At 35.9% G+C, this 72,089-nt stretch overlaps 1 protein-coding gene across 1 annotated transcript; it reads left to right on the forward strand.

Moving 5' to 3' along the window:
- Positions 1–29,345: 29,345 nt before the first annotated feature.
- Positions 29,346–33,081, forward strand: LOC150101298 (uncharacterized). The gene is made up of 2 exons (XM_090400715.1): positions 29,346–29,367; positions 31,711–33,081. Exon 2 carries the CDS (start codon positions 31,737–31,739, stop codon positions 32,949–32,951), a length of 1,215 nt encoding a protein of 404 aa, XP_090256841.1. The 5' UTR covers positions 29,346–29,367; positions 31,711–31,736; the 3' UTR covers positions 32,952–33,081.
- Positions 33,082–72,089: the final 39,008 nt, after the last annotated feature.

The raw sequence follows: 72,089 nt of genomic DNA on the forward strand, positions 1-72,089 counted from the left end.
CACCAAGAGTCGAAAAACGACTGAACGGCACATAACAATATTTGGTGTAAAATATTTTTTTTTATTAAAAAGAGCCTTTATTTTAATACAGTTGTGGGGTATGGCCTGGAAGAAAATTGGATTTTCGGTCTTTTATTTCACCGTCATCACTCATTGAGTCCGAATGCCTTGTCTTAAGCAATGGAAGAGCCGAGAGGGGACACCATTCTTGAGATGCGCTTAGGATATCAACTGGCCTTCACCCAGTCCTCTTTAGTTATTTGAATATCTGTTTGATATTCTAAAGATGATGTTCTGTAACACCTCATCTGACCTGTCCTGTAAATAAAGGGATCATCTTTGGACACTGGACACTGCCTCCATCACTAGTAACCACCCGAGCAGTCATGACTGAGCATTGATAAATAACAACTAAAATGCATAATCCTTGATTTGAATTTTGAAAAATTCATTTGAATTTTTGAAAAACATAAGTTTTTCAAAACAACTGTTTTGTGTGACAAAAACAACGCGATAGACATCCGATAAAGGGACGCCAGAAATTTCACGTTAATATTTGATCTTCAAATAAAATAAAATAAAATAAAATAAAACTTAAATACGAGAAAACAAAAATGAACAAATGACATTCTCTCTCTCTCTTAAAGTAAAACGAAATTTAAGTCTAATTGAAAGTAAAGGAGAAGCCAAAGATCGAAGTGTAACAGTTTTCGCTAATTAAGATGAGTGAAATAAAACTTGTTCTGTTTGGATAGAAAAAAGTTTCAAAATAAATCCAAAGATGCTCCGGTAATCTATATAAGCAACTGGTACGTGCCCGAAAAATTCGTTTACTAATTATTCAAATACAATAATGGATATGTAGCCAACAGTACTGTATATCCTGAACGTATTCGAATAGTGCTGTGTCTTTGCAAACATAAAGCGACCTCTCATTGAAATGTTAGAATCACTTCAGATATTTAAGGAAGAGTTTGGGGTTGTAGGAGAGGAGGCGTATTTATTTTAACTCCGTCTTCATATCGGTGAGTATAGATTTTTGTGGTTTGTTGAAGAAATAGGGGCCTGTACTCGTAGGTATTGAGGTAGTTCATAAATTAAATTATGTACATGATGTAATTTAATTTTTGGTTTTTGTGTGGTCTAACAGGCAATAACACGTAGGGAAGAGCTACTTGCGTTAAAACATCTGTAAAGCGGAATAATAGGAAAAGAAGTGTTCACTTTCAGTTAACAAAAATAAAAGTAACCGGAATAATGTCTTAGATTAATTAACAATCGTGTTTGGCAGCGGGTTTGACAAAGATAATGATTTAAAGTAGCTTAAAATAGAAAAGCAAAAGGATGATCTCGAGTCTGTACGTTTATGTAAATCCTAATGCAACAGCCGCCTTAAAGGCAAGCGACGATTAGATAAGGATGTATTTTAAACCTTATAAAGTTAAATCGGAGTTTAATAACATGATTAGTTGGTAGCCAGGAAGTCGCATATTGTGAAGACAAGATGAAGAAGCCCGATTGAAATTTACTAGATATGGATGAGGGGGGGGGGATGCGAAATGATGACACCCGATAGTCACAAGAAGACATTCAGCAGTTCTTGTAAGCGATTGTTCGATGGGGAAAGGGGAAATCCAATAAAGACAAAATATTTGACAACACTGATAAAGACTTTAGTGACAGGAGGGGGGGGGAGGAGTATATTTGAAAACTAGACCAGTTGTCGAATGATATGATACGAAAGTCATGGATAAACTTAATGGTCCACAGAAATCAACTCATGCTAAAACTGTAGTCGCATAAAGATTTTATGCATGCAAATCAGAGTGCGAAATTCACCATGTGCCGAATGCGTCTGCTTACTTTTCAAATTGACCGTAACCGATTGGGTCCAACTGGTAGGAGATGTGGCAATATGCAAATAACCTGGTATTGAACACTGCTAATATTAAAGAAACGTGGATTTAAGATTAATATAAACGTAAATATTTTGTACAAAAAAATTCCACATGAAGACTTGTGTAAGCAGTACTCGTGATCGCGCTTTAAAATTTGAGGAATATAAAGTAATATCCATCCTGATCGTTTACTATAAGCTATAATACATATTGTGCAAAATGACTTCGAAAGAAATGCTGAAGGAGTATGAAAAGGAATTCGCTCTTTCTAGAGACCTTATTGGAATCGCCAGTAAAAGCGATGAGAAAGATGATCGTCTGCTTAGGAGATGAAGGGGAAAGAGTGTACTCAGTCTGTATTGAAGTAGTCTGCACCCCCCCCCCCCCTTAATTTCAATATAAAGGAAGTATCAAGGATTCAATGTTTGTTTTTAAGATTACGAAATTACTCGTGCCCTCTAATATGTTAGTAAAAACCTAAATGCATGTAAATAGTTTAATAGGAAATGAGGAAACAAAATGCATGGTCGTCAAGTTTGTGTCATAAATTGTAATGAATTAAATGTAAAATACAGATTTTACAATACAATATCTCTACACTCTTCGGGACAATGAATTTAGTGCACTTTAAGTCAATGAACATAAACATTAAATTCTTAGTATTAAGAGTACAAATGTAATAATTCTTCGTCCCGTAAGAATAACATTGTCTTAATTAAGGAGACATTTCACAAACCACCTGTTTCCAAATAGGAACTATATCAATGAACTATTAAAACTTAATTATAAACTACATATTCCTCATCTCATCTTGGACACTAAAAGGTAACAAATTTACATATCGCCTACTTATGAGAAGGATGTTCTCCGGAAACTGACTTTACATACTGGGCAGAATGCAAACAATTAAGATAATCGAATTGACTAACGCTGAGGCGAATAAGTCGTATCCTGATTACTTTAAGTATTGCTCAGTTGCTTCTTCAAAGGGTATTCCAAATTAAGATTTGATTTTCCAGCTGACTTCTATAACATTGCCAGCCTCGTAGGTTTTGGTTTTCGGTGAAGTTTTACTTAACTGTTACGAGTAATTATGAAAATACTGGAGAACTTCAGTTCAGAACTTAACTAGCAGTGAACTCTTGACTACAATGTGGGAGGCATTGTAGTCAAGAGTTCACTGCTTGATTGATTTGATAATATTGATTTGATAATATTGCAGGCAAGGTAATGTTTGTTTGTTTGTTTTTTTTTTTTGCAAGTAACTTGCATTCTTAAAGAATGTTTTTAGGACAAAGGCAATAAATAAAATAACCTGCGCTCTAAATGAGAAGCTTATATTAGTCGATCTTTTGAGACGACAATCAAAACAAATCTTCCAAAAAAAAAATGCTGTTTTCTGGATTTTAGAAGTGAGATGTTGGTGGACTTATCGAATAAACATGAACCAAGCGTAGGTGTACGCAAACTTTATTTGGACTATTTATTCAATTCATGGAAGTTCCAAGGTTATATTTACAAAACCTGGTTTTCACTTTTGAAATTTTTTTCCAGTTAAAACCTAAGTTAAATATAATTTTGCTTTCCGAAGCTTGCTTTATTGTTTTGTCTGGATTTTCAGAGGGTAATAAACTGTTCGCCTCTTCATCCTCTGTATTAACTTCCCTCGGTAATTCAGAATAATGTCCTCATAAGACATTTCACATATCTAAGCTTCTTACTTTAATAACAATAAGACTTGAACCGCATATAATTGCTCTATTAAAACCGAGCTTGGAATCTATCACGTTTGCAACATATGTCCCTCCGATAAACTGTTAGTTTATCGGAGGGACATATGTTTTATTTAATTTCAATGGTTGCATTAGTCCAATAAAGCATAATCGAAACCCCCCCCCCCCAGGATATTTGTATATTTCGGCTCGTTTTTTTTTTTCACAGTTAACGATAAAAGGAATATGGAACTAATTCAATTTCATAGAACTCCTGAGCTTTCTACATAGTAGAAAGCTCAGGAGTGCCATTGGCTACCAAAATATTGCCACTACACACGAGTTTTTTGATTTTTTAAAAAATGCCATTTCCCCTAAATGATTAAAAGATCTATTACCAAAGGAAATGGACGTTTTCTCTATCCTGAAGAGTATCTGCAGGCCGAAAACTATACACTTTAGGTTCATACTCACCTAGACGCTAGCTTGCGTTGTGTCCCTCGTTGCGGCCCCCCTCTCATAATTATAGACTACCTGGAAATAAAGTGGTATTTTACGGGAGGCTTGGTATTTAAGTCCTCGCAAAGCAAAATCTAGTAGTTCTGCTCTGAATGACTCGGTCTTCAGATTATGGCGATATATTTAACTTCATACATCAAACATTGATGACTTGTACTCGATGTACAAGAACGAATTGTCTTATTACTATTTGTAGAGTGCATAATGTATGTAAAATACATACCTCTGGCCATTGGCTAGAGGTATCTATTTTACATTCTATAGAGGCTTAAGATTTGAGCTGAAACCTCATCGATAATTGTTTTGAGTTGAATCTATCCTCTATTTCATCAAATCCTAAAGTTGTAGCACTAATCCACTTAAACTGGCATACTCTGAAAATTGTGAAAGAAGGCTCATCTTTCTATAGCTACTTCAGCTCATTTAGATAAAAATAGTTTTTGGGACAGGATAGAGTATCATGCAGATCAGTTTTTCTTCGAAAGTTTTACGAACTTTTTACAAAAAGAGTAAGGGAGGTTGTCAGCAATGGCTGCTTAGCTGACATCGCTGATCTAAATGTGCAATGGCACAACACCTAATGTCACACTTTTCGAATCGCAGCTAACCTCCTGATTTCTCGGCGCTAAACTTGCTTTGCCTCATAAGATACATTAATATGCATTCAATGACAGAATAACTGAAAAGCAGACTTGTGAATTTTACGAAGGAAATCTAACTGAAAATCCTTAGTCCCTTTCCGAGCCTTGAACTTGTTCCATAAGAACAAACAGTTCGGAGAACACAGGTTATTGTCTCTATGCTAATATAAGAATTTTGTTCATATTGAGATGAAACATTATAATGTTCTGTAACTAACTGGCAATACTGTTTTTTCAGGATGCCCCTCTTGAAACATGGAGAACAAACCTGAACATCCAGTTGCATCTGCAGATAAATCTAAGATTACGAAATGCCTGACGATACTCTCTCAATGGGCTATTGGAATTTTGGCTGTTATTTGCGACTTGGTGTTGTTACTTACTTTCGGCATTCCAGGAGCTGTTATATATTTTACATATTGCATCCTTTGTCACATATATTCTCGCAGAAATGTAATTAGAAACTAATTCTAACTTCTGGCAAATCAAACTAAATTTGAAACGCTATACCACGAAATGTTGCATTATTTGAGTTATAAATGTATTCGTTTTATAATAATATTCACTTTGTTCTGGGATGTAATTTTAATAAAATATTAATGTTTGAAAGGCCTTCATTTCCTAAATAACCTTTCTGAATATATTTCTGCCGCTCATCACCAACTCTTCAAATATTGGTTTCCCCATGAACTCTTACTATTCAGGTTAGGAAATGGCTAACAGAGCAGATCATAGTCTGCAAAGATAGAACCTGTATAAACTGACCTAATGTAAAAACTGTCCTGTTGATAATTTTGATCACTTTTCTAACATATAATAGATCATTCTGATCCTGAATAAGAACTTAGCTCGACTCAATTTCTCCAACATTCTTAAGAAATCTTACTGAAAACAGTTCTTAGAATTCTTATAGCTCTAAAGTAAAATATCAGTGAAGCAGTGTCAAGACGGCAAATCTTCAAGTGCATGAAAGAAAGCTGTCTGTAGTAAAATGTGATTCTTGCACGTATAAACTATATATTTCTTGGGAAATAATCTATATAACTAGTTCCATGAGTGAAAAATTATTTTTTATTAAACTATCCCTTGAGTACCATCAGGCGACGCAGAAAAAAAAATTTGAAAGATTATAAAGTCAGTAAATTGATTTATTGCTACTACACCAATACTGCATCAACTAGAACTAACGAAATTCACTTTTTGTAGTGAATTTATTACATGACCTAAAATTCTATGGTTTAAAGAAAATTTAATACAATTTTTGAACAGAAGGTAGAGATGTACAAGCAGTAGGTACTGTGTATGTTAACAGTTGATTTTATTGCAGACACTACGAAGAGGTGATTCGGCATCTAGAAGTTGTGGATCTTCGAAAAGAATTGGACACCAGACAATCTCTAGAATCAAAGAGCATGGAATTGTGTTGTGCATTAACGATCTGCATTGTTGTTGTTCCCCTTATTGTCTTCCTCGTCTATATCTGCAATGACGTGTACAAAATGTTGACTCTGGAAGTGCAAATAATGTTCTTGATTCTTTTTGTTGTCGCATACATAAGAGCGAATCCGGATTTTGCTGGTGCTGTATTTACGCTGAGGTTACTTTGGAGAGCTGCCATGGGATATTTACTGTAGTGTTTTTACGATCTTTTTATATCGTGCGAAATAAAATTGAATTTTGTGGGGAAATTCTGGACGCGGTACAACGGATCTGATCAGTATCCTTCGTGAAGAGAATGGTTTCAGTGGGCTAAATTGCCATGCTGTGTAATTTTGATTTTATTTTTCTTGCTCAATGTATACATGCCATTTTACAAGATTTTATTATATATAAAGCTGATTACAACGAATTTATTTTTATATAAATAATGAAATTCATATCATCTGTAAATGAATAAAAAAAATTAGATATTCATTTGTAGTTTAGAATCTTTTCCTTCATGAGTCTCTGCTATAGCATTACCTGAAAAGCTGCATGGCATTCAGTTATTAGAACATATATATAATAATCAACAGTAATTGGAAGAAAAATAAGTGCCTACCTCATTCGTTGAAACAGGGTTAATTGACAATTTTGGCAGCATGTAAGCTACTAAAATAGTTCGGCATTCACGGGCTAACAACGTAATTTTTTATTTTTTTTTGTGGGTGTGGGGGGGAATAAAATTTACTGCGCTTTGGAATCTTTTCAGAATTTCTCGTACACCTTAATTTCTTTAATTGGATATTTGTGGGAAAGAACCGTGGACACTATACTTGGAAAATCGGATAATATTTAGAAGTTGAGTGTGCAGAAATAAAACAAAAATGCAATGACTCAAATTCGTTCTCACTTTTTGATAATGATTCAAACTGATACCATCCTGCAGAATTGTTGTTTCGATCCAATTGCAAGTGGAACTTAGCAACAAAATTTTGTGTGAGCGAGCCAAGCTTTTTGTAGCTGTTTCATGCATGGATAAGGCAAAACTATTACAAGCGTCATTCGTAGTTCTCGCTGACATATTCAGAAACCAACTTGCACCCGAGCAATTTAGATGAACATTTAGTCATATCGACACGAAGCGGAATAGTTAACTATTGTTATTAAATCAGTTTTAGGTTCAAAACAATTTTTTCCTTCATTGTAATTATTTCAAAAACATTCCTGTCTGGATGAAATTTAATGAAATTAGTTATTAAAATTTAGCTTCATAACTGCAAAGTTTTGCAAAAAAAAAAAAAAAAATCTGTTAAATTTTTGATTGTCTGCAAATGATCGATTTCCTTGTTTGCATCTTTGAAGGGAACTGAAAATATGGATAACTGATTTTTATGGTAGTACTATGCGATTCCTTAGAGATAAGCACCGGAGAATATATCGAAAGTTAATTATGGAAATATCTTAATATGATATCAAATAGTTTCTTTGTAAAGCAATTCTCGGATTAAAGGAAATGAAGTGTTTTGTGTGCTGAGTATTGCCCATTTAGTCTGTTAAGGCTCAAACGAAAGCACGCTATTATACTATAAACTAATACTACTCAGCCTGTCACAGAAGAATATCTTGCACCAAAGGTTGAATATGCTGCAGTTTGAAATAAGGCAGAATATTAGTTTGAAGCAGCAAGATGACTGCAGTAATCTGAACTAACATTTCGTGTTAGTTTGGTATTGGTGTGTGAGTGTGTATATATAATTGATCCTCAAGATGGTGTTTTTGGTTGTCATGGTACAAGGAAGAGTATGTTATTTAAGTTTAATGTTACTAACAGGATGTTAACGGTGCCGTTTGACCAAAGGAACTGGACCTTAATCCAGTGTATGTATATATGTGTGTATTTCTGATAAACTGCAATGCCTTGCTTTATCTGCTTGCTTGGTTGATTAAATTATGCCAATGCAACCGATAATAAAAATTGGACTAAAATGTCCAATCTAACGGGGAATACACTGCGTGTATTCCCGGTTAAGATTGGATATTATGTGCGATTCAAAGCGTAAAGGTTTAGAGGAAAACCGCTACCTCCTTATAAGCTAACTCACGTTTAGATGAAAGTCCTTACAAACGTTTCTTTGACTACGACTGGAATCAACCCCAAGTCGTTCTGAGAAGACATTTGTTACAGAAGTTCTAAGCTCAATTCGAAGTCTCTTCTATTTTTGTTAAATACAGTAATTATAATTAGATAAAAGTAATAAGGCGGGTGATCTTACATTGGATCACTGGTCATGACTCAAGAGCCGAATTAGCTAACGTTTTAAAATACGATGCACGATGTTTTAGAAATATATACAGGTGAGGCTGTCATACTGTACCTAGTAATAAGCGAACAAGGCCTTGATTGACTCAACTTCTCTATTCACCTCGTAAGTAGGCTGAGGTAGCTGTGCTAACCATTTATCCGATAGACGACCTGTACTGCCTAGCGCAGCAAGCGAGAAAAAAGGGATCTTCTAGTGCTTCACTGTAAGTGTTAGCGATGGTCCCAAAACCAAATTTCATTGAAAGCTGGACATTCAAAGAGAAATCCCGTATGTATATGCATACGAACCTTTTCATGACTTTTTTATTTTTATGTGGAGCTTTTATTCGATGAAGTATTTCAATTTGGTGATTTTTCAGGCTAGACTAAGTTAAATGGAGAGTTGAAATAAGTCGAAAAATTGAAGAACCACCAAAAATCTGCAGAGAGCATTACATTTATTTTTTTATTTCGCCAATTCCGTCTAAAGTGAGAAACATGCAGAACACGTTTCGTCATTTACAGTAAATTGACTAAAATTTTCGACACGGAGATCCTCATTCAATTAGCAAGCGTAAAGAAGCCGTTTGCGCATTGTTATCTAATTAACTGGCGGATTATAAACGCCTCGTTAAACCATTTCCAAACTGATAATGCTCTGGTGCGAGAGAAAACCAGGAATAAACTGTGAGGAATAAACTAAAGGGTTCAAGTTTTCGACGTTCAGCCAATTAAGTTCATTCCTATCTTCTACCCTAAGACCTTCGCGTACGTGTCATGTCACGCTGTGTGACTACCCTCTGCAAGCTACATTCACAAGCGTGTGGAAAAATGTTAGATTCAGTTCAGTTTCACGATGCAGTTCAACAGCAGATTCTAACAATGGAGCGACTGTTCAATATAACAAAAACAGCCTCAGAATCCAAAGCCAACTACAACGAACTATGAAACTGATTTCAGCAGATATCGATGTGTCAACTATAATCCTGTTCTTCGATAAGAAGTAAATCAAACTACATGAGATTGAGTGCTACATTTAGAACAGTAAATTACAGAAATTAGTATAAAATATAAAATAACATGAATAATAACAATATTGTAATCATAAAGAAGGAAATATTTTCACTAAAATTCTTTTGCTCCAACTCTTAATGTCAACTCCAACATCGACTCTTAACAAGGAAAGTGACGGGAGAGATAAGATTTAAGTTAGCTGTTGAGAAATATTTACTCGATTTTTTTATTCTTTATTAATATATAATTTATTCTCTCTTCACTTAGAAAATAATTTAAATTTCCTTAATCTAAATTCGATTCAAAAAGTTCTAAATCCATCATACATCAGTACTGTTGGTGAGTCAAGATTTAGATTTAAATCTTGAAACTAACCTAATAATATAAACAATATAAATCTGCTCTACAGATTAACAAATACTACAGTGGGATTCGAACCTACACCTTCTTGTGTGGAGAGGGGGATCCACTGTCTACTGAGTCGATTAGATTGACCAAATTATAATTCAGATTGTTCGAGAGGATCTTATTTTTCATCTAAAAACAACAGAATGAGAAGTAGTATCCTTTCTAGCTAAGAAGGCATAATTTTTGAGCCTCCGCAAACTAATGAAGGCTAAAAAATTATTTGGGCTTCTGCGTGGCATAGATTTTAATAGAAATATTAGTGAATTAGCGATACTTGTGTGGAGGGTCGTTTAAGCTCCATTACGCATTGTTAGGTTAGCACTTAAGAGTTCTTTTAATGAGTCATTGCGCTAGTTGGCTGAGTTGAAAGCATCTCTCCTTTACAATCTACCAGCTTGGGTTCAAGTGTCTCTGTGGCATGTATGTTTGTGAAAGTCTTCAGGTAGTATTGTATGTGATTATCCTCACCTGGTGTGAGACAATGAGACAACCACACGCTTTAGGTCCGAATGACATGAAAAACATGACATTGGTTCCATGTAACAAGGATGTCTGTTTCTCTAATCTTTTTGCTCTCCCATTTGGGACACAAAAGGTTTCCATTAGTTTTGAATAATATTCTCAAATGGGTTTTATTTATATAAAACAGCTACCGTTATAGGGTTAATTTGGTGATAAAAATAAAGTATTGAAATGGTCAATGGTTTGGTTTATTTCAAACCTGCAGTAGAATTATTGAAGCTTTATCTTCATTCAGTTAATATGAGATATAAAATGACAGACAGAAAGCACATATCTGGAAGACAAAATGATTAAATTATCTGTTACTTGCATTTCTAGAATAGATGCAATTCCTCAAAGAAATTTTCTCCGTAGATTTTACATTTCAGAGCCGATACTGTGATCACTGACAACTCGAGATTACCATGCATAATTTTCACCAGTTTCAGGTCACTGATTTTTTTTTTTTAAATGTAACCATCTAGTCTATTTCATTGTGATTGCAGTGACTATTGAGAATCCACTTTTGCACAGACGTTAAGGGGAAATGGAGGAAATCATCCAAATCTAAGTGACAATCATTTCATGATGAGCGATTGCGATCAGTTTTGGTTGATTAGAATTGTAGTCTTCATTCTTTTCTTCCTCATTCATTCGGTTCGTTAAAACTGTGAACACACACATGCAAACAATTATTTTTCTTTATTTTATTAGAAAATTTATTGTCAAGTAAAGAAAATTTTACGTGATAAAATTTCTTCGTGTGTTATGCAATTTATTCACAAATGTGTTGTACCTTCTGTTCATTCGCTATTTGTTTCATTTTTGCTACTAATCCTGCATATTTACCGAACATATTAGCCATGCCCTCAGTATAAACTAAAACGCAGTCTGTCATTTTAAATCAGCAGTTAAGAAATAATCCGATAATGTAAAATTTCATTGCTAGTTATATGATTATTCCATTCCAAGGCAGTTAAACAATTCTAAATTCTTCATTGATTTAGCATAGATAATTAACAGAGCCTTATCAACAATGTCTGTCGACTTATCTAACCGAAGTGTTTACAGATGTTTAACAATTATATATATATATTTGAAGTTGCAGATAAATATCTTAGCTTATATGCTACGATAAATTTATTTTTGCAATGCTAAGTAATATCCAAAATGACGCCTTAAGAGCTAAATTTGTTTTCATTACCGTAGGCGTATATCGTATGAGTGTTTTCTGAAATTTTAAGTCTTTCTTTACCCCTATAAAAATCAGTTGATATATTCTAATATTGTTCTTGTTTTGTTTTCTTCTTTTAAATGATTACACTAATATTAACTCCTTTAATGCGTTGTAATTTCTTGAGTCATGTCCCTTGCAATGATTTCTCCGGATAGTGTTCTCCACATTCACCAACGGTTTCCCCCCCCCCACACACACACACACATACCCATTCAGAAACTACATCTAATGCAGATTATAAATGTCTGTATACTCTAGGGTACTCCTACAAATTTTCATTGAACACTGCGTTAGATAATCCCCTAACCTACCTATAGAGTCTATCGTAGTGCTTTTCTAGACACAGGACTTTCATAGCCAAGAAAGAGTCTAACCCTGGAAGAGGAAAATCATCACTGCTTAAAAAAGATTCACAAACATCCCTATCACAGTGGAATTGTTGCTGTTTTATTTAATCCCATATATTATTGCACAATGAATTTGTTACGTCTGGGTTTAGTTTTCAATGAAAGGATGATCGATGAGTTTCGGTGAAACAACTAATGCGTCCAAGCAAATATTTTTTGGGTAACTAATGGGATTTTTTGCCAGCAAATGTTTATAGCGTGGTTGATATTTACTGTCGGTGATAAGTAATTTCTAAGTGCTTCTTTTCAATTGTGTTACGACACAACATAAGTTTGCTGTCAGATGATTGTACGTAGGGCCGTACAATCCACAGCCGCCAAAACACATTCCACAAGAATATTTCTTCCCCCATTGTAAGTAACAGTTTCTTCTTTCATATTCCGAATAAGAAAACTGTGGCGTAATCTTTCTAAAGGTCTATTGAATTTAAATAAAGGCTTATATCCATAGACAAAGATCCAATTCAAAACGTGAAGTTTCTTATACCCTTTTTAGTTTATATTTGTAAAAACTGTAATTTACACTGGTTATCGGAAAACAGTGCTCTGTTCTCTTACTTATGACAGGAAAGCGAGGTGGAATATATTAACTGAGAGAAATGTGAGGGAGATGGTTTTTAGTTGATTTAAAATAAAATTATTCCATCTCTTTCCGATACTTGACGATGACTGGTGTGCAGATTTTGACTCCCAGTGCTGTGGCTGATATGCCTAATGATTATGAAAACTGGTAAGTGAGTCAATTTTACTCAAAACAGTGAAATGTAAATATAAATAAGATGTATTTGTTTTAACATACGAAAGATTAGCTTTCTATCATTTCTTCAACTTCAATTGGACCTTGTGTATTTGTATCAGTTCATCAGAACGAATTATATTGATTGAAATAAAGGTTCAGCTGCTCTTAATTTTTTTCTTTTTTCTAATTTTTAATTGTAACTATTCTTTATCGAAGAACATCAATGGCTAATTATCAGTTTTCCCATCTCTTAATAATTTTAATTACAATATAATGTATTGAACTTCATTCCAACTTCCCTTTATTTTAGATCTGTGTATGTCACGTGAAATCCGTGAAAGTCATACGTTCTTAAATTGCTGTGTCCCATTCCGTTCAGTGGTAGAGGCTTAGTAAGAATTCATCTAGCCATGCACGCGGACAGAAATAGTTGAAAAGGATGAAACATTTAAGCTATTTAGTTGATCTTGTGAGTTTACTCTGTTTCATAGGGAGGTGGGGGTTTTCCGCAGTAAAATTAATCTTCCTCGACTAGTGGAAGATTAAGATCATAATAAATGTACAGATTTTTATTTTAAAGTCACTTGGGCCTAAAATGCAATCAGATATACAGTGGATGGATAAATATGATAATCTTATAGACAATACATAAAGAAATTTAATGGAAATTGATGACACAGTAAGCTATAAGAAACTACAGTTTTATTTCTCAGTATCTTAGTTTACCTGTAGAGTATTGGAATTTTTAGTTTCAATTCTTCTGAAACACAACGTGAAATTTCTACATGAAAACCTACTATGAGAGCCATAAGCACACAACAAGGAGTTTATTGGACTTTACTTCAAAATTATTGAGGCAGTCTCATGATGCATTCGTAGGAAAGGGAAAATACGAAGCTACTCCTTTATACTTTTCTTACCATCCTGATTGTTCGATGGTTAGTGTCTGCTTTGCAATCAAGATGTTGCTGTTCCGTTTTCTTCCTCCTCTATCTGGACAGGTTTGCTGAATTTTCTAATATCATTAGCATGAATACTATAGATCTTAATTTTATGGATTTACAAAAATAAATTTAAAACTAACTTTTCAGGCATTCCAACCTACGAACGCTTTTTCGTTGAGCTCCTTAGTGAAGTTACGACATGCACTATAACTTACGTTTCATCAGTCGATATTACATGAAAACTTGGCTTGGAGCTATTTTGGAAATACGGTCGCAAAAAGTATTGTAGTTTAGTTTCATAAGCCAATATATTCATTTCGCACATTTCCGTTTTGGTTTGTAAATAAAAATACAATAAACGTAGTGTGGTGACTTTAACAAGATTTCAGACTTATCACGTATTTCAGAAGTCATTACCAGTCAAAAACATGACTTCTTCTTCTGCAGCTTCTTCCACTTAAGTGGGGTCACTGTTGACGATGAGTCTCCTACACATCCTCCTATCTTGGGCTGTCACCACATCCAAGTTCTTCATCCTCAAGTCCTCTTCTACCAGCTCCCGTCTCTTCTTTCGTCGCCCACACTTCCCCCTTCCTTGCACATCCATCTGCATGACCCTTCTTCCCACATACTCGTCCTCCCTCCTCATCACATGACCACGCCATCTCAGCTTCCTGTATCTTCGCTCCTAAGTTCGTAAATTTCACTGCATAGTCATTTCTCAGACGTTCCTTTCTGGTCACACCGCACATCCACCTAAACATTCTCATCTATGCTACTTCCACCTGCTGATGTTATTTTTCCTCAGGGCCACAGCTTCTATAGCATACGTCATAGCTGGCCTCACTACTGTCCTATAAATTTTGCCTTTCAGATTGATCGGTACCCTCTTATCGCATAACACTCCAGCCATCTCCCTCCAGTTCCTCCAACCCGCTTGTATCCTGCATCCCACTTCCTTCTCAGCTCCTCCATCTTCTTCCACTGTTGAACCTAAGTATCTAAAGTCCCTCAACTTCCTGATGACATTTCCTTGCAGCTCCAGATCTGTATCCTAGCCGCCGCCCACTGTGCAACACATATACGCTGTCTTACTTCTGCTCAGTCTCATACCTCTCTCTTCCAGTACTTTTCTCCATCTTTCCAGTTTAGTTCCCGCTTCTTCTCTTGAATCTACACACAGCAAGATGTCATCTGCATACAACATTGTCCAAGGTGCATCTTCTCTCACCTCCTCTGTTACCACCTCCATCACAATATTAAACAGAAACGGACTTAATGCTGACCCTCGATGCAAGCCAACTGTTACTTGAATACTTTCTGTCTGTCCCAGACAGGTCCGAAAACTTGTCTTCACATTTCTGTACATTTCCGCACCAACCTGACATATTTCCCCGGAAACTTCTTCTCCCTCAGACACCTCCAGACTTCTTGCCTTGGCACTCTATCGTATGCTTTCTCCAGATCAATAAATGCCAGATGTAGCTCCCGTTGTTTCTCTCGAAACTTTTCCATCATTTGCCGTAACCCAAAGATAGCATCTGTTGTTGATCTACCAGGCATGAAGCCAAATTGTTCCTTTGCAATCTCCACCTCCTTCCTCAATCTTCCATCAAGAACCCTTTCTAGGATTTTCATTGTGTGGGACATCAACTTTATTCCTCTGTAATTTTTACAGTCTTTTGTATCCCCATGTTGATGGGGACAAGAGTACTCTCACTTCATTCCTGTGGTATATTTTCCTGTTGGCAAACTTACATGAACAGGTCCCACAGTATGTCAATTCCCTCTTCCCCCAGTGCCTTCCATGCCTCCACTGGAATTCTGTCGGGGCTCACCGATTTTCCTTTCCTCATCCTCTTCATGGCTTCCGTCACTTCCACTCTACTGATGTTCTGCACCATCCCCTCAGAAGGCTGCCCATCTCCTCTGTGAGTCCTTGCATTTTCCTCATTCAAAAGTTCCTCAAAGTATATTTTCCATCTGTTTCTTATGTCCACATCCCTCAATAATACTCTTCCTTCAGTGTCTTTGATCTGCCTCACATGTAAGATGCCCTTTGCTGCTTTATTTCTACATTTCGCTAGTTGGTAAATTTTTCTCTGTCCTTCCTTTGTTTCTAATTGATCATACAGATCTTGATATGCCATGGCCTTCGCCTGTGCCACAACTCTCTTGGCTTCTTACTTTCTCTCTCTGTACACCTCTCTGTCATCTTCCACTCTTGACTCATCCCACTTCTGCTTTGCCTTCCTATTAGCTGTCACTGCCACTTGTACATTATCATTCCACCACCAACCCTCATTCTGTCTCTAATCTTTCCAGATGTCTCACCAAGCACCTAGATTGCACAGCTCAGGATTACTTTTGAATTATATTTCCACCAATCTTGTACACTTTCCAGTCCATCCGAAATCCTCTCTAACACCCTCTCCCTAAAACGATTCCTCACACTCTATTCTTTTAAGCGAAACCACTTAATTGTCTTCATCCCATGGCTTCCAGAGGTTCTTATCTTCGATCTTATTTTAAAGTCTGCAAAAACATGACTACATTTTATAATCACCGTGATTTCAGTTAAGGAGAATTAATTATTTGAAACGAACACAGAAAAAATTACAGTTGCCCTTGGATTAATAGCTATTCAAAATGGTCGCCTTTACTTCAACTAAATCATCACCAGTTCATTTATGTAGTGCATATCCTAACGGACAACTGTGGTCCATTAATACCTGTAGCAAGTGTAGTAATTAGCTGTCGTGCGAAGGTGGAGAGATTTCTTCCACTAATTTGCTATTATCACTTACAATTAACATATATATTGGCTGCTTTGTTTTGTTTGTAATTCATCGCTCTTGTAGCATCATAATCTACATGAAGCTGTGTTTACTCTTTAGAGTTTCAACTTTCACGCATCTCATTTTACATGAAATTCCTCGTATAAATTAATTAGTGAGCCGAGATTCACTGAGTTAACTTGTGGCTTGTATGATAGTCTTAGTGAAATGATGGAGGTGGGTACAACGTCATGCTTACGGGATATCTCAATAATCTACTAGGAATTAATTTTACAAAAATACAATGTTAATATTGCAATAATATACAGTGCCCAGTCAGAAAAATAATAATTGAAATTTATAAATTCGTACGGAATAATAGAAACACGGAGTTTCTAGTATTGCCTCCTGTTGAGTAAATGAACGATTTATCGAAATATAGTCAAAGTAAGATGCATTCACCCGATTACCTATGGTCCAGATGTTGAATTTTCTGGGTATGCTATCGATATACTTCTTCAGTATAGGAAGCAATTGCTTCTTCAAGCTTACAATTAGAAGTGGTGCATCTTTTCTGATGATGACAACAATGAACAGTAATATTTGGACTGCGCTATTCTATTTGAATAATTCTTTCTTCTTTATCCATATTGTCATAATCAGCAGGAGACAATACAATTTCTGAAATAAGTCCAGTATTGCAACTCGTATTGAACCTCAATACATTTGTGCATATCCTAAAGGACAACTGTGGTTCCTTAACGCCCATTGCAAATGTAGTAATCAGCTGTCGCGCGTTTTCTGTAAGATGTTACCCATAATTAGAATGAATTAAATTCGTAGATTTAGTTTAAAAATATTTCTTCTACATATTTTGCTGTCATAATTTTGCTGTAAATCTTCAAGAAGATTTACGGAAGATCTGAAACGCTTCAGAACAGCCATTATTTTATACATGGAAAGATAGTGAACCGTCTGTCACGCATATCATAAGGCACATCATTCTCAGTTCGTTAATTATGATTTCTTGCATAACATAGGTACTGAATGTTACATACACGAATTAACACTTCCAGATGCCATGACGCATAATTCCTTGGTTTCTGTTTAATGTGAGGTATGAGCAAATTGCCTTAGAAGACTTAGACATAACTGAGTTAATTGAAATAAATTTTTCGTCATGCAGAGTTAATGTGTTATACACCTCAAGAACTAATCCTTTTAATGAGTATCTATTAAAAAAAACAACTTAAGCAAGTTTACTTGGTAATAATTAGGAACTGGCAGAGGCTTAATGAATTTCATCACCTGACAAAGGAGTTGACTGAAATGATTGCTAAATAACTGAAGCAATAAACATGAATTCGTTCACTCGATCTTCGGTCATCCTACAAAAGTAGTCAACTGCTTTTGTAGGATGAACAGCTGTTTGCTCGTTGAGAGACTAGCAACTTATATCGTCCATTTGTTAGGATTTGATAAGAACGAGATGAATAATGGGTAAGTAGACTGTATGAGATGCGGATGATATTTATTTATTTGAAACCCAATTATGCACAGATAGCGAGTATTTTTCTCTAGAAAGTTACACATCACAAATAGGACATAAATTCTAACGAACTGGTAATTATGCTAAAAAATTTTATTTTATTTTTTTTATGTATACAATATAAAATCATGGCACGAGTATCACCTTTGTATTATCCGACGCCTGTCGGATAATACAAAGGTGATACTCGTCCCCAGCGGAGGTTTGACACTGCTCAGCTGTGAGACCCACCTGGACAGGAATTAACTTCATAAAGAAATGCAACTTAGCTCTGCACACCTCATGCAGTTTTATGTTAATAAATATGTTTAATAAATATTCGTGTGCCAAGTTACTTTCATTGTTCACAGTTCACAACTTTCCAGTTAATTATCCAAAACTTTTGAAAGTATGAGGCCTACCTGAAATGCAAGGAACGGTTTTCCACCAAAGAAAAACTTCGTTCTTCGTGAATGTATCATATGCGAAATCAATTCTTATTCAGTTAAGTTCAGATCCACAGTACACGACTGAGAAGTAGATTTACTCTCGTTCAACTTCCTTTTTAAGCCAACTGAATATTAATTTAAATTAAGATTTCAGTGAGAATGAATTTTTAATTCATTCTCACTGTGTATTTTAATTCCTCTGTCATTTAATGTTTTTGAAGAGGTATATATGTTCTTTAATCTAAAACTGAGTAGCCTGTGAATGAAGTTTTCATTGAATTTTGTCTCGAATGAGTGTGTGGTGGATTTGTTTTTAATTTTTGCTCATTGGGAGTAGTGAGTAATGTCCTGATGACGTAACGTAAATATTCCAAAAAGCCTAACAGTTCCACCAATGAAAGGTGAAATACTGAACTCAACTACAGACATCTTTCAGACACAACATATTTGGTATGAAGCATTTTTAAATAGCAGCCATTAATATGGGTTTGCTTCCATAGGACTAGACTGCTGTCTAGGCGCCAACTAGAGGGACTTTCTCGGTACTGTTTCCGAGTTAGCCGATACACAAACCACGAGATTGCTGCACGCTCAGGGAAAAGATGTGTTATGGGATTTGTCTGCTTGAATCTCTCCCCTGAAAATCTTGATTCATTGAAAACCTCATGCTCACCGTTAGTCAATGGGTGAAAAGTGGAAACCGCCCTGCCTACTGCTATTTAATAATAAAACAAAAATGTTAATTAGTTTAATTTTAACTAGTTAGGGACAAAGTTGCTGCTTTCTCTATTTAGACATAAAATACATTAGCTGATAATCTACAAAAAAAATTCTCTATGTATTCACCATGGGGGTTTTAATATCGGTTATTTGAAGTTTCTTCCAAATATAAAATTAGCTGGGATTATACCTTTCCTAAATGGCCTCTATATCTTCATGGTTTTACAATACATTGCCTTCTAAAGATAGCGATTTCAGAAACAGCATACTCGGAAAAAAATGTGTACTCTTCTCAGAAAGAATAGCTGTCCTTCTTTGAAAAAAAAACAAAAGCAGAAATTTTTAAAAAATTATATGAATGCATTTAAAGTAATAAATATGGACTGCTGGTATTTTAGCAGAAAAATGAACTGTAGATGAAGAGAAATTTGGAGATGACTTGCATAAAATGATAGAGAGATGATGAAGACTTAAAGGCATCTTTGATATCATTCTGATGAATCAGAAATTGTATAAAACGACTGAGCCCCACTTCTTCTTACGGTTCGGTAAGCATAACGTAATGGAGGGTCCCAGTTCCAATCGTAATTGGATACTCAGTGCTACTGAGCAGCTACATGCGCATTGGATGCGCAGTGCTAATTCATTGACATATAGTAAAATAAATTTACTGACAAGAATAGCTATCCTTCTTTGAAAAAAAACAAAAGCAGAAATTTTTAAAAATTATATGAATGCATTTAAAGTAATAAATATGGACTGCTGGTCTTCTAGCATAAAAGCAATAATATATGTTGAGAAAACACTTTAATTTCAATTGTTTTAAGTTTGGTTTCAATTTATGTAATGTTTTCATGGGATCATATTCGTTGAATTAAATTATCTGAGAAGTTGACTTCATGTCCATTTTTTATGGAACACACGATACAAAGGTGTGTGTGTGAGAGAGATCCGTAAATTTGCATATGTGAACCTTAGGTCAAAATAATCCTTATTTTTTTGTTATTGAAATAGCAAATATTCTAACGAATAAAAAAAGGTACACTAAAAATGATAGGGAGATGAAGCAAAGAATAAGTACTTAAAGGCATCACTTTTAGAAGCGGCCGGCTGCATGTAAAAGTATCTCAGATACTAGGGAGAGCTGACGCAGGCAGCGGAAAATGTGAATGTCTAGTCTTGTGAAAAATGACGTGGACGCAGTGGCCTGGAAGGTATTTTATAATTTAATTTCCGGGTCAGAGGAAGAAGGATTTTTAGTAACGATTTTTTGGGGGACGCTGGGCTATCGAAGGATGAAATAAAATGGAAACAAAAGAGAGTACATTTTTTGGTAATATTTAATAAATAAGCGATATGCTGATATGCCAGTGTACTGCAAATATGACATATTTAATGATCGTAATTAGGGTATGAATCATATTCGTAATTCTGAAGTTAATTTAGAACGGGAGAATTCGAAGACCAAATCAGGTCAGGCCACTTTGCCTTGCTCTTCAAGGCAAAGTGGAATAAATAAATTTCTCATTGCTACCATGTTGAAAGAATCGTTGGTTAAACTTTCCGTTCAAAATATAAGGAGTAGCAAAACTGATGAAAAAATGACGAACTGTTATAAAATAATTTACACATTTTATGTATTCTTTAAGATGGAGATTATCGTAAAATGGGATAAACGAAACCTAAGGAAAGTTCAATTTCATTTATTTTCAAATTTACTTTCTTTTTTTTTTCAACATTTTCATGGCATAAATATGCAGTTTACTCTGAATAATTTTAAAATAAAATGAAGACTGGGGAAAATTATAATAGTCTGCTTGTAGACTTTCCTCAACACCTTTTAAAGTGATCCGGGCACAGCAACTGACAGTGACGGTGTTATTTAAATGCAATTTAAATAACTTATTTAAATAAGTGTGCAATATTTTGTTATGGAAGACTGTCATTGAATAAAAATTAACTATGTTGATCTAATTGTTATAAATTATATTTATTATCCATGCTAATTAAAATTATTTATTCTCCTTTGAGGGCTGCGATCTCAGTCAGTGAACGTTAATCAAAAGTGGCTTGACCATACGGAAACAAAAGATCACACGGAACATGGCAATTCCACAAATAAAATCATTCAACATTTATGATTTTCCAGCACTTAGGAATACTGAAATACATTTTGGAAACTAAAATTTGGCAGTGAATATTCCTTCACATATACAATACAATCAGATATCTCAAAGTATCATCAATCATCGGCAATTAAAAGAATCTATTAAACATCGATTTTTATAGATAATAAATAAATATTTTAAGATAATAAATATTTTATTATCTTGAAATTGCTGCCAACGGTTGCTGCCAACCGTTGGCAGCAATTTCAATTAAAGACATCCAAACAAAAAACCAGATGCTACAGAACATGATGAGAATAGATCAATAATAACATAACAGAACAATCTTACAACATACAACAATTCATTGAATTAAAAATATACTACTAGTAAGTAAGGTTTGACAGTAAATTTCACTTCTGATCTCACTTCCTCCTTGTTTTAGAGATTTAGAATAAACTGCTAGCTAAAATACTACACTACAATTCATTGCTACTACAATTCAGCTAACAACAAATTATCAAATTGAACTGCAATATATGAAATTGTAGTTCAATTTGATCTACGTTTTAATGGTCAAATTGAAATCAAGCTGGATTGCGCCCAAAAATAATGGAACTTAACTTATTCCAGCATCACGGATATAAAATTATGAAGGGTTCTTAAAATTATGAAGGATATAAATAATTTATTATCCATGCTAATTAAAATTATTTATTCTCGTTTGAGGGCTGCGATCTCGGTCAATTAACGTGAACGTTAATCAAAAATGGCAATACCATACGGAACATGGCAATTCCACAAATAAAATCAAAGCATCATCAATCATCAGCAATTAAAAGAATCTATTAAACATTTATCGAACAATATTATCGAACAATGCAATCGCGAGGATTTCATTGTGAAAATCATTCCTTCAAATCAATTATGAAGCAATGATTTTTATATATTCCACCACTTAGGAATATTGAAATTCTGGAAACTAAAATTTGGCAGTGAATCATATATCTCAAAGCATCATCAATCATCAGCAATTAAAAGAAAATCTACCACTCATTGCTACTACAATTATATATATCGACAAAAAATATCCATCTAACAATAATCCAACTGCGTGTCCTTAACCGGAAGTCATATTCCACTTCAAAATTTCCTCTCAAGACTAAGTTTCCGTATTATGTACGGATTGAAACTTAAAGTTGGCCTCATCTAAAGAAAATCAAATGAAGAATATAATGTAATACAATTTAATTTATTTATTCATTTGGAGAACAGAACAATGACGACATAACAGAACAATCTTGCATCATACTACAATTCATTGAATTAAAAATGTACTACACTGCCACTCATTGCTACTACAATTACATATACATATCAACAAAGTATATCCATCTAACAATAAATAGACAAAAAAATAAACAATTTTTTTATTTAGAATCAATTTCCAGACCAGACAATTGTTCTCACCAAAGTGAAATTTATCTAACAACAATGCAATTCCAATGCGAATTTACAATATACTACACTGTAATTCATCTAAAAACAAATAATCAAATCGAATAACAATTTAGTTCAATTTGGTCTAAGATTTAATTAATTAAAAACATTTTTACAAAACAACAATGAAAACCAGTTAATGAACCAAAGAAATAATGAAACTGTTTTTCTTGGGATTTTCTGATATATTATTTCATATGACATTGATAGATTCATAGAAAGGAATTCCAGTCCAGTCCATTTCGTTCCAGACCAGACCAGTCTGGTCTGGTCTGATCTGATCCTTAGTGCAGACCAGCGGCTTACCCGAAGCTCTTACATACTTGACATGAAAAGCAAACTGCCATTTGTCTTCAGAAACCTAGGGATCTACAGAGAGCTGAAACAGACACCATATAGATATTAATAGTAGACCGAAAATTAGAGGAAAAACATTGCACACCCCATACACATACCTATAGTGAATTCTGTGCTCATGCAGTGATAGTTCGTGGGTGCGTGTACTCGCCTCTACATACTAACCGGAAAAAACATTCATATGTGGGTCTGAATAGTTCTTGGACTAACAATGAAAACACGAATTTATAATTTCAAAATTATTTTTATTTTCAACTTATTGTGCCTTAAGACTAATATATTTATTCCAGCGATGCACCAGCGCCATTATCGTCCCTGTAGTGGTTCGCAGTAAGATTTGCAAAATACCCCTCTACAGCTGCAATCATGATTCGAAGAAAAATGCTGACCAACGAAGAAGAGTTTTAGTTTTGGAAAGAGACAGAAGTCAGAGGGAGCCAAATCTGGGGAATAGGGAAGATGTTGCAACAATTCATAATGCAGATCCTTTAATTTTTCCATTGCCAAAGCACCTTTGTGGGCAGGTGCATTGTTATGATGAAAGATGATTTTTTCTTCTGCAAACCGGGTATTTTCTCACGAATTTTTTCGCCTAATCTTGTTAAAAGATCGGAATAATATTCCCCGGTTAAAAAATGCCTTTAGCATTCCAAAACACCGCTGCCATGACCTTTCCTGCTGATGGAACCGACTTTGGAAAACTGGTCACTTACGATCGTAATATCCTTAGTTCTTCTTTAAAGAATTAAACCATTTCCCTCAACAATAAAATACTTCATATTCAACTCCTTCTGTTTTTCTTCTGCAAACCGGGTATTTTCTCACGAATTTTTTTCTCTAGTCTGGTTAAAAATTAGGAAAAATGTTCCCCGGTTATTGTTTTACCCTTTTCAAGATAATTAATTAAAAATGCCTTTAGCATCCCAAATCACCGATGCCATGACCATTCCCTGATGGAACTGACTTTGTCTTCTTTGGCGCTGAACAACCGGCTTCTGTCCACTGTTTTGACTGCTGTTGGATTCTGCTGTGTAATGGTGAATTCAAGTCTCATCGGTAGTAACAAATCGACGCACAAAATCAGTTTTATTCTTGTTAAAACGCTCCAAGCACTGTTCAGAGATTTTCATGCGAGTGCGTTTTTAATCTGCTGTGAGCAAGCGTGGCACCCATCTTGCGAGAAGCTTTTCATATGTAATTTTTCATGCAAAATATATCCTACACGTTCTTTTGAAATGCCTATAGTCTCAACAATTTCACGCACTTTGACTTGCCGGTCATTCAATACCATATCGTGCACTTGATCATTGATTTCTGGTGTTGTTACACTTTTTGGACGTCCTTCACGTGGATCATGTTCAAGGCTAGTGCGGCCACGTTTAAACTCAGCAACATATTTCTTAATTGTCTAAAACGAAGGAGAAGAGTTCCCATAAACTTTTATGAACTTCGAATAAATTTCCTTTGGCGTTAAACCTTCTTTTAGAAAGAATTTTATAACCGCACGATACTCAATTTTATCAATTTCAAGGGATACAGACAACACATTTGCTTCAGCAGCTGTATATAACAAACCAATTGATAGAATGATGTTGCAATTTCACAGGGATGCTTACGACAGATGTACCAACTTAGAAAGAAAATTCTTGCCGATAATGTTGCCATCTATGGTCGAGGCCGAGAATTTTCAGGCCATCCTCTTTAGTCATCATATCTTGAACGTATCCCAGTGCCTTATCTTGAAATTCGATTTAATTAAAGGAATTTTAATCTATAAACACTCGCATTCTCCCTAACCTAACGTTATAAGCTTCCATACTACAATGAGAATAAACTCAGCCATTTTACAAGCTTAAACAAAGCTTTTAGTTCTAAAGTGAATTCTTTCACTAGAAGATCAGTGAGCTTAGAGAAATTTAATTTTAAAAGTCAATGTTTACGTCAGTCTTCAAGTGATAAGAAAACAGAGCGGAAATAGTCTTACTTCAAGAATAATTGAACGATCGAGGAGCAAGAATATTGATCAAGACTGACTTCGTTTAAAATGTGGTCATGCTAACCCCATACTTGACATTATGAAAGAGAAAAGAGTACCAACTCACGAACAAAGACGTAATCAGTGGTGCATATTTCGGTAATACCCAGAAATTGCTCAATAATTCACCACCACAATACTTATTAGGAGAAGGAAAGAGGAGAGCATAGCCTTTAGAGCAGCTCTCAGGATTAATATAATGAGCATGCCCTCTCTGACTTCTGTCTCTTCCCGAAACTAAAACTCTTCCTCGTTGGTCAGCGTTTTTATTCGAATCAAGAAGTGATTGCAGCTGCAGAGGGGTATTTTATTTAGAACCACTACAAGGGCGGGATAGTGGCGCTAGAGCATCACTGGAATAAATGTATTAGTCTTAAGGGAGATTATGTTGAAAAATAAAAATAATTTTGAAATTGTGAATTCGTTTTTTCACTGTTAGGCCGAGAACTTTTCAGACCACCCTCGTGTCATATAACAAGACCCCAGTCAACAAACTTGTATATATCTAAATATTTTACAGATCAATTAAAAAAAATTACTATATGTTTTAACTAAACAGAATTATGATGTGTTAATTGTAATATTGTACATATTTGGTATGATCATATTTTGTCAAACTTTGGAAAAATATATATAAACTTTAATATGCAATAATATTTTTTTGTGTAACTGTGAACTACAATAGTAAATAATAATAATAATAATAATAATAATAATAATAATAATAATAATAATATATGAAGTATGCTAGTATAAATTGCACATTATACATATTATAATGATATTAATTAGAATAAGTTCTTTGGTCACATGAAAGAAAATGTAGCATTATTTCGTAAATTTTACATTATATGTATGTAATTTATTTGAGACATAATAAAGTGCTTAAAAAATTATTCAAGGAAGGCAGCAGAAACGCCATTCGAACAAGCAAGTTCATTGCAGCAGCACCAACAGAAATAACCATTATTTCCAGGCCAACCAGCCCTGTGAACACACAGGATACAGTCATAGGATCTAGTACGGCAAGGAAGGCAAGGGGAAACTACCTTGTTCATAGTCATTTCCCTAGATGGTGGTGTGTATATAGCTGCCCTTAAACAGCCAAAGGCTATATGTACGTGACGTGAGGAGCTTTTATCTAGTCTCTTTTAACTAAAGGTGAGTTAGCCGGATTTTAGAGGTTTTATAAGGTGTAAGTAGGTTTTTTTCACCCGAAACTGGGGTTTTTCGAACAGGGAAACCAGCCCGTGAACGCACGCATCTACAGACATAGGACACACCGGGAAGCATAGAGCTAACCATTCTCGGTGAATAGAAACTCCTCGACACCGCAAGGTAAAAGAGGAGGGAAGGAATATACAGGGTGTTCGGGATAAATTTGACAGTTTCGTAAGGAAAAAGAAAATCTTCTTTGTATCTATTAAATTTAATGAATTGACAAAAAAACATTACAGGCAGAGTTAATTACAATACTATCAACAAGATTTACTCAAAATAACCACCATTAGCATAGATCACAGCTTCAATTCTGCTTCGGAACCTCGAACAAGCTGATGCTACAGTCTCCCTGGGAAGGGCCGCAAAAACTGTTTTAATTTTATCCATTAACTGGGCTTTTGTATTACTGGAAGTGCGATTGGTGTCTTTTTCAACTGCGCCCCATACAAAATAATCCATGGGGTTAAGGTCTGGGGAGTTTGGAGGCCAAACATTTGGACTGGTGAAGTCGTAGAAATTTTCAGACAACCATTTTTGACTTTTCCCAGAGGTGTGGCAAGGGGCCGAATCCTGCTGCCATACATACGGCCTACCATTGGCTACCCTTGTTATCCAGGGCTTGACTACAGTTAGCAACTCCACGAACAAAGCCCGAATTCCAATGCCAGGGTTCTTCAACACCTGTTCCTGCAGATTTGCGAGGAATTCTGCTGTACGAACGCAATCAGATCGTCTGCTAGGGATCTTTCTTCTTGCTACATCCTCGTAGTCACCATTGCAAGTCTCTAGTTCATGCCTGATTGTTTTTACTGTATTCAGGGAGCATTGGGCAGCAGTCGTAATATCCTTATTTTGATGGCGGGCACGAATCATCATGATACAAGTTATTCTCTTCCATGATTCAGGTGGGTTCCAGCTATCCATCCTTTCTGACATCTTGTATATGAATGAAGAAGGGTCCAAACTTTTAAATGAAGAGAAGTGTGTGTTAATACATGTAACTTACGGAAAAATATAATTAATTATAAATATGTCAAATTTATCCCGAACACCCTGTATATATATATATATATATATATATATATATATATATATATATATATATATATATCATTACAAAAAATTTTTATCATTACAAAAATTCTGTAATTTTTGTAATGATAAAAACGTAATAATTGAGCATAGTTCTTACAGTCCCCAATCCTTACGGTCATCGGTATTTGTGTTGCTGCAGTTATTCTGGCCGTCAACGGTGTATTCTCCTTGCTTCATATGAACATTTGGTCACTGCATGTTTGCAGCTTTCATCTATCGGAATCTGAATGTATTTCTTCGCTTGTTTAAACGAATCCACAGAACTTTGAGTCCACCACAGACTTGAAGTAAGACAGTCATCCTTTTTTCGCGGAAATGATTCAACTGGTACAAATTGCTGCTCGAGCACCATTTGCTAATCCTCCCAACGTACCGCTTATTGATGAGCTGCCACATGCAGAAGGTTAGCCACAAAGCTTGCCACATGCAGAAGGTTAGCCACAAAGCTTGCCACCCGGAAGATTGGCACACCCTCCTGCGGAAGATGGCGATGGTGATTGCGAAGATAACGCCAATTGAGCATCATATGCATCTAAATAGAATTTGTACTATTTATGTAATTCTGTATTTGTCTTTGTTGTTTTAGTCATGTACTTTTCAATTCTTGTATGTGCAATGTTTTCAGGATGTGTATTAATTTTTAGTATGTGAAATAGTTTTTTAATAAATTTTGTATATTTGCATGAATTAATGCTTATTTCCTCTAAATACAATATCTGGTGTCGGTCAGAATAATAAAATCTGATTTGAATCAACTGGCGATGAAATCAAAATTTCATGAATCCTCCCCCCCCCCTACCAATGCTTGATTTTTGCTCTATGTAAAACTTAAATATTACAATAGCTGATATGCTCCATTTCTATACACGAAAAAAAATAACAATAATACCAACTCAATTCTTTAAATTGCTATTAATTGAAAAGCCGACTCAAATAACATAAATCGTAGCTATTTAAACAGGTCATTTACAATGAAATGTTTAAAAGTTCAGTGGGGTAGTAAAATGTCACTTTCAAACCTGCCTTACCAGTCAAGAAGCAGCTAAAACTAAGTCTAGGGAACGAATATTTGGATCATTGAAGGACTGAACTGTCTTCTCCAACGAACAATCTTCGAATCCTGGGATGGATTCGAACCCTTGAAAATTTAAGTTTCATACCGGCCAATGGGTCAGTGAACCCTTTCTTTTATTTAAGACCACACAGATTTCGACTGTTTGGTCCATCTGCCAAAATATGGACGTCAGTGTCTCCTCTCCTATCCAACCCTCCATACAGAATTTTCTGTCTTTAGCTTTCATTATGCAAATAACCTATGCAACCTTGAAAGACTTCATTGCTTCTGATTCGTCTACGCAGTTTTTAATTTCTGGCGTTTCACTTATTTTTAAATTTCTTTTATCACTAATGTTTCCAGAGAACAAAAAAGAGCTATCATAAAAATAATTGATTTTATCGAATTAAAATATTCTCTTAAGTTTGTTGGATTCGACATGTGATTGGTTCGTGGGTGAGGGGAAAAAAGATCGGTACATTTCCCTCACACATACTAAATTATGCTTATGGTTAATTGGGTCTGAATAGTTTATTAATTTCATTGAGAATCAACGTCCATGTAGTTATGTATATTATTGCTTGGTATAAAGAATAATTAGTCACAAATGTTAACCCTCTATTTACAGCGTCCTGGGAGTGAAAGATACAGAGAGTGGGGGAGGTAGGTAGGAAAGAAGCACTTCATGACAAGATAAATAGACCAAGTTAGCAGAATTCGGTGCATTCTGGAGGTGGTTGTACCTTCTAACAGGTCGGGGGACTCAGAAGGAAGGAAAGGTATGTATTTTAACCGCATGATTTGTTCAATTCGAATTATTTCGAAACACCTGCAATTTCGTTATGAATCAAGTTAATTCACCTCAATGTCTGTAGTGTCCTTAAACTTTCATATTATGAATTATTTCAGTAGTTAGCTGCGTGTGAATTAAATCTGTTAAATGTCGTTCAGAATACAGTAATAAGTCTGTAATCTTATAAGAAGTGCCCAGTTTCAGTAGTTATTTAGCTTCGACTTTTTTTATTTTTTATTAAAGCATAAACTAACTTTCACACAGAATTGAATTGAATACCCCTATTTACATAAACTAAACCGCTGTAGTCGTTTCTTCCTTCAGAACAACATGTTGTGCTTCTCGTAAGCTTATTTTAAACGTGCGAGCTTTTAGTTCGCATTCACTCAGCTTAATATCGCTCTTTTGCTAATAGTTTACCTTCATTACAGTAACTAATCTTATCGTACAAGATTCAAAAGTATTATTTTAATGTCTATTAGAGAAAAATCCTTGCTTACTGGCGCCTAATTATCCTAGCCATAAGGATAGCTGCCTAATAGCGACATTTACTAGTTAATTCTTGACCACAGTATTGTTGCTTGTGTGCTGAACTTGAGCCATAATCTCTCACTGGTCAAAGCATTCTGACCACTCGGCTGTTTTGTTTGGCATTTCTTTCAAGAGTGAAAGCAGCTTCTGTTTTTAATCTCTCCCAGGTAGGATTTTAAAGATGGCCTGAAGTTAAATGAAACCTGAATCGAATACTGTACACCCGGAGGGCTTAAATTCTTAACTTAAAAGATGCCGTTGAATTTCTGGTATATAAGATAATCCTGTGGTCTAAAAGTAATAAAATCAAACTGTTACCTGCCACTTGAATATTGGGTACTTCCCACGCCTCATCAGTTTTTTGCACTGCCGCTAAAATGAATGTTGCCTTTTTGTCGTCATTCTCAACAAGCGAGGAAATTTCATTTTTGAAAAACTAATGAGAAAATTAAACTTTCTCAGTACCGTAACAATTCAGGGAATGGTTCCTAAATGTTTATGGGTGGCTAAATCTTGATGTAATCCATTTGATTCCAACATTCAGAATATTCTTCCAATAAGGATTTTGCGATGAAATATGCCTCGCGCATAAAAAAACGCATCAATTACCTTAATTTTCTGGGTCTCTTGTCCACTAAATTCGTAGGCTACAGGAAACGGCATGAATAACTTATTTTGGCTTAAAGTTAGATTAACACAAACTCTAGAATAATAAATTAAGTGGGCCAATACTTTTTCGATGAAATCGTGCCGACCGCTGCAAAGACTTCATGTACACTTCTAATGCATCGATTTTCAAATTTGAACTGCAGTACTATCAATCTACTTCAGAAAATAATTTTAAAGTTAGCTCTTAAAAAATACTTGTCTGTAATTCTTACGGCTTTCGTCAGTACCGATAACTTCGTCTAAAAACAACAGTTTCTTGCTGCGAAGAAACGAGATCACTAACAATCTAGTCGCTAGTCTTCGTACCAATTGGAATAACTAAATTTAATCCGAAATTGGTAACATTCTGTAGTACTTAATGAATCTTTCACATGAAGTGAATTAACTTGAAATTAGATTTATTAAAACAGAACTTAATCTGTAAACATTACTCTCAGTACAACACTAAAACTTGCCTTTATACATCCCGTTGTGTTACTATGAGAATCAACTCGGTCCTTTCACAATTAAACTTTCTTCAACTGAACTCTAACCAGATCAGTACGCCTAAAAATCAATCTTAAGGTGTTAAGATTTTGACGTCGGTCTTCAATTGATAAGAAAATAAAACCGAAGTAACCTCACGATCGAGGAAGTGGTGAAGAATCTGAAACGTTTGATACTGATCGTATCAAAGGACCAACTCAAAGCCATAATCGCTGGTGCAATGTCATCTATAAATATAGCAATAATTCACCCTATTTATTAGCAGATTGGAAGACCCATGTGTTCTAAAATAGCGTTCAGAATTATTGTAATGAACATAACCTTTAGCCCGTTTTTATAATTAAACTTCTTAGACAGACATTTGTTTTTTTTTTTTTGGGGGGGGGGGAACTTTTCATTCCATGCAAAATAAAACGCAACTTTAAAGAACTGCGTTAATGACTTTTTTACTATATATATATATATATATATATATATATATATATATATATATACACACACACACACACACAGAAATTCTTAACATAAAAATCTATGTAAGAAAGCAATAATTCTTACTAATTCTAACTTGCTAATTCTAGCTCATTTCATACTAATCCACTCAGAATTAATACCAAATTAATTAGTATCTTTTCTCTTTCAGAAACATCTAAAACATAAGGAATAAATATGTCTTCCTCAGACGATAATATATCTGAACTGGATAATAATTCAGGTAGTGTATCCACATGGCATGACTCGGAGTCCTCCCATCACGAAGAGGAACAGGGAGATGAAGTTCAACCACCAGTACCTCGGGATTTTGACAACCAAGAGGAGCAGGAATTACACCCAATTGGACAACCATCAAGACAGGATTCCAACTACGAAGAGCAAGAAATGGTCCCAATTCAACTTCCATCAAGACAGGATTCCAACTACGAAGAGCAAGAAATGGTCCCAATTCAACTTCCATCAAGACAGGATTCCAACTACGAAGAGCAAGAAATGGTCCCAATTCAACTTCCATCAAGACAGGATTCCAACTACGAAGAGCAAGAAATGGTCCCAATTCAACTTCCATCAAGACAGGATTCCAACTACGAAGAGCAAGAAATGGTCCCAATTCAACTTCCATCAAGACAGGATTCCAACTACGAAGAGCAAGAAATGGTCCCAATTCAACTTCCATCAAGACGGGGTTCCAACAACGAAGATGATCAGGAAATAGGCCCAATTCAACCTCCATCACGACAAGGTTCTGATAATGCTTCTGCTGCTGGATCTTTCCAGGTATCATCTGGAGCTGTATCTGAAATAATGAATCTAATGGTAGATCAACCAGAACCACCTGAAGAACAACCTACGAGTGCATTTGGCGACGGCGTTTCGTTTTTGCCAATGGTTTCTCCACTAACCCGAATGGGATTTAGATGGATGATGATTCGACGTCAAATAATGGTTAGAATTGAGCACATCGTTCTTATAGCCTGCGAGATCCTTACAGTCATCGGAGTTTGTGTTGGCTGCATGTATTCCTGCCATCAACAATGTATTCTCTTTGCTTTTTATTCTGGCCTAGGAATATTTGCTCACTGTATGTTTGCAGCTTTTGTATATCAGAATTTGAATGTATTTCGCCGCTTGTTTAAACGAATCTATAGAGCAATAACTCGAAGATTCTGCCACAGACGACCAGTAAGACAGCCAACTCCTTTCGCAGAAATGATTAATCTAGTACAAATTGCTGCTCAAGAACCTCCTGCTAATCCTCCCAACAGATCTCCTCTTGAGGAGCTGCCACCACCTCCAGAATGCCAACTACAAAGAAGATCAGCACCCGGAAGATTAGAGCATCCTCCTGCAGAAGATGGCGATCGTGATAGCGAAGACAACTCGAATTGAACATTTTTATATCTTAACTTTCCCTATTTTCATATTTTAATTGTATTGACATTCTTAGTATCATGTATTTTAATTTTTTTGTATGAAATTTTGGTGTAATGTATTTTATTTTGATTGTATGTGCTATGTTTTGGAATATATTTAATCTTTTGTATGTGCAATATTTTTAATAAAATCTTTCATGATCTCTTTTGGTAAAAAAAAAATCGACTTCAATCAATCTCCCATGATTAAAATTATCAATGCATGATTTTCCAATGTAATATAGTACTAGTGCTCTCTAATTCAAACAATGAAAAAATAATGGCGCCAGTTGAGGTAACTACCTTTTTAACCGCATCGATAATTTAAACTGCTGTTAATTTAACCGTTCAGTTTACAATGAACTGTTGACAAGTTCACTGAGCTTGTAAGCTGTTTCAAACCTACCAGTTGAGCAAATCTGGACTCGTTTAGGAAACTAATTTTTGGGTGACTGAACAGCGTTGTCCAAACTGCAGGTCATGGTAGGAGTTTCGTCGGAAGCCCGACATTATCTTGAAAATTTTCTTCCTCCACTCAGAATCTTGGGACACTGAACTAATTTGATAAGGTTGCAATGTTTATTGCATGACAATGAAATCAATGTGATCGAGAGAGAAAAAAAATCATGCGAATAAGACCATGAAACTTACTTAGCTTAATTACAGCTGACATGTATTGTAATAATAATTAGCAAAAATAGGAATTCGTTCATTTGACCATTAATAATAGCACTTTCCTAAAATATCCCTAGCAAGAATCAACCCGTAGTTGGTTTATATATACCGGAGGGTAATCAGATTAGATAGGCAATACTAGTCTGATTACGAATATTTTTCATTTCGGTTTTTTTTTTTTTTCCCAACATCCACAGGTAGAATCATCTTTGTAAGAGCGAATATGATAGATGTCGCCGCTTAGTAATAATATAGCAGTGGAAAACATATAAAGACAGATTCTGATCGAAGGCTAGCATATAATGTTGCCATAAAATTCGTCTACTCATTGAATCTCTTTCCTGCTAATAAAAAAAAGTTGTATACGACTGAGTAGTACAACGAATACGGCTTTTTTCGCAACTTAGAGGTTTCATTAATGGAGATGTAAAAACAGTATTCAGTGTGTGTATATATCAGATTGCACACACTGATGTGCATGGGCTTTATACATATAATATTACATAGCCAGTCATCATGGGTTCATGCCTTTAATTTAATGGGCAAACGAAAATACGATGAAATAACTGTCTTCAAATCGCAATGAGAACTTTAAAAGGATAAAATATGTCAGCTACTTAAGTGTTGCATTTGTACTACCGTTATCTAAGGATGGAATGGGATTTGAACTTCGATTTTATGATTTGGAAATAGGAAATTCATTATCCCGTTTTTTAGTGAAAAACTATATATATAAAAGTATTGAGATGGGGTTGTGTTTTGCAAAGGTGACCCACAAATGCTACTTGTTTGTGTTATGATCCATGGAGTCGTTTCCGACTCCTGGCGATTCCGATCTGACCATGTCTTTCAGAACCGCCAGTTGCTTTAACTCTATTCACCCATTTAATTCTTGGTCTTCTGATTCCATCAATTTTAGCCAGCATCATCTTCTCCATACTGTAATTTGCTCGCATAACATGTCCGAAGTATGACATTTTTGCTTAATGATCATCATTGCTTCAAGGGAGCAATCTGGCTTTGATTCTGTCTAGCACTGATTTATTGGTTTGCTTTGCAGTCCATGGTATGGTATTCTTAGTAAGCGTCTCCAAACCCATAATTCAAATGGATCAATTTTTCTCAGGGTCTTTCACATCTATACAGCACCACAAGGAATATCATTGCTTTCACGATTCTGATTTTTGTTGTGAAGCTAAAACTTGATCTTTAAAGATCATGCTTAAATTTGTCATTACTTGGAAAGAAAACAATCTAACTTCGGTACAATAACCATCATTTCGGGATCCTAGGAACACAAAAAAAAATGTTGAACTGCTTCCATTTTCTCCCCATCTACTTCAAAATCATTAAGTTCACATGTTGCCATAACTTTTATCTTTTCGATGTTAAGTTTAAGACCATATTTAGCACTTTCTTTAAATTTCATAAAATAAGTTCCTTCAAATATATGCATTCTGCTAGCAAGGTGGTATCATCTAAATACTTCAAATTATTTTTTCCACCAATTTTAATTCCAACTGAAGACTCCTCCAGCCCTGCCATTCTTAAAATGTATTCGCTGTATAAGTTAAACAGGTATGGAGATGACATACAACCTTGTCGCATCCCTTTAGCTATTGTGAAATACTCAGTTTCTCCAAGATCTTTTCGGACAGTAGCTTGTTCATAATAAAGATTCCTCAGAAGGATAATGAAATGCTCTGGGACTCCCATTGGTCTTAACACATTCCACTGTTTCACATGATCTACAGAGCAGCCTTGCCATAGTCAAGGAAACAAAGGTAGACATTCTTTTGATATTCCTGGGCTCTTTCTATTATCCATCTCACATTGGCAATTTTATCTCTTGTTCCTCTGCCTATTCATCTGGAATTTCTCATGAATGGTTCCAGTCTTTTCTGAATGATCTTAAGTAAGACTTACTTGCATGAGAAATCAATGCTATAGTTCTGTAATTTTCGCACTCTCTTGCACCGCCTTTCTTCAATAAAGGTATATAAAACGATTTTTTCCATTCCCTAGTTGTGTTCCAAATTTGCTGACATGGAGCTGATAAAATTTTGAGCAGCTTAATGGGTATTCCATCTCCTCTTGGTGCTTTCTTATTGGATATCTGTTGCAGTGCCCACCTCACTTCACTCTGCACTGGTACTGTTTCCTGTGTATAATTCTGCTCTTCAAATTACTCAGTAATTTTGGAGTCCTTTCTGTAAAGGTCTTCTGTATATACGCTTTCCATCTTTCTTTGATGTCTGCAACTTCTGTAAGATATTATTTGTAATAACTTTTCAATATTGGCACTGAACTTTCCTGTTAGTTCTCTGATCTTTTTGAAAAGATCTTTTGTTTTTCCTTGTTTTGTCTTCTATTTGTTGGCATTCCTGGTTAAAATATTTTTCCTTGTCTCGTCTGGCTTGTCGTTGAAACTCTGCATTCAAATGCCGTTCTTCCTGAAAATTTCCTGTGGCCTTCATTTTCCTCATTTCCTGAGCAGTTTTGATGGCATCTTCTGACAGCCATTTGGACTTCTTCTTACAAACTATTGGTATATTCTTCTTTGCTTCTGTTTTAATTGTATCTTTAATCTTTTCCCATAGTTCATCTGGTTCTCTTTCACACAAATTGAGTGTGTTGAATCTGTATTCTTCTTTGCTTCTGTTTTAATTGTATCTTTAATCATAGTTCATCTGGTTCTCTTTCACACAAATTGAGTGTGTTGAATCTGTTCTGTATGCTAATATTATATTCAGCTGGTATGTTTCTAAGACCATATATGATAGACGTGTGGTGTTTTCAGTTTCCGTAGTTTCACATGTATCATAGCCACTAATAACTCATGGTCTCTTCCACAGTCTGCACCTGGAAAAGTCTTGGCAGACTGAATTGCACTTCTCCATCTTCTTTGTTCAAGTATATAGTCGATTTGATTTCTGTGTTGTCCATCAGGTGATGCCCATGTGTACAATCTTCTTTTGTGCTGTTTAAAGCAGGTGTTAGAAACAAACAATGAATTCTCTGCACAAAACTCAACTAGTCTCTTCCCTGCAGTGTTATGAATACCTAAACCAAAACGCCCTGTTATTCCTTGTTCCTCAGTCTCTCCCAGTTTTGCATTCAAATATCCAATAAGTAGCCATAAATCTCGCTTTGGTGATGCATCTATCACTTCTTGTAACTTGCCATAACATTCTTCAATGTCTTCTCTGTAGTAGGTGCATAAACCTGAATGATGGTCATATTCATTGGATGTCCACTCACTCTGAGAGAAATGATTCTGTCACTCACTGGATTATAGCCCAATACATACCTACCCATCTTTTTCCTGAGTAAGAAAGATACTCCATTTTTTCGACTTGTCTCGTGTCCTGAGTAATACACCATATCGTCCCCTGATTGAAAATGGCCCATTCCTGTCCATCTAAGTTTACTTATTCCCAATATATCCAGCTTCTTGCGCTCTATTTCCATCTTTATTATTTCCAGCTTACTTTGGTTCATACTTCTAACATTCCAAGTTCCAATCCTGAGGTTTTTTGTGAAACAGGGCGCCTCTCGTTTCCAACCAGTAACATCCGTGACCAAGCTTCCTTCCGGTTTTGACCTGGACATATCAAAAAAACTAGTTCTACTTGTGGAAGCCCTCTGTTCTTCCCCAGTTGCATGTGGATGCCTTCAGGCTCGGGGGTCTTATCATCTAGCACCATATCGTACTTTCTCACTTTTGGCATGCTCATGGAATGTTCTTGGCAAGGTACAGAGGTGGTTTGCCATTGCCTTCCTCTGGAATATTTTTCGACTTTCCAGTCTAGATCCGCACTGTTCTGTGAAAACGGGGTCACCTCTGGAATGATGTGACTCTTCGCCAAGCAGTGCAGTCTTGGTAAAGAAGAGGCTATGTCTCTGTAATTGAGATGTATTGCGCAAATATCTTTACCCTGGAATAATTCCCTGTAAAGAAAATTATCCCTTACCCCTATTTATATTTGCTACTAGATAATATGGGTTACGAGTATTGCCAAAGAAAAATAAAATGAAACATTGTTTTAGATTCGACTAGCGTGCATTATGAAAGAAAGTGATTCTCTTGGGTATATAATTTTCACCTACGACAATGGGAAATAAACCTCTTGTCAAAGGTTTTCGGCCAGTAGAGAGGGTAATTAACGCAAAATTAATAACAGTGTTATTTGCAAAACAATGTACTCATACATGGATTTTGGCACATACCACATCTTTTCTGTAGCTATTAAAAGAAAAATCTGTACTTTCTTACCATAGCAATTTGAACAATGCTATTTTTTAAATAAAATAGTACTAATTGCAAAGATAAGTAATCAATGTATTATAAATCAATGTTATATATAAAGAGTAAAAACGCGTTTAAAGTCAAAAGTATATTTGCGATTACATGTCTGTTGCCCGATTCGACACCATTCGGCGTCCTTAAGGCCCGAGGAAAAGATTCTTTCTTTGAACTAGAGCAGAATTTCCGAATTACCTAAATCTTAGCTAACCTGTTATATTAAAATGTCCAATACGTTTTAGAGCATTCGAAGTTCGATTAACATAAAATACATCCTATGACTGAGTATGGCGTAATTTAGTTAATTTTATGTACAAACGAATAGTTAAATGTGTGTGAAGGTTTTTATATCAAACCATACTTCAATGGTGTCCTTTGTTGGAGGAAGAAATTACTTGTAATAATTCACTTCGGCGGATAAAAATGTATGTCCAATACATGTTCGTATTCTGTTGAACTATACTGAGTTTCTCTTGTATAGTGATTCTTTTGCTAGTAAGTTTTCATACTTACAGGATTATTTTTGCTGGTAGGTTTTCAGACCTACGGGATTTTGATAGTAGACTCTCGGGTCTTGTCTTCAGCTTTTTACGAACCACTGAAGCCCTTTAGCGTGGACTTCACAACCGTGACCGTCTCGAGGATAAGGTGGTTGGTCCTATGCCTCCCCAGTGTGTTCTGTTTGTAGCCGTGTGTGTTCACGAGACCGGTATGCCTGTTTTTGAGGGGTGAAAAAGCCGAGTTACCGGGAGAAAAATCCTCCATCTCCATATGAGACCTGTTAACTCACCTTTAGTTGAAAAAGACCAGGTAAAGTTTTCTCACGTCATGTATGGGAATCGAACCCAAGTCTTTCCGACTAAAGGGCTTCATCTACAGTGGTCCCCAACCTTTTTCCACTTGTGTACCCCTTTTAAACTCATTTCTATAAATTGTACCCCTTGTTTTTAAAATAGCTGTTTTTAAATACTGACACTTTTGTTCAGTGCCTATCTTAATGTAATGCACTTACTTATACTCAGTCAATAACAACTAATAACACGTCAATAACATCTAAAGTCAATAACGAGTATCCCAGGAGATACGCGTACCACCAGATGGGAACCGATGGTCTATACCGACTGAGCTATGGAGGCTCCAGACTCTCGGGTCTACAGAATTATTTTTGCTGGTAGGACTTCTTCCTACGAGATACATTGTAATGATTCTAACCACTACGCTTACTTTCTTCCTTTTATTTTAAATTATGCAGTTTAAAATTAGTTATGGCTTCGCTCCTGCCTAGGACAAGAACGATAGGCTATGAAATAGACCCTAAGATAGAGAAAACAGTAGTATGGCAAGTTTTATGCGAAGCTGGAATCTATAAATATTTATGATTTTACTCCATATGGTGTGGGAAGATTTCAGATAGTAGTCAAGAATATAGATACGAGAGGCAATTTGCTAGATTTTAAATGCACCCAGGCCAAAATAACTGAGTCTTGATCGGAAGCCTACTTAGAACAATTCAAATAGAAAGGTAATGACAACGATAAATCGGAGTGGAAAGGGCTCTTCATCTCCTTAGCTTCATTATGGAGATGACGATTCCTCTTCCAAATTTTGTACTAATAATTGATTCTGCAAGGGTTATGGTTAGTTATTCAAATGTCGGGTGGCAGTGCTTTAGGTATGGCTTCTATGACCATCTAGTAGCGGAGTGTATTAGAGCCAAATGTCGCAATTGTAATGAATCTGGACACAGCACTGCAATAGCCCTTGCAGAAAATGTCAGCAACTAGACCAAAAGATCAGCACGTGTCCGTATCGCAACAGCGGCAAAACGGCTGGGGGGGGGGTGATATTGAAGTACTCTCAACTCTCCCCATCGGCTAATTCAGATATCACGAACACGTCAGAGCAGACAAACAGGGCTCCTGAATTTCCATCGCTACCAACAACGACAGCTGCTTCTGAGGAGTGAAACGGGTAGAATTTACAAAGACGTCGCTTGGAAAAACCAAGAAAAAGCAAAACGGAATCCAAAAGTTCCCCCGCAAAAGCCGGTTCTTCAACTGACACAGCAGTTGAAGAACCGGCAACAAAAGATCAAGCAGAGGAAGAAAATATAAAATCAAAAAGACAACCAGTCAACACAGTATCTACCTCCGTGGAAGAGCTGTCTTCTCCCGCCAGAGTACAATAAAAAAAGAAACACCCCTTCAATTCTGAGTACAATCACGGGGAGAGCAGTCATAATTCACTCCTTCCGGGGAACATCTGGTGAATGGAAAGGCTCCTCACCGCAATCGACAGGTTCGGCGAACCAATATTTTACATTTTCAACAAGTAGGTTACGGTCGATCCCCATGTTAACGTGGAATGGTCGACTCTCTCCATAACCGATATATCAACTGTGTCATTAGACTCATTTAAGTACTCCATTTTAGCCTCAAACATGGGTCTTCATGAAGAGGACATAACACACTTACATGAGACATTAATCGAAATAGTAAAAAAAGGGGGGGTACCATCGAAATTTTTTTTAACATTACTAACAATTCCCCTTTGTGCGTTGCCACTCTGAATATCAACGGTTTGTGATCTACGAGTATCTCCGCACAGCGCGCTGTTTGGAGACTATTTTTTACTTCATCAGGTTCATGTACTATTTCTGCAGGAGACGCATTTTTATCAGTTTTGGAACATTAAAAACTTTATCAGAAGCTTCCGGTGTTTTTTTGAGAGCGCTACGCAAGGGGTGGGGTGGGAATCCTTGTTCTTCAGCCTATTCTAGGCAGGTTTTTCACTGTACAAAAAGATGTTGCATGACGTCTAGTCGCTATATACTGGAAGTTTGGGGATAGAACCATCCACTTCCTCAATGTTTATGCTCTTAATAATATCCACCAGCAATGCAGTTCTTCAAGTCTCTAGAACCCTATTTTTACGGAGTGTGGCGAGGGACTGGAACTATCATCGTGTGGCGAGGGACTGGAACTATCATCGTGTGGCGAGGGACTGGAACTGTATCGCAATCACACGATATGACAAAGTTGGCGGTAATAACAATTCTGGTCGGGTGGCTCTAGGGAACTGCAACTCCGCTGCGATAATGTCTACCTCATTGACATCTTGAGGGAGTATAATCCAGGCAAAATGGGTACCACATGGTCACGAGGAGGTGTCTCAACCAGAATCGATCGTGTTTACATTTCCAGAAACTTAGAACCACGAGTTCAATAGTTAACAGGTGGGTGATACATCCAAATAACCTTGAGAACTTCCTCCAAACTTCCCGAAAATGTATAACGAGGATTTACAACTGCTATGGCGAATTCTCCATGCTTGGTATGCTGGCTGCACAAGCTCATTAATTGAGAAAGAAGTAATATTTATTTGTTAATAAATGCAAGCATTTATAAGCATTCCATTTAGGCTTTTATTTTTGTAGACAGAAGACGTCTTAAGCTTGCGCGGCAATAATTGAGCTTTGCGTTGTGCATCGAATGCCGACGCTCGTCAAGCTACCTTGGCTTCCTCGGTTGTGGGAGCATTCAGGTCCTCGCTTCAGCACTGTGATTTCATGCGCGCGCATAGCCATTTCCGCTCCCTCCACGTCATCTCACCCTGTTGCTTAAACACGGGCCATACGCAGTCAAAGTAGCTCTAGCCAATGAGCTTCAGCCAGCCTTTACAAGTGTGCGTGTTGCTTCGGAAAATTAAGTTACAACCAACTTTTTATGACGATGTTATTGACCAGTTCATAAAGAAGAACTGTAGGATAGAATTTGTATTCAAGTAGCTAAATTGAAAAATATAGAATATCATTTGTAAAATAAATGTTGTATTTGTATGATTAAATTTACATAAATTTCTAAATACAGGTAACCCTCGTATAACGCGGTACTTATACAACGCGGTTTCGATATAACGCGGTCTAAAATTGTAGTAACCCTTGTTGAACGCGGTACTTATACAACACGGTTTTGATAAAAACACGGTCTACAAATTGTAGTAGCCCTTTATCTTTTCATATGTTTTTCACCGTGCGACTTAAAAATCAAATTTTATCTTCGTTAAATTTGTGTCTGCTTGTATCCCGTATGTAATTATAAGTAGCGAATTTATATTAGGGGAAATACCCTTTAGCACGCATGTACTTCAATTGTTTACCGTATAAAACGTTTATTGTGGACAATTGTCCCCGTTTCTGCCAGGAAAGTGCATTAAAAATCATAAGTGTGTTCATCTCAAGCTGAGCACTTTATTTTCTGGTGAGTTACATACAATATGTAATGTTTGCTTTTTTGTGTAAAAAATTATTTTTATAGTAATGGCCACAAACTGCAACGAAAGGGAAAAACAAATATTGAAAACAAAATTAATTGCTCTAGAAGAAAATTATTCAAAATCCTGGATCGGTTGAAAAATGGAGAAAAAACAGTAGGTTTTGCAGAGACTTTGAATTTAAATGAATCAACAATTCGAACAATCAAACAAAATGAACATAAAATCCGAGAAAGTGTTTATTGCTGGGTCAACGATAAGTGCAAAGCGTACACAAGAATATCGCGTACACAAGCGTTGCTTGTGTACGCGATATTCTAATAGAAAAATCTCTAATGATTTCGATAGAAGATTGCACCTGAAAAGAAAATTAGTACGGATGGAAATCTTATTAAACAAAAAACTCTCAAAGTTTATAAACATTTATAGTGCAGACCAGGTGTTCAATGCGGATGAATCCGGGTTATATTGGAAAAAAGTGCAAAAACGCACCTATATTTCGAAAAATGAAAGATCAGCTCCTGGATTCAAAGTTTCCAAAGATAGAATTACTCTACTGTTTTGTAGTAATGCATCAGCTGATTACATGGCAAAACCAGTGTTTATTAACCAATCCTCAAATCCTCGTGCTATGAAAGATTAAAATATGCACTATTTTATTTTGCCTAAAATTGCATCATGTGCAATGAAGTTTAAGTACAATTTATAATTTTTATACTTTTATATTATGTATTTGTTTCATAGTTTATATGTTTTCTTAATTTACATGAATTACTGAATTAAATAAAAATATATTTTTGTTGAATATGTCATTGTTGTTTATATAATTAAAAAAAAACGATTTCGGAACATAACCCTACTTTTTCTATGTGATCTGAGACTCGCATAACGCGATTTATGTAACGCTGCATTTCTGCAGAACCTGACATCCGCGTTATACGAGGGTTACCTGTACATAGTTTTAAATGGTCAGTAATTCATTATTCCGCTAATCAGACTTCAATCACACCTCTCATTCCCTGAATGATAACAAGAGCAAGCGTGAATTTCAAGACCAACATTCGCCCCTGTATACGACAAATGGAAGAACGCCCACGGGGACTGGGACGCATGGGCCACTTTTAAAAACAAGGTAAAACAGCTCTTTCAGAATTGTTCGAGAGCTTACAAACAACTAAAGCTCAGGAAACTCCCGGTCTAAATGGACCTAGATGTTCAGTTTTATCGGTCTGTCTGTAATATCATCTCGCCTATTATGGTCTCGATTTTCAATACATTTTTATCTACAGGACACGTGCCTGCTGATTTGTTAGTGGGTACACAATTTTTATCCCTGAAACAATTTTTAGACCTGAATAGTGTGGGTAGCTGGAGGCCCATTTCCTTGACCAATACGGATTACTAGCTATTCGCAAAAGTCGTGTGTAATCGTCTAAAATTGGGCATGGGAAATGTGCTTACTAGTACTCAAGTGTACGGATTTCCGGTAGGTCGATGGGACTCAAACCTATTTCTGATAAGAAATCTTATTCGCCTCGTCACGAGCATGGAACTATCACTGGCATTCGTGTCAGTGATTCGGAAAAAAGGATTCGATAGTGCAAAGCACAACTTGCTGCACTATATCCTAGAGAAAGTGTGTGTGGCTTCTTGCGTAAGGGGAATAATCAAAAACATCTACAATATAACATGTATCTCTCGATAGATGTTATAACATCATCAGAGAGAGAAACCCAACCCATTAACGGGTTTCTCTCTCTGAACCCATTCTCTTACCAGAGTGCTGAGTCCCCGTCTTTTCTCTTTAGTACTAGAACAATCTTTTTAAATAAAACTGACGACTTTCACTCAGTGAGAGGAATTCCGCTGCCTATGGGCTCCAAACAGAGCAAGACTGTCGCGTGTGATGATAATATTGTTGGAACCCTTCGGGATTCCGAATTCGATTTACGTTTTCTTTGGCATACTACGACAGTTTAGTGTGCTCAGTGGTCTTCACGCAAATCCAGACAAAACGAAAATCATAAGTTTTGGAAAATTCGGCCCGGTCAATATCTTCCGTATGGTTTGACACCATTAATAATTTTAGGAATTATTTTCCTTGTGACCTCTGTGTTACCGCCACAAAAACTACTCAATTCCTGTCGTGATGAACTCATCCCTTTAAACCAAATTATTTATCTTTCAACGTTAAATCAGCAGTCATTAAAATAAACGTAATACTAATGCTGCTACACACAATCAACTTAACAAACATCACAGATGCACAAGATAGTCATTTGCAGACAGCTCATCGACTTCTTCTGGAGCCACAGGAAACACTCAATAGGCAGGGCTTCCCCCCCCCCCCACTATCGGGTTTGCCCTGCCGATCTTGAAATATTCCTATATCACTGACACTGTTCGAACGATGAGGAAAGCATTGGCATCAAATCACCCATCTGGCAAACAAATTAAATAATTTATTGGATATTTCCTACCCTGTTTTTGGACCACTGACCATGCTTGACCATGTGCAGAGATTGTGCCAGAGTAGTACTATACAATATGTGAAACACTAAAAAGATTTGTTACAGATGGGGTTCGGGTGCTTCAGCTTAGCCCAAAACAACTGTATTGGAAACTTTTCTATTGCTTTGGTTTTGAAACGCCTGATCTGGGTACGAATAAAGAGGTGCTCTTGACGAACATCAAAAAGCTGGGGACAATCTTTTCACCGGGATTTGGCTTTGAGAATCGCTTACGGAGAAACTAGTAGAATTGCAATATTGTCCCCGACCCCAATATTGACCCCTTTTGCGAAGTATGCCATGTGCCGTATACCAGTGCAGCACATTTGGCGAAGGCTGGCTGAAGTGCTTTCCTACTTTCTCTGAGGTGGTAATTCACCGGTGAGAAAAAACAAAAAAATGCCTAATTTTTCTCATCAATGTTATAAAATATCACATTTTATAACATTGATCTCCTCAATGAGGAAGGTAGAATCTATCTTCGAATTAGGAACTGCTTCTCCGCCTATCTCCATCGATTGCTGGAGCAGGAAAGATACCTCTTGGGCGAAGAACGGTTCCTAAGGAGATGGTGTAGGCCACCAACTATATGTCAGATTACACGGGGGGGGCGGGATTATTAAAGTGTGCATATGTTTGTAGCATTATTGTTTTTATGACATTTTTAACTCAGATTTTATTAGTTTTGTCATTTTAGTCTAATTTCATTTTATTCCAATGTAGGGAGGGGGGGGATTGGACTGAACAAACCAGCACTGCGAAAGTCAACATCGAGGGATCTTAAGCCCTGCCTGGGAGATCCCGCCCTTTTTATCCGTTTATTAGGTTCTACAAGCTTTTATACTTCGTGGGCTGGTTTTTATAGTATTTTTAATATTCTTTTTATCTGTTTACTCTTGTTAGGTTTTTAGTGTATTTTTCATTTTTGGGACTTTTTCTTTAATGAGTGAGAAGTCAAACGACCGTTTCAGAAGTACCCGGTGGGTCAACAGAGGCCTCTTTCTCCCCTCTAACACTATTTAATTCGATCTTTTATTATTTTTTTCTTTCTTTCTTTCTCTCTGCTTAATTTCAGCGTCATTTCTATACTCAAAAGGCCATTGATGAGAGACTTGAATTCACAATTAATGACTTGAATTAATGATTCCTAGAATAGAAAGATTTTTATTTGAGTATTTGGCGACAGAACTCGACAGTATAATACAACTTGATCTAATAGATTAAGTTTAATTACTAACTTCAAAAGATTGATAAATAAATTAATTATCTTATAAATTACTAACTTTAAATTACATCTTTAAATAATTAAGTTTAAAAATTTAATGGCGTTATACTTTTTTTTTAATGTCTCATCAGTGTTATAGTTACAAATAAAATTTCGGATAAAGATATTGTATTTTCCTTCTGATATCACTTTATTTAATTTAATGTGAAAGCAGAACAAGTTCTTGGCTATTTCCCACAGTGTTTCATTCACCAGTGATGGGGGGGGGGGGATTTAACCGTGGAAGCGCGTTCTGTCTTTGGAGTAATGACAATTTATGATGAGAGACTTGAATTCACAAAAAAAAAAAAAAATATATATATATATATATATATATATACAGTAGTAGTTTATAATGTGTGGCAAATAATACTATCACACATAATGTTAGAGAATGTCATGAATAGCGTATATTTATATTTATAATATTTGCTTTGTTATATGGAAATTGCATGCAGATGAGTTAGCTGTTTTAACAACACTAATCCATAATCATTATTGATGCAAATTTTTTAAAATGTTGTATGGTCTACAGTAATATCGTGAAGTCTTTTTTTTTTTTTTTTTTTTTTTGAGATCAGCCAAAGGTGCGGCAACATAAATGCCAAATATTTGATATCATCTTAAAATCCATGCTAATTAAATCGATTATTTCAATCAGAAAGATTTCTTAAACATATGAAGTGATTTAAGTTTCCAGCGGACTTCTCCACCACATTTCGTTAAGCATATCAACTCGGTTTTGTTCTTATACGAGTATGTAAGAAATTTCCCACATTTTTTTGAGAAAACAACACTATTTGAAAAAAAATCCTCTCAAATTTTTTACTCGTAGATTACTGCAATGTAGATTACGTTTTTTGCTCTTTGAATGTCATGATTTTTTCTGGTTAATTCCTCAAAAGCACCTTCGATATTAATTGTATCAGTTTAGTTGATGGTCAATTTAAAATCTTAAGTTCAAAATGAAAGGTGCGTGGAGATAATTACTTTGCAAGTATCATATTTTGTATTTTCAGCTAGCCAACAAACGATACATATTCGCAGTTGCAAATTCTGGTACTAAATATTTACATAATCGGAAATAATAATCCGATAAAAAGACAGTTTGTCTGATATTTCTGACAACTAGTTTCGAACTTTTTTGCAGTTTGTCGTTAAAATGAGACAACAACTCACACTATTGGACAATTGTAATTGTCCCCTCCCCTGGAGGGAAGAATATAAGAAAATTGGCAAACTGATTCTCGTGATCGTCATCATACAGGGAAGTAAGCATTATCCCCCTCCTCCCAGTTACAAAAGATTAAAAAATGTATTATTTTCAATGTCATTGGACTCATAACCTCGAAGTGTGTTTACTCGTAAGATAAAGTGCCTTTTGAGCTAACTGTATGCAATATGATTCATGAAAAACTAAACCAACAGCTAATATAACGAGTGAATACTGAAAATACGTTTAAAAGGTAAGAAGTTTTTTTTCCTCTCCAAAATAATATGGCATGGAACATTCATATTATTCCCCCCCTGCAACGTATTTCATTTATTTATTTAATCATGACTAATTTTTGCAGATGGTTGACAGTCATTAAACAATCTGAGGTTCCCGTCACTTATATAATAGGACGATTTTACTGACAGTTATAATAGTATGATCTTCACATTTTTATAAATCTCCGGGAATTATTTTGCAAGATCTCGGACATGTCTTATCTAGCTAACAGGATCCGCTACATAAAGGAAAAAAAAAAGTGTACATTTTCGAAAGATCTTCGTTTTTATAATCAATCGTAATATAGTGTGCTATGTAAATATAACACTGAACATGCAATAATCGCCCAGGTTAAGGTTGTTAGCCGCGTCCTCTCTCGTCAAAGCGTTTATTTCTTCGATGGTAAGTGAATCAAATATTGCTTATTTGCGATAGAACCATCTAAGGAATATGAAACATGTTTTTGATAGTAATTAAGTGATATTTAAGTAAGCGATTAAAATACTTAATTTTCTAAGAAAATATATTAAATAGAAATCTTTGAATTTGGTATTTCAGTAATTCAATATTCGAGATTCATTAATGCAAGGCTGTAACGAACAGCCTTGCATTATTGAACATTTGCGTAAACGTATATGAAAGATTACTGTTCATCCTTGATTCCCTGTTTCTTCTGGAATAAGCGTTCCCTCGAGTGAATTTTGCCATTTCGAACCATATGCAAATAGATGACTCGAGTTGTTTCTGAAAGCCATTAACATTTCACTAGAATCATTACCGAGATGGACCTCATTAAGCCTCAACTTTTAATAAAATGATAGCTTAAGAGAAACGCTTGACATTTTTAGTTTTCGAGATAACTGATCTTGGCTGAAATCTCTCGGTTCATTTAACCAGGGAAGTTATTTCAACAGAAGGGAGGAAAAAGGAAATTTTCGTAAGGTAGCACTCGACTCATTGAATGGCATACAATGCCCAAATAGGTGCTAATGAGTTCGCTAAAATTATGAATAAATAACGTCCAACTTAACGTGTACCTTCAGTAACTCTTATTGTAAACCATAAACGTTTTTAATATATTTTTCAAATCATTTTGCACAGAAAATAACTTCCTTATTTTCTTGAAATTTGCACTGAAATATTTGCGAAAGAATTTCCTACTGCGGAACACATGCAATTGTAAAAAGGTACTTTATTGATTAGTGTTAGCAGACGTTTCTGCTTGTGGGAATCTTTACTTATTCCATAGAAAAGTAGCACCTTTTAGGTAATTATGAATTCATTCATACCAATGATTAAAGATGATTTTCGTTATCGTTGTATTTTAAATAAAAATTTATTTGCATGTATAGTTCAAATATTTGCTTAAAGGGACGTTGCAAGTCATGTCGCATTAACCCCATTTTTGGGGAGGTCTAAGAAGAATTAGATAATCCAGAGCCACCGTCACTTTCTAGACATTTAACCTTCGATAAACAGGTTTTGCGGCAATATTAAATTACCAACCACAAGTATTCAAACATCAATGTCATAATGGGATTAGAATCGTAGCAAGCTGAAGAGCGAAAATAACTACTCGGTACATATACACTCCAAAAGAAAAAAAAAATTCTTTACCCTTTTCTCCCTAATAAGACCGTAGAACAGGAAATATTTAATTTCCCACAATAAAAGCATGTGCGTCTAATTCGTCTTTAGACGCAGTAAATTCTGTATTCGATTTTGACTACATTGTGTTTTTTGATTTAAATAAAAGTACTCAATTATAACCTACTGTGAATATTAACGTATGGAATTTCTTTTAACTATCCATCTAAAGACTTTCTTGTTTATTACAGTGCAATAATGAGTTCGTCCATAGCAAGTACAAGTGGATACAAACTCGTATCGCAATTAGATGCCCCTGGTTCGTCCATAGCAGGTACAAGTGGATACAAACTTGTATCACAGTTAGATGCCCCTGAGGAAGAAGCCATTCGTCCTGGACCCTCCGATGATCATACAAAAACCGAAATAGGAGAACATTTTACTGAAAGGAAAACAACTTATCAAGAGCGTGAAAGAAACTTGGAAGAGCATTCAGTTGATAGTGATATTAGGGGTCGATCCAACTTAAAATTAAAAACTTTTGCTACATTGGAAGATCTAGAAGCTGCAGTGGAGAATCTAAAGGAAAGAGTCTATACTACAACCGAATCTCAATCAAATGTAGGAAGCTTACAATCAATGAGAGAAAGAAAGCGTAGTGCTTCGCTACCTTCATCAAGCAGAATGAAAAGATCACCTTGCAGGAGGTGGAGCGAGGGTGAAATAAAATTTGAAACCGCGGAAGCATTAATAAAATGGGAAAGATATAGGTATGGACGGACATTAACGAAGTTCAGTAACACGGAGTCGTCCGGAAAACGCGTTACCTGGAAAGATGAACCATCTGTTCATATCCTAGAAAGCAGAGAAGATTTGAGTGAAGTGACCCAGAGTGATGCTGAAAGTAGTTCTAGTTCAAGTAGTTCAGAACCACTTCCAGCAGGTTCAGAAAGTGTTGCTGAAAGTGATTCTGAACCTACCACGAGAAGCTGTTCATCAAAACTTAGACGAGTATTCCCAGCGAAATTGTTAGGGGTCCATCTTGTAGCGCTAATCATTCTAAGTTTAGGATACGTGATTGCACGTTTTGGATATCCTCAATGGTCGAAGTCCACGGTGCCATTCATAATCGGAATGGCAGTCGGATACGGAGTTTTAGCAACCATCATTCATGTCTCGATCTTAGGTAGCGTACGAAAGCAGACAAGTGGATCTACTCCTCAAGCTGGAAGATTCTCAGGAATTAATTCTAATGAGGATTCGAGAAATCGGTTTATCAGAGACATTGAAAGTAGATTTTAAATAAAAGATGCAACTGCTTCATTCTTGCAGGGCATTCCGTTTATATGCTGTGATATTCAGACTGTCAATTTTGTTAAAGATCTTTTTATATTGACGTTTAACTACCTTTTTATACTATTGGTATATGTTAAGACTGAAAGGTTTATTTTTAAAGAATTTGTTAATTTACCAGAGATTGTTCAATTATGTTCTGCGAGATCCGATATGTTTTAGATGTACGTATTTATATGTATTTTTTTAAAAAGTCATTTAATGATATCTGTAAAATTTTTTTATTAAAAGTAGAAATTGTTATTGATATGCGTTTTTTGTTGATTGCTTCCGAGATAAAATGAAGACAATTTTATTAACTGGAATACTGCTCTTAACGGATACCATGTAGCTACCAGAAAGTCGCTCACTGCTCTTGTTGCAAAATCACGAGGACCTGAATTTGATCTTAATACAGAGAGGTGTTCTACATTGAAGATTGATCTTCCACTTTTATTTAACACATTGACACAACAGCACGTAGTTATCACTATACACCTTAATTCCTTTCTATCTGAATAATAATGTGCGGGAATGGTTTCATTAGAATGAGCTTTATATACGCTTTCGTAAAGTGTGTGTATTTGTGTGTACATACACACTTGTATTTTCTGAAACAATAAAGAGATCTTTATTGTATTCTATTGCTGACATTTAGAAAAAGCCACCAGTCTGTAGTCAGAGTAGAAACAGTCTTTGGCTCTGCTAAACATCAATGTACTTAACTACATATCTGTAGTTATACAGAAAAATATACGAATATACAGAAAACCGAGATTTGCAAAAAAAAAAAAAAGATAGTTTTTTTTTGCTATGTTTCGGCTTATATCAGACAAATTTTTTTTTCTCTAATCTAAGAAGGTCCTAGATTACTAGACGTTGGGGCGGAACACTGACTATAACCAACATCCTTCCCCCAAAAAAGAAACAAAAATGCAAATTTAATCACTATTAAAATAAACTGAACCTAAATGCATGCGAGTAAGGACTTTGAAAATGTTCGTTGGTGTGTACAGATGTCATTTATGCAGCATAATAGCAATGTTTCTTTACTCAAATCACATCAGTTTATGTAAAACGAATTGCTACTAAGCTGTGGCACAAATCCTTGTACTTTTCAGAATGTTATAACGTTGTTGCTGGAACTTAAAGGTGATGCTTTTAATTTTTAGTAGCTTCCTGTTTTAAAATAAGCGTCCGTTTCTTGGAATATCAGTGCTTTTGTGTGACACTGACTGTAATATTTTTTTTTCTCCAATTTTTTCTGTTGATTCGTGCAGTTTAGTATGCTGATGTTAACTATCAGCATACTAACTTGACAGAACAATTGGAGAGAAGACACGCCAACTGGTGAAACAAACTTCCAACTAGATCAGTGATGGCGAACCTTTTTTACCCAGGTGTATCTTTTTTTTTTTATATTGACCTTGTTGATGTGCCACTTGCATGCATACATTATAAATGTAACTACATAATCATGGATGGTGACTTATCATATTAGGCTATTTATTTAATAGGACATTGATATAAAATCTATGAATTCATATTATACAATTAATTTAATAAACTGAAATTACAAACTTACATTACATTTAATGACTTTTCAGTTGCTGACTACTAGTAGAAAGTTCTTTCAATGAACAAACCTACCTTCGCCTTAACTGAGAGCGATCTTACACGATTTATCGCAGTTTTTCATCAGAATACCAATATTTTTCAACATCCAAGGTGTGTCACTTGAAACACTCAAATGTGTCAGTGTTGACACACGTGTCATAGGTTCGCCATCACTGAACTAGATGGTAGCGTCAGCAGCGAGTTAATAGTTGAATTGTCACATAATTTACTTTTCTTTCTGAATAGGTAGACCTAATGTTTTGTGATTTATTCCTTAATTCAATTAAAACATCTATCATTTGGTTCAACATTAGACAATACTGTTTTTAGAGGCTTTTCGTAAACATTCAAATGCTCCAACTAGTCTTTATTCTCCCTTTGTCATTTAAAAAATAAATAAATCTCCACAAAGAGATGAGGCGAAGGAAGATGTTTCAAGCAACTGATATCTACATTCGAAAGAAGTTTGAAGAAAACTGTTACCATTGCTTCGTTCTTTAATTAAAATGAAAAGCCAATACTGGCTATATAACAACATAGGATTTTTATCCCTTTAATATTGCTTCGTTCGTTAGTATTAATATGTACACGGAATTAAAGACAACGTCAAAAACTGATCAAAAGGTAGAAAACTTAGTTGTAGTATTATATTGGTGCAATACCCGGCAGACATTCCCGAAGCTATCATGCCTCAAGGGATACTAGTCAGTTACAAAAAGAAATTGTTGTTAAACACTTGCTCCATTTTTAAAGATATCATTATAAAACCAACTTTGTATGCGATTGTTGGTGAGCTAAGTAAAACACTGAAGATTGGCATTCAAGTATTTTAATGCTTTCCACTTCCACAAGAGTAATATCCTATGAGCTTATCTACTAGGGAAGCTGTTCAAAACTACGTTATAGGTTTCGTAATTACAAAAAAAAAAAAAAAACCTGCGATTTTCAAGATCCAGGTGTTGATGTTTATACATGTTTTAGTACTTCCCGCATCGGGTATCTTCAATTTTATTTGAATCGACACTCTTGTTGTGCCGATTAGCATAAAACGAGAATTGGCATTTAAAGGTGCTCGTGATTATCGTACTCTTAATTGATTAAGGGATTGAATTGTTTGTCTCGTAGTCAGGTATATATATATATATATATATATATATATAAGACGAAGAAGCAAGTTTCCAGTATTCGCAATCACATTTTTTTTTTTAGTAAAACGCACTAGTACACATCGCTCCATTAGAAACGAACGAAAAAATAAAAGTTTAAATGGTGCTGATGTTTATAGCTAGCTAAATCTGATGTATAAAAATTATGTAGCATTCAATGACTCATTCAAATGTCTGTTGCTTAGGATTTAGTTCATGTTGCTTAATTAGAAAACGAAGTCATTCGCTAACATAGTTGACAATTCCACACACGTTGGCGATTTAAAAAAAAAAATGTATTTTATTTTCATGCGGGTCCTATAATGAATACTTCGCAACAAGAAACAAATGTTTAAATAAACAAGAGATAAATATGCATGCTTTTTCTGTGAAATCATTAGCCTGTCCATTCCCCCCCCCCCAACCAACAGAATCGGTAAAGGCTACAGCATTACCAATTTCCGCCCTTACAGAAACTGTCTATATAATAGTATACTACATGGAACAAATAATATTGCACATATTTATCTATATACAGGGTGTTCGGGATAAATTTGACAGTTTCGTAAGGAAAAAGAAAATCTTTGTATCTATTAAATTTAATGAATTGACAAAAAAACATTACAGACAGAGTTAATTACAATACTATCAACAAGATTTACTCAAAATAACCACAATTAGCATCGATCACAGCTTCAATTCTGCTTCGGAACCTCGAACAAGCTGATGCTACAGTCTCCCAGGGAAGGGCCGCAAAAACTGTTTTAATTTTATCCATTAACTGGGCTTTTGTATTACTGGAAGTGCGATTGGTGTCTTTTTCAACTGCGCCCCATACAAAATAATCCATGGGGTTAAGGTCTGGGGAGTTTGGAGGCCAAACATTTGGACTGGTGAAGTCGTAGAAATTTTCAGACAACCATTTTTGACTTTTCCCAGAGGTGTGGCAAGGGGCCGAATCCTGCTGCCATACATACGGCCTACCATTGGCTACCCTTGTTATCCAGGGCTTGACTACAGTTAGCAACTCCACGAACAAAGCCCGAATTCCAATGCCAGGGTTCTTCAACACCTGTTCCTGCAGATTTGCGAGGAATTCTGCTGTACGAACGCAATCAGATCGTCTGCTAGGGATCTTTCTTCTTGCTACATCCTCGTAGTCACCATTGCAAGTCTCTAGTTCATGCCTGATTGTTTTTACTGTATTCAGGGAGCATTGGGCAGCAGTCGTAATATCCTTATTTTGATGGCGGGCACGAATCATCATGATACAAGTTATTCTCTTCCATGATTCAGGTGGGTTCCAGCTATCCATCCTTTCTGACATCTTGTATATGAATGAAGAAGGGTCCAAACTTTTAAATGAAGAGAAGTGTGTGTTAATACATGTAACTTACGGAAAAATATAATTAATTATAAATGTCAAATTTATCCCGAACACCCTGTATAATATACATTATGGTTTGTGCTGTGGCTAGAATTGGCTGGTAGTTTCCAAGGCAAACAAAAATATTTTTCACAAATCAAATTTACAGTATAGGGTACTACTCTAAATGTTGAATATCAACTCTCAAATATATGCTGTGGGCTACATGTGTCCCCTGATAGATAGCGTTTTAAATCACTGTATCGTATATATTTATAGCAACCATTATGGACGCAGACGTTTGTTACACGTACAATACAATTGTACAGTGCATTCCAGTCTATTTCAACTTTTACGAGTATGTTCTTTATTCTTAAGTATTTTCTTTAACCTTTCATAACTATTGTATTATACCTATTATATTGTATCACCACCAGCTCTTGTTTTGTAAAATAATAGGATCCAGTATGCATTCATTGCTGGTAGGAAAAACTGAGAATTAAAACGATTCCGCATCCGTACTCATATCTATCACGTGTCTTTGTTAATAAAGGTACTGGTACGGGGTACCGTCTCAAAAAAAGTGATCACTATTGCATCACTTTCATTTCTACGACTTCATTAATGTAAATAAATTTCCAATTTCAATTCAGTTTATCCAAAGTCACTTAGGTAATGTTAATGAGCACCACTTCGTACTGGTAGCGGGTCCAGAGTGCAGTTGAAATAGATGAAGACACCAATACCAGGAACATTGTCTGGTCTTAGCTGAGCTCCTCCGGGATGCGATCAATAATTACAAGTTGACTGATGTCTTCATACATCTGCACCACACGAAAGTGTTCTCCTGGAGTGCATAGATGGTCCTATCAGAGTAGTTTATCAGGAAAGACTAAATAGGTGCTATATATCCGCATATGCTATACCTTTCATAAGGGACATCTCACGTTTTCCATCTCATTCATCAGAACATGATTCCATCCTCCTAAACATCTTTATCCCTGGGCATACTGCACACAAAGGTAGAGAATATTGGATCCTTAACAACAGCTTGCTACCTGACACCGAATATCTCAATAGGTCCAGAAATCTTATTGTTACTCTAATCAATAACACGCCAACTTCACAATCCTTTTATGGTGGGCATTTTTTAAGACTAAAGTTAAGGTTTTTACGAGAAATCACGGCCACCACAGAAATCTGAACAGACATTCAACATCACGTTTACAGTATAAACAGAAATTACTTCAAATTAATATAATACAAGTTTAACATCAATACAATATAAATTGAATCAGTATAACATAGTATGCCTCCTGGCTCTGAAAAATACCAGTCCTTACAAAGACACCATGAGTTCATATTTGGAGCAGTACTTTAATAAGAGCGCGACATAGGCACATAAACTTTACTAATGCATCCATAAATTATTTTGTTGTTAGAAAAACTTCAGAAAGAGCCCACCAGCATCACCGCTGTAACAACAGACAGTGCAAAATTATAGAGTATCACGTGAAGTCATTCGACATTACCATAGAGTACTACGAAAAGATATACAACGCCAGGACTAGGCAATTTGCGCAAAACTTCCCACACAACAAATGTATAATTTGGGTAGTCGGTCACTGAGACCGACTACCCAATATAATTTGTTACCGTAATTTTTGAGACTAGAATGGCCCTTCGTGACTCATATGTCCAGAAAAATACCACTTACCAATTGCACATTCCGGTTCAAACAAATCAATTGACAGTCCATTGCAGATATTGCCATAAGATTCTTTAAGCTGGAACACTGAAGTGTAATGCTGTTCTGATTCATTATACTAAATCCATTTCACAGGATTCTGCGGATGAAGGAAGGAGTACTATCATTCCTTGGGCAACTCAGTTGATTTACGAATATCTCCAAGCTCCAAATGCTTGCATGATGCCTTAATTTCACACCATTCATATAAAATTGCCTCTGTAACATGCGCAAGTACATCTTCAGGAGATTTCATCTTCTGAAACATTCCACTTTCTATCTTTTTAAGCATTATTTCAGAGTAGTTTTTTTTCTGGATTCGACAGGGCACCGAAGCTTTGGACATGCGTTGACCAGTTTCCAGTTCAAATTTTAAGTTTCCAGTTTAAATGGCTCCTAAAACTTTGTCCTTTTTTTTCATTCAACACTTTCATTCGAATGATAACTCAGAACAAACACGATACGATGCGACGTCAGACCATTGTCATATCTGATGAATCTCGTCTGTGAATCATCAGATATGAAGTGGTTCTGACGGTCATTTTTTGTCTTTTCAATTTGTATCGCCGAAATATGTAGTGATGCTAGTTTGACTTCTTTCGAGTTAATCATCTTTAACAGTTCAAGTAAAAAAAAACACCAAATTATATTATATAAAATTTTCCGTTCAATGAAAGCAAACTGAAGCACTGAAACGCATACAGATCAACTATTGGACAAAAATAAATAAATAAATAGAACACATCACACTGTTGAATGCACGACTAACAACTGGCGGCGGTATGCTGCAGACCAATGTCTCGAAAAGTATAGATCAGGTGACCTCCTCCGTGCATGTGTGGTGCAATACATACCACCTAACAGCGGGACGCCATAATATCTTTAAACTTCTTAACTGGGCAAAGTACAATAGATCAAACAAGTGAACCATCCTATGAATTTTCAAGAAAAAAAATGGGGGGGAGGCTTTCTTTTGTCTTTTATCCTGTAATTACCCTACTCCTGTCGTTAATCCGTTGTGGTCAGAGCTATGAAGGGATTAAGAATAAGAGATTTTCAACCTTAAAGACCACTTGATTTAAGGTCAACTGTTCTACTTGGAATTTCCCCTACAAATTGTAAATATGTTGACGTTTTGCTTTACATTTTTTATTTAGTTTGTTCGCGAAAAGATATAAAAATAAATTTCAAATGGCAGAGGGATGTGCACCAGGACGATCTTAGATGGTGCGTCTCTACCTCTAGATGATCAGCATTATGACATTGTGAAGTTCTGGAGCTCAATATTTTCTGCTCCACCTCCGCATCTTCCTGAAATGGACCAACCCTCGGTACTGCATTCCAGCCTGTATCACAGCTCTACAGTCCTGTATCTTTCCAAGAACCAAAATTAGCTTTTCCTGCAGATTCATCCCTCTGGATCTGATGATTTTCCAGCGTCGAGACTTCGCAGACTGCCTCTTCCTATCGTGCGAGATTTAATAGACATTCTCCTTTCCACCAGAGTTATTCCACCATACCTTCGTGCGTCTACAAATATCTTTATACCTAAGAAGGAAACCTCCTGATTATAGACCTCTTATTATTTCCCCAGTGATTCTAAGACGTTTCCATTAAATTTTGGTCAGGAGACTTCTGCAATATGTTCAGCATGACTACCGGCAGAGCGCCTTTGTCCCTTCGGATGGCTGTGCCGAAAACATATATCTTCATTCTTCTCTTCTTTCTAATTCCAGACGCCACTTTAGGCCTCTATATAGGGCGTCCCTGTACCTACAGAAGGCCTTTGATAGTATCTCCCTTCCTGCTATTCTACGAGCGCTATTCATTGCGAGACGCCCAGAACTCTTTCTTACTTATGTTATGGAGCTGTATTTAGGTAGCTCCATTTCTATAACAACAGGCGCCCATGTAACCACCCTTCCCGCAGTGCGGGGTGTACGACAGGGTGACTCTCTCTCCCCTCTATTTTTCAATTGCATCATAGATGAGTTTCTTCTCTCTCTTCCTAACCACATTGGTTACTCTCTAGATGCCTCTTTCTTTAATGGAATGAGCTTTTCTGACGACTTTATTCTCGTAGCCTCTACTAAAGTAGGTTTGCAGAACTCCCTGACCGGGCAGTTGACTTCTTTCATGTTCGAGGCCTTACTAATAATGCAGAGAAGTCCTGCTCATTAGCCCGTGTTCCTTTCAGAGCCTGACAACAAGCAAAAGGTTGAGAGTATTGAGTTTTCCCTGCACGCTAGGCTATTACATTCTTTGACCATCCTGGAGGAGTGGAGATACCTTGGGGTTATGTTCACTCCATCTCTTCTTAAGGAATGCTCTTCTTAAGCCCCAGCAAAGGCTCTTTATTCTGTCCTATTATCTTCTACCTCGTTACTATCATAAGTTGGTCCTTGATAAGACCTATGTCTCGGTACTGTCCCGAATGAATAGGGCTGTCCACTCGGCTGTTAGATCGTGGCTCCGGTTTCTGCTGGACACTCCAATTGCGTACTTTCATGCAGGTGTGAAGGTCGGCGGGCTTGAAGTTCTATCACTATGCTGGCTAATCCCACGACTTGTTTATCTAAAATATCAAAGCTTGAAACATCACCCTCCTCAATCTGCAGAGAGGCCTTTCTTTGCCCTATCATTCAAGAGGACTATAGACGTGTTAAAGGCTGGTCCCAATATCAGAGCTCCCAGATTGAGACTGCGTCAGCAGAGAGATGGCGTTGTTACTTCATGGCTCTGTAGATGGTGCTCGCTTCAAGGAATCACATCTGGTGCCTCCCAGCCTCAGTGGGTACGGGATGGCACTAGATTACTCCCGGGTTATGAATACATTAATTTAATTAGAACAAGAATAAATGCCCTGCCCACTAGGGCCCATACAGCCAGATGGGGCAGAGATATCATTAGATGTAGAGCTGGCTGCCACTACAGTAAGACTTTGTCTCATATATCTCAATGCTGCTTTCGCACTCATGGTGTTCGAGTGCAGAGACATGATGCCGTGGTCTCCATACTGAATAATCGTTTTAAGAACAAAGGTTGGGAGACCATGGTTGAACCTCATTACAGAACCAATACTGGCGTTAGAAATCCAGATATTATAATGAGAAAAGATGGTGAAGTTTGGGTTATTGATGCTCAGGTAGTGGGTACTGGGCGCTCACTTATTTATTGCCATAAAAACAAGGCCCAATACTATGAGCGGAATTTAGACCTTGTAAGGCACATAAGAGAGGAGCTTGGAGCAGCTTCCCGCTTTACCAGCGCCACCATCTCTCTATATGCAGCGTATGGAGTGCCGCTAGTTACAACGATTTATATTTATTAGGCTTATCTAAGAAAGACTTTCAAGTGCCACCAACGTATGACTAATATGATAATACGAACTGGGTCGGATAATATTCTTGAAAATTCTTTTGTACAGGCTTCGGCCTTCTTCAGAGTTCTTTTTAGGACTAATGTAAGAGTAGTGCTGCTCACTTAGTACGAAGCTATAAATAAATAAATAAGTAAATATGTTGACGTTTTGCTTTACATTTTTATTTAGTTTGTTCGCGAAAAGATATAAAAATGAATTTCAAATGTGTGAAAACAAAATAAAATAAATTACATAACTCAAACTTAGCAATAAAGTTATTATGCTATACTTTTAGACCCATTCTTGTTTTGGTTTTGTGAACAACAAATGAACATCATCGTCATCATGCTTGTCAAGGATTTAGGTAAGCTGACCATATTTTGATTTTACCAGGACACTTCTATACAAGACAATAACTGGTATGACAAATATATTAATATTGACTTTTAACTTTAAATTGTTTAATTGGCATCAAAATAATTGTATATTTAAGCACGGTTCTTCCAAGAAAAGCAAACAAAACAGCTTTACTGTTAACGTGAAAAAAATTAAAAATATTTTATTAATTATGTATGTTTTAAAAGTGTTTTTTGAAATAAAACTGTTAAACTTTAAAAATAGTTTTTAGTCTATGAATGTTGATGAGATTAATGATTATTTTAAACAATATTCGTAATATTTTTATCCACTGTCTTTATTCCTTCTGAGCTGTAGTATACCACTCATATTTATCACTTGAGTGAACCTTCTTTAAAAATTGTGCGTTGCTTTTTATTTTGTCGTAGAACTGTGTGCGATGAGTTTAATATTAATTTTACAATACAACAAACTTTTAACTATAGATTCCAATATTTTACTTTTTTTCTTCTGACCACACATTGTTCATCACTGAAAATACTCTTTCTACTGCAGCAGAAGTACCAGGAAAGCGGAATGTGTATCATATGACACGAGAGGTTACACAAATTTAACTTTTGGCTCTTGAAATGGGAGAACAATCGAACCCACTTTTCATCACTAGTCAGGTCTTCTTCTGTTTACCTCCTATTTTCTTTTAAAAAATTCTTAGCAATCATCAACTCATCAAAAAGATTATCCAAATCTATAGCTTCAAACCCAACTGCCTCACTAACTTTTTCTGCAGACTTTTCTACATCAAGCCATGATAAGGTGTTATTGTTGAGCCAAGCAAAGGATCTGGTGTCCTCATCAGAAAAAAATGTGACAAAAGCTGTTTTGCCACATTTCATTGTAAGAGATGCATCTCTCATAAAAGGCAGTAACTTCTCTTGCACGACAACTGAACTGTACCATTAATCTGTCCTTCGTCTTCAAGTGACTGTAATAGTTTTTTGGCTCCCAGTGGCAAAAATATTATTTCTAGCCTTTCCTGAATGTTTGTTCTCAGTTTCTTAAGCTCAGTGGTCAACTGCAACTGAATGACCACATTTAGTTGCAGTTGCCCTCGTTGTCTCCATAGCCAAAATGGTTTTATTGAAGAGACGGAGCTGTCCATGCACAAACTACAGGTACATTTCTCCACACTCACTGTTGAAAAAAAATACTTATAATCACTGGACAGTGCTCTAATGAGCAGAAGTAAGACTTCAGACCTTCATACATATGAAGAAATCGTTCAATAGCTGAGAGGAGGGATAAGGATCCTGCATTTCCATGTTTCAGTAATTTCCTGTATTTCACTTGCGCAAAGTCACAAAAATCTTTCAGCTCAGATATGCTAACGGTATAAATGTAAAAATACTTGTACACCTTAACGATCAAAGCTTCAGTGTGTATAGGAAGAACATCTACTGCAGTTTGTAGACAGTTGTGGACAATATGTGCCCCACAGCCAACACCAACCATGTTTATCCGCAGGTCTTTCTTCAAAGGTGCGAAAACATTATTTTCACCTTGGCGTTTTACACTGCCTAATAAAATTGTCGGATTCTGTGGCGATAATTGCAACAACAACTTTGAAGGTGTAAATTAATGACGGCGTTAAGTGATTGCGTCGCTATTTCCGATGTCTCACCAGGGAGTGTTTCAACATCCAGAAGTTTAACCTTCATTCCATATTCGGGCATGAAATATCTCACAATGAATGGCTGAAATTTAATTTCTTTCCTGTTTGATGTGTCTGTTGTAATTGTGACAAAATTACATTTCTCTTAGTCCTCGAAGAGTTCATCAATTACCATGGGCCCAATCACGTTCAAGACAATAGCATCGCATTTTATTCTGGCAAGTGGAAATTTTGGTTTAAAAAGTTTCGAAATCAGTTTAGAAGACCAATCAGTGGTTCTGAAACTTACATCACGTGAAACGGCAGCTAAATATGGAATGCAATTGTTGCTTATTTAGCTGCGATTGCGAGGTCGTTTTCTGCAGGATCGCTGTTTTTGAAATACAAATACGAAGATAATGAAGAACAATCTGCCGCCGTTAACAAATCAGCTTTATGCTTAGTACCTTTCAAGTGGTCTTTAATGTCTGACTGCCCGCCATGCAATACAGAAAAAACTGAGGCACAATGGTCGCATCGCACTCGATCAACTTCATCACTATATCTCTTAAGAAAAAGAAAGCCCTTTTGTAGTTCATCGGTGAACTTACAATTCCTTTTAGGCATGACAGGGATAGGAACAAAGCAGAATTATAACATAAACTGAAGCAAAACACTCTCAGCACACGTGAAGTTCACATCGTGAATAGCGGTTGAATCACTACTACAATGGACAAAACAGCGTTGTAAACACGCGCGATGCTACTCCATGGACACATGGACATGAACCCACTATAGATTTCACTCTGAATTATCAGAGAATTGTCTCTTCTGCAACAGAACTGGAACAATTCACCACTTCCTTCTACTTGGAGTGTCCTATAAACAGCAAATTGATCCGTTCTCTGGAAAATGCTCTCTCCTGCTGTCAGCTGCATTCAGGGGAACAATCTTGTCCATAGAAAGAATAAAACCATTCATTCCGCAACTCTCTTTATCACTGCAAAAGTAGTACTATATAACTTTTATCTTCGGCACATGAGTAGACAGAATAGCACATTCACTTAGAGAAGCAACTCACCACCTACTCGCAGCTTGAAAGAAAAGTTGAGAAACAGTCTCCCCCGTGAGCATCGTCACCACCGTGAAAAAACACCTTTATCCTTTTCCACAAGCATTTGAATACCACTTTTTAACATAGCACCCCCCCCCCCCAAGTGGGGGGATTTTCCTGCATTTTAACGGCCTAAAAACATGCGAAGAATGATCCAAAAATTGAAGTTGTAGATATCATCAGTTTTCTAATTGTTACTTTTAGTAACTAATGTCTGTGTTAACTCTTTACTTGCATGCAGAGAAATTCACGTCAATTAATCGGGTTAATCTTTATACTTGAAATTACTGATTTTAATTTAAAAAAAATCTGTCCTTACGGGATATATGCAAAGTCTTCTTTTAAATGAAGATGTTGCACATATCATGTAAATATATATTAGTTAATCAGATGCTAGGAAAGAAAAAAAACAAATAAAAAACTGGATAGTGAGTAACGTTCACCTGTCAGTGGATATAAAAATTTTCAGAAATGGATTCAGCACTATCAAAATGTATATACCCTTATTTGATGCAGAATAATATACTGACGAAAGGCAATATGCCGAAAATGAAGTGGTTTACTAATTTTTATAATTTTTATAATTAAAAAAAAAGATTTTTTAAACAATTTTTTTTTTTTTAGAAAATTTGTAAATGCGAAGAAAATCATTGAATATAGAGTCCCTAAAAGCCACTAAAAGGAACATGTTATATAATAATTTTATACTGATGGCCAAATAGTTCAAAGAAATAATGTAAATCAATACAAATCAACAGCCTTGATAAATGTGGTCTCCAAAATTTAAAACATAAGTCCCGTTCAGGATCAGTAGCAAATAATAACATCAGAGAAAGCCAGGATAATCGCTTATATCAAAGGAATCAAAATGGTTTTCACGAAATACGAGTCCGAGTGAAGATAAATAATTATTAACCTAATTTTATTCACCACCCACAAAAAAATATCAAATCTTCCACTAAAACACACATACATATTTGGCATGCACAAATAATTTTCTCTAATATGCTTATTCATAAATAATAAAAAATAAATGTTATTAAATAATGTTATTAAGAACTCGAAATATTAATTATGCTTAATTTTATAGGACAAAATATGTTTATAATTTAAGATTTTTTTTTTTTTTACTGAACATTTAAACTCGGGATTAAATCAATTGGACATTTATCGAAATGTGTTTTCTTATATATATATATATATATGCTAATACAGTTATTGCTCCTTTGTTTTCGAATTGTAATGAAAAAAAAACGCAAATATGTGAAAATAATCTGATTTATGAGCTATTATTACATCGGTAACACATTGAAGAATTGGTAGTAATGAAATTGAACAGTAACTGGATTAATAATATGTTTAAACTTTTAGCATGACGTCAAATATCCTTGTCAACATTAAAAGCTCCATCTATAACGGACCCCAATATATAATTAAACTCTGCGCAGATCCCTACTCCTGAGATTCCATTGTGTAAATAAAAGTGTCAACAGGTTTTAGTGAAGCGCGCAATCCTTGGTAACGAAGGTGAGTATTATAATAGGCGTCAGAAAGCCTCTAGGTCAGTTGGCAAAATTGTGAAGACAGTTTTATTATTATTCTTTTTTTTTTTATATAAAGATAATCTGTCGGTGTATGAGTATATTTGTTCAAGTACCGAGTTATTCATTTAAGGACCAGTAAAGCACGCTATTCGACTGTGATCTGAAAGTCCAAACGTACAGGTGGCCAATAGTTAATGTCTTATTTAAGAAATAATTCAGTACATTTAGAGAAATCGGAAAATATGAAAACAGCTACAAAATGGCTTGCGGCGTGAAGTATTATTATAGACTATCCAAGAATAACAGGATAGTGTTGTGTCCACTGACATGAAGTGATAAGTATGACAAAGCGACGATCAAGCCTATAGAAGAAATCAGTAAGAGCATGTGAAATTACTCGATCGACTTATAAGTAGCAGAAATGCCATTCATCTTTCTTGACGGGAGAAAATACCGTACTGAAAGGGGAAAGAAAGGGATAAAATAAAGAAGGCAAAAAAAGTTCTGATATTGAACAAAAGAGAAATTACAAATTGGTATTAGAGCTACGCAATATCGGGAGTTGAGCGGAAGACAGAATTGGACCAAGGGAGAGGGGAAGAAGAATGACGTGAAATCTTAAGCGATTCGAAGGAGGGCGTAGCGAACGTGAGTCTCGAAGGGGAGAATCGGGAGTGGAATGATCTAAAGACACGAAGAGATCTTTAGTCACTCCAGGAAGTGAGCCTCAGATGAATCTGAAATAGTAAAATTTTACATTTACTAAAATCGTTTAAAACTGATGATTCCCTATTAACAAAGTGAATCGATCTACGTCTCAAATAACTGTATACCCAAGTGATTAGGATACGTAAAGAGTAAACGGAGAATCGTGTTTGAGCAATTTGCAAAGGTACACATTTCAATTTTATAGTTATACATCAGTTTAGGGTTGGAAATTTATAGAAAGTCATTAAGTAATTTCTTATTCATTTATGAATTTTAGTAATGTAAGTTAGTTACAGTCCATGCACAATAAAAGTAGCCATTTGTGTTTAGTTTCATTAAACATTTTAGTTTAGTGAAATTAAATTTCTGGTTTTAACATGATCTTGCGCAGGTAAGATGTTATGTTTTCTATTTTCAGTAAGGACTTGTAGTCGTGCATAACGTCGCACGACTACATGTAATGTTCATTACATGAGGGATAATGTTTCCACTTCTTGCTGTCCTTCTCCGCTTACGGTCTGCTTGCATTTGGTCATCAAAAATGTTCATTAGTCAACAAATGTTAAATATAGTGGGCATCCTTATGCTGAGCTTCAATTTACATAGTCTGTCATGATGGATCTGTCGTTTTTTCTCAGCATGAATTGAATCAGAATTTAACAATTCTGAAATGAATGCCATACGATGTATGCAGAATTTTTTTACGTATGTTACTGCAAAATCTGAAGCGAATTTCGTGCTCTTTAAAATATGGACTACACAAATTAACCGAAAAGGGGAAAAAGATTTGTGCCTCTGGGGTTCGTTATTGGAATGGCATAATTTTTACTCTAAATGAGTTCTGTATAATTTTAATCGTATATTTGTCGGCCTAATATCACAGTTAATATAATACTTGACTATATATGCATTTAATAGATGAACTAAAAGGAAAAGTGATCGGGATGAATTTCTAACCGAATTAAATTGAAGTTCTTGTTCATTATAGACTTGAAATTAAATTGGTACGTTTTTTTATAATAAAGAAATTTTGATTTTCATATTTCAGTAAGGTAAACTATTAAATTCTCCACATTGCAATTATTCATTCACAACAAATTTCATGAATCAAATTATGATGCACACGATAATCCCATAAATTTTTCTTTTATTTGCAGACAGATTCTGTACGATGCCAAATCCTACTGAACTGGTTGTACCTGTTGCCGTTCCTAATATGAATAATGAATCAGCTTTTCGTTCTAACGAAAATAGAAGGGAAATACCAGCAACTAGAAGACCAGAACTGAATAATGCCGGTATACAAATCCGGGATGATGTTTCCACTTCTTACTGTCCTTCTCCGCTTACTGTCTGCATGCACTTATTCGTCATTATGGTCATCAGTTCGCTGCCTTTAATCACCTACTTTGAACGCAAAGATGCTTTGAGAGAGAGTATCGAATTTACAGTAGCTGTTCTAGGATTGTACATATCGTGCATAGTTCTTGCATGGATAATGCACGCATGCGATGTATGGAATGCCCGAAATATTAATCGAAGACGCAGATGCAAGTGTTGCTAACTTCGTGAAAGAGTGAAAATATTTGTACGAGACGACCTCCAGTATGCGACTCAGCTGGAAGACATTTTTAAATGCTATCAAAAAAATCTCTTAAATGTATTTTAACGTTTTTATCTGTAATAAATGACTGCTAGATAATTTTGAAGTCTTATTTTTTCTTACAAATACTAAAACTTCGCATGCTCTTATGCTGTCTAATTCTAAAGTTAAAATTGAGGTAACGACGTATGTGATTGAAATGAATGATGAACTGACTTTTCTTTTTAATAGTTCCAGTCAGGGAAATTGAATTACCCACCTGAAATTCAACAGTGATGTACATAAATATCGACTCGCGAGACCATTTAATTTTATTGTGGTATAAAGTTGTGTGGGGAGAATTGGAATATTTTCTCGTTCAAAGAAAATATCAGACCTTTTTATCTTGGCGAACGCTTTGGAAGTGAATTATATGCAGCTTTTTCTTAGAAAAGCCAGAGCAGAATTTAAGATTTTGCAACTCTTGCGCGAATCAGTACTAGTATGTTAGTCTTTCACACTGCATACCCTTGCTGTTTCCAGCCTTGCTAGTTATAACAGGTGGCACTGATAATAAATCTATTTAAAATATTTAACCGAAACGCCCAGAACACAAATTTTACTTTCGCATTCACTTCAGTAACATTGGGCACCGTCGCTTACAGGTATATAGCTAAGGAAGTTTTTTCTCAAAACTTTAATGGGCAGCCTCAACAACTAAGTTCAATTGTGAAAAAAAAAAGCTTTGAGTACCTGTACCATCGATTACGGGACTTGGAATCTAATCGGTTATCACTACACCTTCCTTTCATTTACTGCATTATCGTTCTAATTCTGATCGAGTTGGGTTTCTGCCATTTTAATAACCCAAAGTGAAATATCTTACTTGGTGACTTGAATGATCATAATTCCAACTGATTTTCCTTCACAGATAAGGTAGCAAGAAAAATTATTTGCAGGAAATAATGAAACTTATGTTAATCAGCTAACAAGAATAAAATTATTTTCCTAACACCAAACTTTTTTTTTTTAACCAGCCCTTTTGCCAAGTACTGTAGATAATCCGGTCTTGTCTTGCAACTGATATCCACGTTTCCTTTTCTACAGATGGTTTTTTCACCCAAGCTCTCGCAGCGGGTGAACCCTGGCACTGACTAGTACCAAATGAGAATCTGATTTCCACTACTATTTTTAGTATGGCCTGATCCAAACACTTTGCTATAATAGGAGTTTGCTCTTAAGTATCTACCGAGATCTTAGGAAAGATCTCGGTTCGAATCCCATCTAGGAAGTGTAAAACCGCCATTGTCGCTACCAAGAGAAATCACGGAGAGACCACTATTCAAAACTTGCATCCATTCTCTTAAGGGAAATAAGTCAACCACAAATCAGGAAAACCGGTCAGACCACATAATTAACAGAATACATGGATCTCGTCTGCTTCATCTGTAATTAAAAACCATAGACCTAATCGAATAACAAATAATCATTGCTGGAATGAGGGCATTAATTTTCCACACACACACTGGTTTGTTAGTAAACCAGAGTGTGCCAGTAGTATAGTTCAAGTTGAACGTATGTTCAGCTTAGACCACAGTATCTACATAAAACCAATAACTGTAAATGGCACGCTTCAGAGGTCCAAATGTAGAAATCCACCTACCTAAATGATAACGGATCCTTTCGGCTATTCTATAATGCGGTAGGCTGTGACATTTGCGCTTCTATTTCTACCTCACATCTAAACGGTGCATTACAATATCGCCCACTGATAGGAGCAATATTGTCCTATAACAAATGTGTATGTGTATATACAGTATGTGTGTGTGTATATATATATATATATATATATATATATACACACGAGATGAGGAGAAATCGCCATGAAGCAGACTGTGTGCAACTTTCCAGAAAGACATTAAGGAAATCCTAGTTAGTATGTATACAAGTAAGCCTCCTTCAAGGGGCTTCCCCTAAATTGAACTAGAAATTTGAATCCCTTTACTTAAGTAAACTCAAACTAGTTTCGTTACCCCTCGCTTAATCCTCTCGAAAACAATGAAGAAATTATCAAGTTATATTTTTAATTTTAATATCACGAGCCAAGAAATTCCATTAGCAATATGCACCATTTTGTTTTTATTCCAGGGCAAATTTTATCTACTTTTGAATACGAATGAACCATTGAAAAAGACTAGGAGAAATCATAAAGGGTTCTCTTGACATTTCTAGGTCATTTATGTCTGGTATAGGGGTCGTTTTGTCAAGCCGTCATTTTATTTATGGTCTACATTCAGATCTTTGCGAAGGGCTGAATGCAGTGTTTCTGCCCATTTGGCATATCAAGTTGAAGATTTCTTCTCTATTAGTGCTGGAGTACTCCTGCTGGATCCATTCTCCAGCGACGTGAGAATAGCGAATTTCAACGTCGATGTGATTGTCTTATTCTATTTCTCATAGCAATCTTGCTTTCCCCATTCTTTCTGATGATAGACAAATCTTTAATTAGGATCGGATTTATCTTCTTTCAGCCTCCCGAAGACTTGGTAATCTTCCGTTTACAACTATTACTCAGCTGTTCTCTTATCATTGAGTAAATTTGGGTTTATACAATCTTAGAATACTGTTCATTTCCACATGTTTGGAACTGCACAAATATCATTCCCTCGAATGATGTTATTCAGACGAGGGAAATCCGCTTAATAGATGAACCCTCCCTTCGCTTAGATTATCTCCAATTACTTTCACATACACGCTTAATGTTTGCAGTGTGTGTATATACAGGGTGTTCGGGATAAATTTGACATATTTATAATTAATTATATTTTTCCGTAAGTTACATGTATTAACACACACTTCTCTTCATTTAAAAGTTTGGACCCTTCTTCATTCATATACAAGATGTCAGAAAGGATGGATAGCTGGAACCCACCTGAATCATGGAAGAGAATAACTTGTATCATGATGATTCGTGCCCGCCATCAAAATAAGGATATTACGACTGCTGCCCAATGCTCCCTGAATACAGTAAAAACAATCAGGCATGAACTAGAGACTTGCAATGGTGACTACGAGGATGTAGCAAGAAGAAAGATCCCTAGCAGACGATCTGATTGCGTTCGTACAGCAGAATTCCTCGCAAATCTGCAGGAACAGGTGTTGAAGAACCCTGGCATTGGAATTCGGGCTTTGTTCGTGGAGTTGCTAACTGTAGTCAAGCCCTGGATAACAAGGGTAGCCAATGGTAGGCCGTATGTATGGCAGCAGGATTCGGTCCCTTGCCACACCTCTGGGAAAAGTCAAAAATGGTTGTCTGAAAATTTCTACTACTTCACCAGTCCAAATGTTTGGCCTCCAAACTCCCCAGACCTTAACCCCATGGATTATTTTGTATGGGGCACAGTTGAAAAAGACACCAATCGCACTTCCAGTAATACAAAAGCCCAGTTAATGGATAAAATTAAAACAGTTTTTGCGGCCCTTCCCAGGGAGACTGTAGCATCAGCTTGTTCGAGGTTCCGAAGCAGAATTGAAGCTGTGATCGATGATAATGGTGGTTATTTTGAGTAAATCTTGTTGATAGTATTGTAATTAACTCTGCCTGTAATGTTTTTTTGTCAATTCATTAAATTTAATAGATACAAAGAAGATTTTCTTTTTCCTTACGAAACTGTCAAATTTATCCCGAACACCCTGTATATATATGCCTTTTCTATGGGCATTTTTTACGTTGCACCAACAAAATGGTCGGATTACACTCCATCACTCTCTTCCGAACATGTAAACAAACACATGCAGTTGCTAGTTAAAATCCGTACAGTGTTCACTTTGAGACATTGAACCAGCAGGATTACACTGATTAGCTATCTTTAATGCATACAGAGCTGCACCTACTGCTTCTCACTGTAAGGAAATAATCAGATTATGTTTTGAGGATGGAAATTATTTCCGAGCTGGTGTGAAAGGAATGCAATCGGACGAATCTAATGCTGATACTTCTATTTTCTAGCGAAAGAGTATTTGCAATGTTTATTCCCATGATGTCTCCACCTAAACGTTTATTGATTGTAGCAAATTGTTTGTAGAAGCAATGCTTCGGGTGAAAATGAATATTCCTTGTTGGGATAACACATGGTAGTCGAGAAATTATCTTCGACTTCCATTAATAATTTATATTTAGCTGCACAGAAGTCAGGTAAGTACTGGCAGGAAGTTAGCATGACTCAAAAGTTACTTTGCCAGTGAAATTGTTTTTATATTCGCTTCATTGTCATGACAAACACTGAAAGGTGAATTACATTTATTTTTTAATTGCTACCTCGTTATAAATGTTTTCTAAATGAATAAGATTACAGCATGCAATAACGTGAGGGACAACTTCGCTGCTTCTTGAATGGAAGCGAAATGAGATAAATGCGTGAAGAAGCACTAGTAACAGTATACAATTTTAAAGCAATTTTTAGCGATAAAGCATAGGTCGTAATAACCCGAGTTAGCCTTATTCTTGAAGTTAAGACTTAGACTTATAGACGATTTTGGTTGTAGGGTGTATGTAAATTGTTTTTATATTTATATCTCGTGCTTTGTTCTGAATCCAGTAGAGGTGATCGTATTATCGCATCCACAGTCCATTCATGCACGGGAGGAGGGGGGCCTGAAAATTCTGATTAATGCCTAGAACAAAAAAAAAGGACTGGTTTGTGCAACAAGGGAAAGACCATCTCAGCAGCGTATAACACTTCGTGGAGAATATGTCGAAATGTGTAAGCCATATGATTTTACCTCACTTCCTTCATGGTGATTATTACAACTTCCCAGCGCACCTTCGTATATTTAGAATTGTGAGGTTGTAAAGCTGATATCTGTGGTAGGTTTTGTGGATAACATTTACATAAAAAAATGAACAGCTCTTTCAACTCTCTCTTGAATTATATATTTCGGTACCAATGTAGAGAATGACGTATGTTTCATGCCGCTTCATGCTTTGTTGATTTTTAATCCATGCCACTAATTCGGTCTTTTTATGTGATTAATCTGAAGGTTAGGAACTATTATTTTTTAACAAACTTATGTACGTCTCCAAAGTTTACCTATTTATGCTGAATAACAAATTCAAATTGTTTGACCTACCCCAAGAAACTAAGAATCAAATCTGAACAGCGTTTTAGAATGAGAAACTGCGCGGCACAACTATGAACTGACGTGAAAACACGTGCTTGCACAACTCACGTGGGCCGGCGCGTTTCTTGATAAAAAAAAAGTTACAAAGAAAACACCTGAATAAATCACCTGTCACATGAAGGAATTAATCATGAATTGTAAGTGCACCAGTTTGTCCTTTTAGCAAAAATATTGTGCGCAAGTTGCTTTTACCTTCTTAAAACTGTCATTGAGAAGAAACAAACTTCGTTTTAAGATTTTAAGTATGGTAATAATACTAATGTTTTATGCGAACTGTCCCAAGAAGGCAGTAACCTTTTCCTGTCCA

Source organism: Typopeltis vanoorti, chromosome 11 (genome assembly GCF_054136105.1).
Source record: "Typopeltis vanoorti isolate ZY-2024b chromosome 11, IOZ_Tvanoo_1.0, whole genome shotgun sequence".
NCBI classification, from domain to species: Eukaryota; Metazoa; Arthropoda; class Arachnida; order Uropygi; family Thelyphonidae; genus Typopeltis; species Typopeltis vanoorti.

Excerpts from the sequence above, each read along its gene's own strand:
- LOC150101298 (XM_090400715.1), top strand. The coding sequence starts at position 31,737 with ATGTCTTCCTCAGACGATAATATATCTGAACTGGATAATAATTCAGGT.